The sequence below is a fragment of the Grampus griseus genome (genome assembly GCF_964374135.1).
Source record: "Grampus griseus genome assembly, chromosome: 16".
NCBI lineage: Eukaryota > Metazoa > Chordata > Mammalia > Artiodactyla > Delphinidae > Grampus > Grampus griseus.
This window is the reverse complement of record NC_139010.1, coordinates 61,189,267-61,250,513: the sequence shown is the minus strand read 5'-3', so window position 1 is coordinate 61,250,513 and position 61,247 is coordinate 61,189,267. Positions and strand designations below refer to the sequence as shown.

The 61,247-nt window shown below is 38.3% G+C and overlaps 2 protein-coding genes across 3 annotated transcripts in view; one reads left to right on the top strand and one right to left on the bottom strand.

Annotated features, from left to right (window-relative positions):
• Positions 1-11,786: 11,786 nt before the first annotated feature.
• On the top strand, positions 11,787-37,986 carry PCGF6 (polycomb group ring finger 6; the record flags this gene model as incomplete). Of its 2 annotated transcripts, XM_082673243.1 has the most annotated exons (10): positions 11,787-12,149; positions 12,879-12,978; positions 13,071-13,167; positions 13,965-14,020; positions 14,121-14,180; positions 15,132-15,240; positions 19,882-19,909; positions 28,724-28,822; positions 34,453-34,539; positions 37,930-37,986. In XM_082673243.1, the coding sequence occupies 10 exons, from the start codon at positions 11,787-11,789 to the stop codon at positions 37,984-37,986; spliced, it is 1,056 nt and encodes a 351-aa protein (XP_082529369.1). The 2 variants fall into 2 exon arrangements, with proteins under 2 accessions (XP_082529369.1, XP_082529370.1); XM_082673244.1 differs by lacking the exons at positions 13,965-14,020; positions 14,121-14,180; positions 15,132-15,240.
• Positions 37,987-53,829: 15,843 nt separating this feature from the next.
• INA (internexin neuronal intermediate filament protein alpha) overlaps positions 53,830-61,247 on the bottom strand; it is a gene marked incomplete at both ends in the record, with an annotated part of 10,537 nt that continues 3,119 nt past the window's right edge. The window contains 2 exons of the mRNA XM_082674148.1: positions 53,830-54,139; positions 55,578-55,702. Coding sequence (XP_082530274.1) covers positions 53,830-54,139; positions 55,578-55,702 — 435 coding nt within the window. The remainder of the gene's footprint in view (positions 54,140-55,577; positions 55,703-61,247) is intronic.

The window sequence follows — 61,247 nt, the reverse complement described above, 5'->3', positions numbered from 1 at the left end:
TAATTACGTTTATTATAGACCAGATATATTCAGGCACTGCGATAGACATTTTACATTTTGTGACCTTTAATTCAACAGTTTTTTAAGGTACTATTATCTTCACGTTACAGATGACTCAACCAAGACCTAAAGACAAAATGCCAGATCAAGATTCGAATCCAGGTCTTTAATTTAAAAGCATATACTATTTACCACAGGGAGGCTTCTGAGATACTGGTAAAGTTTTATGTTTTGATCTGGGTGACGGTTACTTGTTTTTTTTCAATTTATGCTTTGTAAAAATTAATTGAGCTGCACGCTTACGTTTTGTGAACTTTACAGCATGTATGTTATATTTCAATAAAAAGTTTTTAAGGACCTGAATTTTGTGATTGTGAAATGTATATGTTCTGTAATCGTGCTATGTTACCCATTATTACAAACAGACTGTATTTTAATTGTATATTTTAAAATAGTATGTGCCATTTTGCAATACGCTTCATAGGTTTAAAAACCTGCTGCATATTTTATCTCGTTTGAATCTCACAACGCTGTGAGATAGGTGCAGACAAGAAAAGTGAGCCTAGGACACGGGGAAAATCTAGCAGTTATTCGGGTTGTTGGTTTTGAGGTCTTACTGGCTTCCTTTGACCCTGCTTACTAGCTGAATAACCTGGAGCAAGTTACTTAACTTACACTACCCCAGTTGCCCAACTTCTAAAATAGGAATAATAGTACCTACCTCATAGAGTTGTGTGAGGATTAAATGAGATAATGCATATATGATACCTAACATGTAATAACTATTGGTTATTTTTACTTAACCAACCTAAAGAGGTGTCCTGCAAATGTTTGATAAGAAAGTCCAATCATGATGTTCCTGGTTATCTCAAGACTGAAATATAAAACTAATCTAATTTGACATAATGTAAGATTGTGAAACATGGGGAGGGGCAGGGAGTAGAGAGTGGCGGGGAGATGAGCAAGAATTGGTTAGCATTTAATCATCAGTGGCCAAGAGAAAAACTGAAATAGGATGATAACACTAAAGAGATGAGGAAATTAATCCTTTTCCTCATGATCATTCAACTAATTTTTCTGACTCGGTATTCACTAATTGATATGTAATTCATTGGTAATTAATTGAGAACTTAGATGAGAAATGCCATGAATAACAAGCCCAGGTGTATTTATAATTCCCTGGAAAGATGTTTTACCCATTATGAATAGTAAATTAACATCTTGATGCATACATCAGTCTCGTGAATCAGGTCCTAGGAACTGGATCCATCTGTACAGCTGAAGCCCAAATACTGGGACTACAAAAGTACAGCCACCCCGTTTCCTTCCGTGGAGTCTAACTTTTTACCTGGCTTTGTGTCTTAAGTGCCAAAGAGTCTGGGTTGGGACTTCAGCCAAGGTTTCTTACACCAAGCTGAGTGGTTTTTCTGTTACACCGCAGTAGAGATAAGTTTATTGAATGATTACAAAGCCCACTTTTAATTTTTGTTTCTCTTTTCCCCTTCCTTCCTGATCCCTACTTCCTTTCTCCTACTCTCGCCTTAGAATGCTTTAAGAAGTCTAGTGTCAATCTCTATCTTGTTCCTTCATAGGAAAGCTGCTCTTTCTCTCTGGATGTTGCTCTTCCTCTTTGATGTTCTTTCATTTCACTCTAATGTATCTAGGATTAGATTTTTCCCATCTCTCCTGATTGGCCCTTTATGTACCCATTCAATCTGAGAATTTTTTTTTTTTTAGTTCTGGGAATTTAGCAAACATTGTATCTACAAATATTTCCTCCCCTCTATTTTTCCCCTTCTTATACTCTTTATGATGTAGGTATTGATACTTCTATCCTCCAGGTTTGTTAACTTTCATATTTTCATGTTTACCCCTTTCTAATACCTTCTAGAAGACTTCCTATACCTGATTTTTCAATGCGATAATTCATTCTTGGCCTAGATCCATATTGCTACATAACCCATTTACTGAGTTATTTACTTCAACCATTATATTTTTCACAGTATTTTGAATTGGTTCTTCATGATTTATTGTTCCTGCTTCATGTAATCCAGCTGGGTGACTTTGTTACCCCCACCGCCAGAACATTCAGCAATGTCTGGACACTTTGGGTTGTCACAACTTGGGGTAGTGTTACTGGCATCTAGTGGGTAGAAGCCAGAGCTGCTGCTAAACATCCCATAATGTACAGGACAGCCTCACCCCACCCCAACAAAGAATTATCTAGCCCAAAATGTCAAGGGTGCCAAGGCTGAGAAACCCTGATGTAACCAATATGAATTCTTTTCACTTTGAGGATATTTACTATTTTATTTAAATTATCTTTCCGTATGATGCATTTAATCTGTTTCATCTATTCTAGGTTGTCCAGTTTCTTACTTTCCTAGATGGTGCACCTCCTTCTACAACTCATTACTTTTCTACATGCATTTGTATTTCCCAGAAGGTATCAGCTACCTTGACTGATATGTATGCCCATAGGGAGAGGCTGAAGCCCAGCATTGGGAAAAGGTGAAGGATGCACCAAAAACAAGAAAACTTGTGATGTCATTGGCCCCATCACTCCCTGTTTGTCAACATACATGCACACATGTACACACACACATATCCTCAGGGTTTTCACAGTTTTTACAGATCTATCAATTTCTGTGCCATCTCTAGGGTTGGATATGATGGGGGATCCAGCCACTGGTGTGAGTTTACAATCTTGTTTAGTTCCTAAGTTTAAGTTCACACTGCTAAGAGTGGATTTAGAGTTTGCCGCCTAAGGTAGGTAGTTGCAAAACCTGACCTGCACTACCTACTACAGGAGCCACCAGTGTGGCTCTTGACCCCTGCCACTGAATGTGGCTAGTCTGAGCTGAGATGTTCTGTAAGTGTGAAATACGTCCTGGATTTCAAAGACTTAGTATAAAAAGAATGTAAAATGGCTGAATAATTTTTATATTGATAACATATTAAAAGGATATTATTTTTGATATGAGTTAAATATTTTATTAAAATTAATTTACTTTTTTCATGTGGCTTATGGAAATTTTTCTTTACATATGTGGCTCACCTTATATTTCTGTTGGACAGCACTGATCTAGACCAGTAGCTTTCAAGCATTTTTGGCCATGATTCACAGTAAGAAATATATTTAACATCAGAACCCAGGACTCACATATGTATGTGGATATTTATTATAAGTGAGGCAGAAGTTGTAACAATAATATGTATAATTATTACATGAAATGCACTCTGATATTTGATATTCTTTAAATAAAATGTTCAGTATGCCTCATTAAATTTAGTTTAATTAATTTTAGATTGATCTGCAGTTTGAAAACCCCAGACCAGACTAATTATTATTAGCAGTATTAATATTGGAGGAGATGTGAATAAATTCATAAAATATATCAGTTTTGGAAACACAGGACTTCATAGTTGAATTTGGGGGATGAGGGCAAAGATTGGATTTGGCAGACATCCAGGCATCTGGCTTGGGTGTCTGAGAGGATGGAAATATAATTCCCTGAGAATTGAACCCAGATGGGGAGGAAGATTATAAATTCAATTTTTGACTTGCTGAGTTTGAGATCCCTGCAAGTGTACAAGGGAGCTAGCCAGTAGACAGAAACACATATGGTTTAGGGGTAAGGAAAAAACGTCTGGACAAGAGAGAGAGATTTGGAAATTAGCATATAGGTGGTAATTGAAGTCATATGAGTGAATAAGATTACCCCAGATAGTGTATAGGGCAAGAAATGAAGATCTAGAATAGAATTCTGAGGAACAATCATAATTAAAGACAAATCCAGGGACCACTCACTCACACGTTCTTGAAACTATCTTTTCTCTTGGATTTTGGAACCCAAACCTTTCCATGTTTTCCTCCTCCTTCTGACCACTCCTTGACTTTTCCCTTGCCACTGCCTTCTATTCTACCTCACTTTAATTTTTTTTTCCAGATTTAATTTATTTTTAAAACTTTTAAAGTTAACAATTTCAGATTTATAGGAAAGTTGCAAAAGTAGTACAAAGAATTCCCAATTACCCTTCACCCACATTCCCCAAATATTAACATTTCCTACATATACTTTATCCTTCAGTAGATAAGATAGACAGATGGATAGATCTCTCTATATATAGATATATAGAGTTCAGACTTACTCTCAGTGGTTCGGTTTAGTTCAACTTACTCTTCGTAGTTCAGAAAAAAAAAAATATATATATATACACAAAAAGTTGTAGACATGATGTCCCTTTGCCCTTTAAATATCAATACTTCAGTGTGTATTTGCTCAAAACAAGGCATTCTCTTACATGACCACAGGACAATTACCAAAGTTAATAAATAAACATTGATTCAACACTACTGTATAAATAATTGTCTACACACCTTATTTTGATTTTTCCAGTTGTCCAAATAACATCCTTTATAGCAAAAGAAAATCCAAGATAATTGATTACATGCAGTTGTCATATCTCTATAGCCTCCTTTAATTTGAATCTGGTTATATTTCAAAAGTTTGACATTTTTTAAGACTATGGGCCAGTTAATTTGTAGATTGATCTTCAGTTAGAATTTGTCTTATGTTTCCTTATGGATAGATTCAGGTTATGCATCTTTGGCAGGAATATTATAGCAGTCATGCTGAGTTCTTCTAGTGCATCACATCAGGAAGCACGTGCTGTGGATTACTGCCATTACTGTCAATGTTAACTTTAATAATTTGGTTAAAGTGGCAACTGCCAGATTTCTCCACTGTAAGCATGTTATAGGGAGATATTTTGAAACTGTAAATATCCTGTTATCTCTCAAACTTTCACTCACTAGTTTCAGCATCCATTGATGATTCTCGCCTACATAAATTATTAATATGATGGTTACCAAATGGTGATTTTCTAGTTCCATCATTCCTTTTACTTTTTTTTTTTTTTTTTTTTTGGCGGTGCTGTGCTACTCGGCATATGGGATCTTAGTTCCCTGACCAGGGATGGAACCCACACCCCCTGCACTGGAAGCTCAGAGTCTTAACCACTGGACTGCCAGGGAAATCCCTCCTTTTACATTTATCAGTTGGCTTTCTAATATAAGAAAGAGCTTTCTCTTCTGCCATTTATTTAGTTAGTTATATCAATGTGGACTGATAGATTCTTAGTATATTCAATACATTATCATCTGTTACTATCATCATTTTTATTTTGGTGTTCAATTTATTCAAGATTTAACCATTAAAAACTCCTTTGAACTGGCTCCTTTGTTCTTTTGACATAGCCCATCTTACTTTTTAGCACAATAAGAGGTTCTAGGTTCCCTTTGTATTTTCCCTGCTCCAGAGCTGGAATCAGCCATTTCTCCAAGGAAATTTGGTTCCTTTTAGTGGTATTAGAAACCACGAACAGGGTGCTAGGTGTGTCACTGCTTCTAGGCCTTCTTAGGCCTAGAAGTGACAAAGCTGAGAAATACACGTATGCATGTACATATACGCATACATATATCTATATTCATTTATATCTATATATCCCTGAGTTCACCTTGAATATCTCCAATTCCAATACAACAAAGCAAGGTTTATTCTATTTATGTTAACTTTCCTTATTTTTAACACTCTTTTCCAATAGTGAGAAATCTGGCTTTCAGCCTTCACAATATATTTGCTTATTTGCTCAGTCCTAGAATATTTAGAAAGCAGCTTCAGAACTGCTAACCCATGGCTCTAACAAAACTAGGTCTACTAATTAGAGTTTAGAATACTGTCAATTCCCACTTTGCACAGTAGTGTGGGAACACAAAAATAAGTATGCATGTTGAAACCATGCAAATTGATCTTAATAATCCATGGGAAACATTACAATGTTCCATTACCCTTAAAAGTTTCATCAAAATATTAAACACTCTTACTGTTGGCTATAAGTATATGGAGAAATGGAAAATCGGATAAAACTATTAGTTACTTGGTACACTGTCACTTAAAACTTTAGAAATATTGAAAATTAAAGTGCTTTATTTCTTTATTTAAAAACAAGACAAATAAACTTTAGTATGAAGGAATTCCCTGGCAATCCAGTGGTTAGGACTTCATGCTTTCACTGCCGAGGGCACAGGTTCAATCCCTGGTCAGGGAACTATCATCCCGCAAGCCATGGCAAAACATAAATAAATAAATATTTTTTAAAAAGCTTTAGTTTGAATAATGTTTGCCTTCTCTCATATTACTTACAATACAGAGTATCTTTTCTATGCCTTAGCAAATTGTCATTCTTTCGAAGTTTGGATCAGCTTCCAACTTTTTTTTTTTTAATCTTAAGTAGTCATTTATTAAATGTCAAATCAGGGGCTTCCCTGGTGGCGCAGTGGTTGAGAGTCCGCCTGCCGATGCAGGGGACACGGGTTCATGCCCCGGTCCGGGAAGATCACACATGCCGCGGAGCGGCTGGGCCCGTGAGCCGTGGCCGCTCAGCCTGCGCGTCCGGAGCCTGCGCGTCCGGAGCCTGCGCGTCCGGAGCCTGTGCTCCGCAACGGGAGAGGCCACAACAGTGAGAGGCCCGCGTATCGCAAAACAAACAAACAAAAAAATAAATGTCAAATCAGTCATGCAGAATAGAAATCAAGTACTATTCAAAAAAGGGCAAGAAAACTGGGGTTTCAACTCATCAGGAAATTCTTCACGACTAAGCATGGTTTAAGAAAAAGTATAGACTCTGCATCAGACTCTGGGGCCAGAATTCCAACTTTGATATTTACTCCCTGCATGAATTTGGGTAAGTACTTTAACTTTTCCAAGGCTCCTTTTGCCTACCTGTAGAATGGGAATACTGATACCTACTTTGAAAGGTAAGTAGAAAGGATTAAATGAGGTTATGTATGTAAAGTATCTGGGAGAATACCTGGTTCATGGCAGATGTTCAACAGAGTATCTGTTATCGGTATAAAGGAAGAATAACTTCAGCTGGCCTTTGAAGGATGGCAGAGGTGGGGGAGGGAAGGTAGGCACAGGGTGACGAAGGCCTGGAGGCGGAAATATCTATGGTGGGTTTTGCAGTAAACAGTTCAGTGAGTCTGGCAAAGAGGGTGAGAGTAGGAGGCATGATCAGCAAAGTGGGCACATTTAAGAGGGTGCAGCCTTGAATGCGTGGCTAAGGAGGCTAGCATTTATTCTTTTTTATTTATTTATTTATTTATTTAGCTGCGTTGCTGCGTGCAGGCTTTCTCTAGTTGCAGAGAGTGGGGGCTACTCTTCATTGCGGTGCACGGGCTTCTCATTGCGGTGGCTTCTCTTGTTGCGGAACACAGGCTCTAGGCACGCGGGCTTCCGTAGTTGCAGCACATGGGCTCAGTAGTTGTGGCTCGCGGGCTCCAGAGCACAGGCTCAGTAGTTGTGGTACACGGGCTTAGTTGCTCTGCGGCATGTGGGATCTTCCTGGACCAGGGCTCGAACCTGTATCCCCTGCATTGGCAGACAAATTCTTAACCACTGCGCCACCAGGGAAGTCCCCTAGCATTTATTCTGGCTAAGAAGACAATGAACGTGGAGCAGTCCTAGACACAACCTAGGTTAGAACTGAATGCAGATGAGCCCAGCGAGAGCTACAGTCCTCACTGCTCTAAAGAGCTGTGTTCTGCACCACGTGTTTCTCACACTGCTCTATGCCTCAGCTGAGGTGAACTGAGGTGGCCTTGGACTGGCTCGCTCGCGCTCTCCCTCTCTCTCTCTCTCTCTCATCCCAGCCGCGCATGAACCGGCATCCCCTAAATCGGCAGGCGGACCGTCAACCACTGCACCACCAGGGAAGCCGCCATGTAGCTTCTTGATACCAGCTTCTTTCACTCAGCATAACGCCTTTGAGATTCATGCATGTTATTTCATGTTTCAATGTTTCATTTCTTTTTATGTTAAATAACATTCCACTGTATGGATGTACCACAGATTATCTTTTTTACACTTTACAGCCTACCACATCCCCTCTTTTTCACCCTGTAGCTAGAGTGATTTTTTGAAACGTAATTTTATTTAAAATTTTACATGCCTATAACCCTTCAGTGCCTTCTCACCCCAGTTATAATTATAATAATATACAAATTCTTTCCCTTGATCCCCAGGCTCCTGCCTAATCTGAAGCCTCTCTCTCCAATCTCATCTCCCATTCATCTGCTACCCACTTTACCTAGACAGCACTTCCCCCAACCTCCATTTTCATACGGTTTACTCCTATTATAGCTTCTCTCTCCATAGGTTAGCTTATCAGCTGGTGTGGGAGTCCACACCTAATTCTAGGATGTTAGTCGTTCTACAGCAGGAGTCAGCAAACGTGCCTTTTTTTTTTTGGCCGCGCCACGTGGCTTGTGGGACGTTAGTTCCCTGATCAGGGATTGAACCCACACCCCCAAGGTGACGGCATGGAGTCCTAACCAGTGGACTACCAGGGAATTCCCAAACCTGCCTGTTTTTATAAATCAAGTTTTATTGGCACACAGAATTCTCTGTTTATGTATTATCTATGGCTGCTTCTGTGCTACAGCCGCAGAGTTGAGGGGCTGCAACAGAGACTGTATGGCCCACAAAGCCAAAGATATTTACTACATATGGACCTTTCCAGAAAAAAAATTTGCCAATATCTGTTCTAGGGTATTAGTTTCCTATTTAGTGCTCTCAGGTCCACTATTTGGTTTCCTCAACATCTTTCCAGGTGCTATTGCTGCCTCCTCTAGTAAATACTCTATGTTTTCAACAACTTGTGTTTATTGTAGATTGTGTTGCTTGGTCTATTAATAGGACATGGTGTGACTTGTGGAACAGGCAGCAGACATCAGGCAGCCACTGATCTTCATCCATGTCAACACAGCCCTTCATAATAAAGAGAAGGGGTAATCTCGCCCATCATGAGGGAATTTAAATGACTAGCACATATTTATCTTATAAAGGAGTGACCATTTCTCCACTTCTCCAGCTCCTGTGCCTGGGTCTGTGACAGGCCCTGACTTATGAAAGAGCATGCCCTGTTTACTATGCCCAGCAGGTGCCTATATCCAAAGCCAATGTTGCTGGCCTGCAGACTCGGTACTTGCATCAAACTCTCTCTCTCTCTCTGTCTAGATACACTGTTCTTCATGGAGCGAGATAAGCGTGACCCACTTCTCCTACAATGCTGGAGCCCTGACCTGGCTCTTCTGTGGGAGCCCGTCCTTGCTGGGGTGTGTGGCTGACTGATGCTTTGTCCCCTCCTGCCTGAATATCCTGCAGGGCATGGACCACTATGCTCCAAAGTGCAAGCTCTTCTGCCATTTACAAGCATTTATAGGACTTGGCCAAAGCCATGTCTGAAAGGAGGCTATCAGCTCTTCAAGTCTTTTCTGACTCCCACCTGGTAGAGGTTTTTCCTCAGAATTCCAATATTTTCCAGTGGAACAACAGCATATCTTCTTACAAGGGGAAAATGAAGTGAAAACAAACTCCCAAACCTGAGAAACTGCTGCTTGGATGACTAATACAGGATATGCAAAAGTATTCACTTTCAGCTGTTGGTTAAAGTGTTCTCTACCTATCTGGACCCAAAGTGATCTTAAGGAGATTGTTGCTTTACTTAACTATCTTGCAGTGGTTTACCACAAACTGGCTCCTTTTCTTTCCTCAGCGGGCCCTTCTGATAGTAGTCTCAACCAAGAAGCCATGGGTTGCTTTATCTTGCCGAGTATCTAAGTATCTTGCAGAGCATCTAAATTAAGCTAAACCAACATTGTGTCTACCAATGTTTCCACACGCCAACCCCAAATGACGAGACTCTTCCTTATACACTTTAAAATATTTGGATCTCAGAACTATCAGTTGGAGACATTTCATTTCATTAGCACACACACACACAAAACCCCCTTTAACTGTTTTATTTATTTTTTAAGAACAGGAAGGGGCTATCTAACATTTCTTAACACATGATGATGTGTACCAGACATATATCTGTGGGTTCACGAAAGCATGTTAGAAAAACTGTGCTTAGTCTTATTTAGTCTCTGTTTCTTTGGTCCAGTGCCATCTTATGTGAAGACTTTTTTTAAATTCGGGAATTATTTCTATTACACAATTTTAATGACCTCTTTTTTGAACATAATTTTGAAGAAAAAGTTTAATGTAATCATAATTACTATTTTCATATTTGCCATTTTACTCTCACTTTTAACTATCTTTATTGAGTATATTTCACATACCATACAATTCACACATTTATAGTATACAATCCAATGTCTTTTGCAGCCATCATCACATTAAATTTTCATGCTTTTCATCACCCCCAGAAGAAACCCTGTACCCATTAAAAATACACGCCCCATTTACCCCCATCACGTCAGCCATAGGCAATCACTACTCTATTTTCTGTCTCTATGGATTTGCCTCTTCTGGACATTTCATATAAACAAAGCCATACAATATGTGGTCCTTTATGACTGACTCCTTTCACTTAGCATAACGTTTTCAAAGTTCATCCGTGCTGAAGCATGTATCAGTACTTTATTTCATTTTGTGGCTAAATAATATCCCACTGAATGGATATGCAACATTTTATTTATCCATTATCTTGATGGATATAGGAATGTTTTTTGCTACTGTAAATTATGCTGCTATCAACATTCATGTAAGAGGCGTTGTGGGGACATATATTTTCACTTCTCTCGAGTATATACCTAGGAGTGGAATTGCTAGGTTATACGGTAACTTTATTTTTTGGCATGCATGCGGGATCTTAGTTCCCCAACCAGGGATTGAACCTGTGCCCCCTGCAGTGGAAGCGTGGAATCCTAACCACTGAATGGCCAGGGAATTCCCTATATGGTAACTCTTAGTTGTTTTTTTTTAATTAATTAATTAATTTTTTAATTTAGTTTTGGCTGTGTTGGGTCTTCGTTGCTGTGCACGGGCTTTCTCTAGTTGCGGCGAGCCAGGGTTACCCTTCGTTGTGGTGCGCGGGCTTCGCATTGCGGTGGCTTCTCTTGTTGTGGAGCACGGGCTCTAGGCGCGCAGGCTTCAGTAGTTGTGGCACGCGGGCTCAGTACTTGTGGCTCGCGGGCTCTAGAGCGCAGGCTCAGTAGTTGTGGTGCACGGGCTTAGTTGCTCCGTGGCATGTGGGATCTTCCCGGACCAGGGCTCGAACCCGTGTCCTCTGCATTGGCAGGCGGATTCTTAACCACTGTGTCACCAGGGAAGTCCCTACAGCAGACTCTTAATAAGTGTTCGTTGAATCAAATATAATTGACTTTCCTTTATGTGATGAGGAATTATAGATGGCCTTCAAATTGTGATTAAATTTCCACCCTGTGGCAATACAAGCGTTAATTCCTCCAAATAAATAAACTTACATATTTCAAAATAGAAACTAAATACTTCCTAACGGAAATAATCTTGCATGGAAGAAACGCATAATTGGTACTCAAATTGAAATCATTATTATTCGTAATGCAGTATGGTTATAGCCCCTATTTCAGTGCTCTGTGCATGTCAGTGCAAACAGAATATTGTTGTCTAAAAGGTACCAATTCCGTTGTTTTCAGAAGGCAGTGCAGAGAGCGACAGGCTTTCAAAGGAAAAAAAATGGGTGAGATTCCTCTAAGATGCGGCCTGCAAGCCCCGCCCCATATACCTGAGCGGCTCCGCCTACGCCCCGGCTTAGGTGCGGGGTGGTGAACCACATTTCCCAGCGGGCCTTGCAGGCCTCTCACGCCTGCGCACTGTCAGCTCAGGCAGGCGGGCGGAACTCCCGCGCTATCCAGCCACCTGGTCTCGGTCTCGCCTCGCCTGGTCTCTACCCCTGGCATGGAGGGGGTCCCTGTGATAACGGCAGGCACCGCGGGCTCTGCCAAGGCTGAGGGAGCCGCAGCCATGCCGCCCCCGCCTCCCGTCTCTCCGCCTGCCCTTACTCCGGCGCCGGCAGCGGGTGAGGAGGGCCAGCCGCCACTCTCCGAGGCGGGGGCTCCAGGCTGCTCGGGCTCCCGGCCCCCTGAGCTGGAGCCGGAGCGCACCCTGGGCCGCTTGAGGGGCCGCTTCGAGGACGAGGACGAGGAGTTGGAAGAGGATGAGGACCTGGAGGAGGAAGAAGAGGAGGAAGAGGAAGAAGAGATGAGCCACTTCTCGCTGAGGCTGGAGGGGGGCCGGCCGGACTCCGAGGACGAGGAGGAGGTATTGATGGCCCCTGTTTGACCACGCCGGGCCTCCTCAGTTAGGGCCGGGTTCCCCGCTCGCCGCTGAAGCCTTTGGCACTTGCACGGACCCTCACCTCTCCTTGCGCTGCCTGCTTGTGGCGCGGACCGGCCTCTGTCCCGGCCCGGTTCCCTGCCGACTCATATTGTAACGTTTCTGCAGTCCCTTAAGCTCTCTGGGTCCGACTCACTCATTATTGAAGCTACTGCGTGCCAGGGATGTAGGCGCCAAGGGTACCGGCCTGCTGCCCTCCAGGAGCTTACAGTGGGCCAGGGAAACAGTCCATTTCTACAGGGTGTTGAGAGGATAGGAAACCCTTCCCCACCTAGTCAGTCTCTAATTGGGAGATTTTTTTTTAATGGGGCAGCGCATACTTCATAAAGTTAGACAATATACCTAGTTACTCAGAATTAATATTAAACACCAGTATCTGGAAAGTTTGTCCATTTCGCGATAATTCATATAGTAAGATGCCCCTCATCTGGCAATATACAATATCTCCAAAAGAATGAGATCTTTTCGGAACATTGGTTTATATTGTGTTATTGTAACTTTGATGAGAGTGTTTGAAGGGTTGGAGGTAAGGTAACATGTTTCCATGTTGCAAAGTAAGCTACACATTGTTGATAATAAAATTTGGGGGTTATCGCTTAAGAATTGGAAAAGGCAAGGACTTGTATTTTAAAACTATTTCCATTGTATTTGCAGCGCCTGATAAATCTCTCTGAGCTGACCCCATACATCTTGTGTTCCATTTGCAAAGGTTACTTAATAGATGCAACTACCATTACAGAATGTCTTCATACATGTAAGCATATAGTTCATCATATTTCCAAATAATATGTTGATTTTTTGAAATGTCTTGAAAGTATCCTAATTTCAACATTTTTTTTTCAACAGTTTGTAAAAGCTGCATTGTCAGACACTTTTACTATAGCAACAGGTGTCCAAAATGCAACATAGTAGTCCATCAGACACAACCTCTTTACAACATAAGGTAAGAAGAATATATAAGTAAAATTTATATTTTAAGTATACTTTTTCTGAAAGCTTGAAATTGTGTAGTTGGTAATAAATTCTTGACCTATCTCAAAATGACAAGAAAGGGAAATACATATTCTTTAAAGAAATACATATAGAGCACTTACTGTGTACCAGGCACTGTAATATCCACTGGGAACTTTAAAAAAAAAAAAAAGGCACAGATCTCTTTTCTTGAAGATTTTAATCTCATCAGTCAAGTTGATGAGGCTAGTTTAGGCTTATCCTTTTCTGTGTATCTAGAATTCTATTTTTAAAACTAATACCTGAAATAACTGGCCTCTTTAGAAAAGCCTGTCTGTCATAGGTCATTGTGGCTTATTAAATTTTCAGTTCATGCTCAGTTTCCTAAGGGAAGAAAAACACTAAAGGTGACCTGCTTTCATTTGTTTAGCAAATACTATTATGTTTTTACTACCTTCATAGAAGAGTGTTTTGCAGATGATTCACAGAATTTCAAAATACAGTCTCTGCCCTCAAGCTCACATTCTTATTAAGGGAATAAGACCAGTTCACATGGAACAATTTAGCAAATAGTTCAAGAGTCTATAATTACTTGTAATTATGACCACATACAATTACTTGAGGTTCTCTCAGATGAGAACCATGAGTGCTACCTAAAAGTAACTCAGCTCTGAGAAAGGAGATAGTCACCCCTAAGAGAAAACAGTTACTTACAAAGAACATCATTCACTCTGTACCAAATGCATTTTTCTGAATTCTGAGGTATTCTCCATCCTTTCCTTTTATTAGGTTGGACCGACAGTTACAAGACATAGTGTACAAATTAGTGATCAATCTAGAGGAAAGTAAGTTTATTTTATTACATAGTTGTGAATCCCAGAATCTCTTCTGACTCTGCTAGTTACATTTTAAGTGTAATTTAGTCTGTGTTTTATCATTTTTTAGGAGAAAAAAAGCAAATGCATGATTTCTATAAAGAAAGAGGTCTAGAAGTACCTAAACCTGGTAAGTTTGGGTGTATACCATAATGTATTTATAGATTAAAGAATACTAACTTAATAAAATTTACTCCCTTTGAGGTTCTTTTTGGTGATAGCTGGTTATTTTATGATCAAAGAGAGAGAAAGATTTTGAAGGTCATGATTTACTGTAATCCAATTTAATTATTTATAAGGATTAAAGAGTACAGGCTCTGGAGCTACATTGAGTGTGATCCTAGCTCTGCCACCTTACTAGGTGTATGACTTTGGCAAATTACTTCAATGTCTCAGTTTCCTCTTCTATAAAGCAGGGATAATCATAACACTATAAATTGTAAGCATACATTGAATAATACAAAGCACTTAAAGCAGTGCCTGGAACATAGTAACTGCTCAAATATTAGTTTTTATGATGATGGTAATGTCACAGTATGGAAGTTAGATTTGGGTGTAAATCTTCATTCTTCCACTTACTATGTGGGTGACTTTAGGCAAATTCCCTAATCTCATTAAACTGTAATCTCATTTTCTTTACAGTTAAAGTACACAAAATTGTAAATCAACTATACTCCAATAAAATTTAAAAGAAAAAACCATTAGTACCTATGGCATGCAATTATAATAAGGGCTAAATGAGATGGTGCATGTAAAGTGCTAAGCATGAGCCCTGAGCCCTGGCACATAGTAGTGCTTATTAAGGGCTACCTATAGCTATTGTTGCTATTATGCTGAGCTCTCTCTGTGGCCCTGATAAACCAGCCATACATGTCTGCCTTCCATTGTGGAGTGCTCCCCAGGCTTGTCACTAATTTCACTGGCTTTGACAGATTAACTGATATTATTTTAAAAAGGGAGAGTGAGTGCTTTATGATCTTTTAAATAGTCAACATAGTTAAATTTCTGTAATTATTTTCCAAAGATCTCAGTTTATGATATTTATATTCTAACTCAACTTTTTTGTTTGGCTATCAAATAGCTGTTCCACAGCCAGTCCCTTCGAGCAAAGGAAGATCTAAGAAAGTCTTAGAATCAGTGTTTCGTATTCCACCTGAACTTGACATGTCTTTATTACTAGAGTTTATTGGGTGAGTACCCTAAACCTCTACCTCTAAACTTTAAAATAAAGAATTTTTTAAGTCCCAACAGTTACAAAATCATCCTGAACTAAGGTCATATCGAGTTTTTCTGATATCCTTTTAAAGAATAATTCTGAAATATTTAAGACTTAGAAAAAGGTACTAAAGAGTAGTAAAATAACCACTTGTATCTCCATCATCTGGCTTTTGAATTAAACCATGCTAATATGGCAGAAGGCACTTGGCTACCTCTTCCTGTTCATTCCCCCCTTCCCTTAGAGGTTAATAACTACTCTCCTAAAAGTAATGATTATCATTCCCATGCATTTTTTTATGTGTTTGCCACATGTGTATCTATTTCTAAACAATATGTAGAATTGTTTTTGGCCACTTAAAAACTTTAAATGGTATCATACCATGTTTTCTAACTTGCTTTTCTCACTTAGCATTGTATGATTCATCCATGCTAAAATGTATAACTAGTTCAGTCATTTTCACCATTGCCTGGTATTCCCTTAAAATAAATATACCATAATTTATCTTTTCTTGTACTGTGGAACACTTTGTTTCCAATTTTTTTCCTGTTATAAACACTGTTGCTTTAAGCATTTTTTACGTATCTCCTTATATATATATGAGATATTTTTCTAAGAGTGTAGATTTGCTGTGTCTTGGGATATGTTCGTCTTCAGCTTTACTTGGTTTTGCCAAATTATTTTCCAAAGTAGTTGGATATCTCCCTAATTAATAAAAATTGCTTCTTTCAAACACTGTAGCATATGGTGTACTCCATTATCCTGCAATATTGTTAGGCCGACTGTCATCATAGAGTTGGCCTGTATCAAACTGTAGTTTTCAAAATAATTCCATAGTTTGCAGGATAAACTAAAATGCCTTTCTTGGAAGATCTAGATCTTCCATTTTATGTCACTGATGACTATTTGACTTCTCAGTCACTTCCTCCTTATAACTCTAGGTTGCCTGTATTATTTATTTAGTATCTAGCTTGTACTATGTTGTATTTATCTCTTTATGTATTCATCCTGTGTTCTCAACTGATATTAAGGATCCCTGAGAGGCAAGAAACCTTTCTTATGCCTCCACAGAGCCCACGTAGTAGTGGTTGATGATAATGAAATAAAGATCTCTTTAGAAGAATGAGAAGAAATCATGTAATACCAGACTTTAAACTAGCAATTTCTGTTATTAAAGAATGTGTTCCAACCTAAATGTCCAAAAGGGAACTGGTAAAATAATGGTATATAGCAATGAACATGTGCTAGTAACATATGTGCTAATATGGAACAATTGCCAAAATTCACTTTCTCAAGTGAAAAAAGCAAGATGCGGAAGAGAATATATAGCATGTGCTCTTTATGTTTTTTTTAAAAAGCGGATGGTGGGCATATATACATATATATATATTTTTTCCCCACAGGCACAGACCATTCCTGAAAGGACATATAAGAAAATGTTGATAGCAGTTGCTTCTAGAAAAGGGCACTGGAGTGTATGAGTATAGAATTGGAAAAGGTCTTACTTTTCATTGTATTTGACTTTTTACCATGTAACTTGATTTTTAGTAAGTCTAGTTAATTAAAATTTGAAAATGGAAAGGAATTTATATTTCTAAAAATATTTTCGGGAAATGTAACCTTTTCCACTAACGCACAGTTGGAACTGACAGTTTTTTTATACCTTTTTTGAAAAGTGGCAGTAATGCAAAGATGGCAAATATGTGACAAGTGTGCTACATTATCTCTGTCTGTCCAAAGGAGAAATCAATACTTAATCATGGCAGGCTTTCCTAATGAGTGAGACTTGAGTACTCTGGTCAAAGCAGTCATTACCACTTACTGGAGTTGTTACATTGTTAACACATTCCCTGCTGTAGAAAAAAAGAGCCCTCACTTGGAATAAGAAGATCTCTATTTAAGTCCTAGCTCCTTTGTTATATAGCTTTGTAAAATTGAGGTAATCGGTTTCTGTTTATTCATAAGATGTTTATTAAGGTCCTGCTGTGTACCAGCACAGCACTCTGCTAGCTGCTGGGAATGTAATTGGAGTAAGTCAGCCATGGCTCTTGCCCTCGTGGAAATTGTATTTTTAACTTCTCAGAGCTTCAGCTTCCCTATCTGTAAAACAAGAGAATTGAACCTTATATGTTGAAGATTATGATGAGTAGTCTGTCTACGTCATAAAATAGTCTTTTATCTGTTTTCAAATGGTTATGGGGAAGAAAGCTTCCAATGTGGCAAAGAGTTCTTTTGAAGAAGTCGCCAGCCCCCAGAGTTAAATCCCCACATGTTTACTACATTGAAAAGCTTGGTGTTACCACTGAAGTCAGGCTACTGAGGGTAGCCCATAGAAAGCTCTTTCATGGCAGGACAAATGGCAGGTGAGTTTTAACCTGATGCAAGTACAAGGGCAAATTTGGTCCAGCTGGTGACCCTGCTTGAATTGGATTAGCAAAAATCCTGAGGTAGGTTCAGCCCATGGAAGTGATTTTTCAACCACTGGAATGAATATGATATTCCCGGCCCCCCTAAATTTGGTATGCATGTTTTGTGATCTTAAGATAGTCTTGTACAGTACTTCTCCTTTTTGTTCTTCAGTTTCTATGTGTAAAGTAGAAGATTATAAAGCCTTAGGCAGTATAGTGTATATAGAAAGAGCATAGACTTTGAAGAGTATAACTGAAGGTATGTAACCCCTAGGATGTAGCTTAACTTCTCTGATCATCAGTTTCCATATTTCTAAATTGGGGATTATAATACCAACTCACAGGATTGTTATAAGAATCAACATATGGTATTTCTAACATGTCTAAACTATTATCAGTATATGAATATTGAAATAATGCAGGGTCATTCAGAAATAAAGGTTAAAGTAGTCTGTGGTGCTGTAATGTGTACAATATCTGCCTAGTAAAGAAAATGGACTCACATGAAATAAGTGTATGAGAGAAGATATGGCAAAAATTTAATGCAATCTTAAACTCAGTGGTGTTTAGTAAACCAGGGAGGTGCTATCCCACTGTATGCTATGTTATCCAACTGGGGTCTTATGTTCAGCTCTAGGCACTACATTTTAAGAGAGATGTTAGTAAATTGAGGTGTAATCAGAATAGTAAAAGGTGTGAAAACTATGTCATGTGTAGTAGCAGAAAGATTGAATCTAATTCACAAGAGTACCAAAAGGCAAAACTAGGACCAATAAGTATAAGTTACAGGGAGAAACATATTTGATTCAGTGCAAGCAAGCAATATCTAACAAAGTTGCCCACAAATGGAATGAACCGACTTGTAAGTTAAGAAACTATCTCAAAAAAAAAAAAGAAGCTATCTCTGTAGATATTCAAGCAGAAGCCAGATGCCCATATATCATGGATTCTATAGAGATAATTCTTATAATGAAAAAGATATTTTATTTATTTATTTATTTTGGCTGCGCAGCTTGCAGGATCTTAGTTCCCCAACCAGGGATCGACTTGCGTCCTTGGCAGTGAAAGCACGGAGTCCTAACCACTGGACCACCAGGGAATTCCCAAGGATATTTTATTTTGTAGCTCTTAAGATATTATAACCTTAGATTTACATCTATATATAATGTGTATACATAACTTATGTTTTATGTTTGTCAGTATAACATATTCTATAGATATTTATACTATCTATATTGTATATTAATATATTTCTCTATATTTGTATTATAAGAATACTCTAGATGATGCAATTGTGATCTTGCCTATTCTTCACAACGTGATAGGGAAGAAAGAATGTGAGCTTTGGGAATTCCCTGGCGGTCCAGTGGTTAGGACTCAACGCTTTCACTGCCCTGGCCCAGGTTCAATCTCTGGTCAGGGGAACTAAGATCCAGTGCAGCATGCCCGAAAAAACCAAAGAATGTGGGCTTTGATATGTACACCCGCGTTTGAAACCCAGCTTTATTACTTACTAGCTGTGTGACCTTAAGCAAGTTATTCAGCCTCTCTGAGCTCAATTTTCCTTATCCGTAGAATGGTGATTCTAATGCCTGACTTAAAGGGTTACTGTGAGAACTGAAAGAAACACATGCATAATATATGAAGACCTAATATAATGCCTGGTGCATAGTAGATGGTCAAAAAAAGTTTGTTCCTTGTCTCCTCATGATATAAAAGTAATTGATTTAATCAAGAAGTCTCTTCGTACTTTTAGAGGAAAAGCAAACTGAGTAAATCATGCCCAGGTGATTATGTTACAAGTAAAACAACAGGAAATGTAGCAGCTTTCTTGTAAGGACTCTATCTTGTAAACGTTGCTATCAAGAAAAAAACACATTAATTATGACAGAAAGAAAGAAGTTTTACTTTAAGCTAGAAAATGTTAGAATGCTACATGTGGGGGAAATATAAATATTAAGAGTATACTTTTAACTCCTGGAAGTAAATATACAAAGCAATGTAAAATACTGTATAAAACTGCCTTTGCCTTACCACTAGGTGGCAGATATGACAATTAACTACATTTGTTTATTTCATAAAGGGTTAGGTGACCGTGTTTTAAAATTAAGTTGATGTTCCTCAAATATGTGTATTTATGTTATTTTTCTGTGTTATATAATTAAACATATAGTTCAAAATTGATTAATTTTGCTTTCGTTTTTCAGTGCTAATGAAGGCACGGGACATTTTAAGGTATTTTACTTTTATTTTTCATTTACTTTACAAGAGGACCCTGTAGCACACAAATTTAAGATTAGCAATCATATGGAGACTGTCTTCAGTTACAGTCTATAAAATTTGTTCTGTAAATAAAACTTGTTGAAACATGAAGTACATTCAGTAATGCTCTCTTATAATAGGTTTATGAGAAAAGAGTTATTAAGTAGGGATTTGTTATTAATTCAGAACAGTGGTCTAAGGAAAAATAAGTGAGTAATTTTTAAAACTGAAACCAAATGCTGTGTTAATTCGGTGATTAAAAAAATGTTTCAAAGCATTTTTTGCATATTTGGCATTTAGAGTTAAATATGAGCTTAAAATTTCATTTGCATGTAACATCTTTGGTTGAAGTTAGCCTGCCCCAACTTGTTACTTCAATCATTTACTGAAACTTTAAAGGTAAGAATGAACTCTTTTGTAACATACTTAAGTTCAGAGTTGTCTTAAAGGCTTCAGCATCACAGGTGCCATTGTACACAGTGTTGCTCCTATAGTATGAATCATTCAGGAAAAGGTGACTTTTTTAAAAGGGGTAAATCAGGCCTATAGTTACTTGGGATTATAAATGTATAAGGAAATAATTGACTTTGATCTGGTTAGATTTTCAGTGACTTTGTCAAAGTCTATACTAAAATATGGGTGGGGCTTCCCTGGTGACGCAGTGGTTAAGAATCCGCCTGCCAATGCAGGGGACACGGGTTCAAGCCCTGGTCTGGGAAGATCCCACATGCCGTGGAGCAACTAAGCCCATGTGCCACAACTACTGAGCCTGCATTCTAGAGCCCGTGAGCCACAACTACTGAAGCCCACGCGCCTAGAGCCCATGCTCCGCAACAAGAGAAGCCACCACAATGAGAAGCCTGAGCACCGCAACCAAGAGTAGCCCCCTCTAGCTGCAACTAGAGAAAGCCCGTGCACAGCAATGAAGACACAGTGCAGCCAAAAAAATAAATACATAAATAAGTTCAAAAAAAATAAATAAATGAAAATAAATTTAAAAAAAAACACCTAATAAAAAATAAAATAAAATATGGGTGAATTATACCTGGTTGGGCATAGTGTTTTGTTTTGTGACTATAATGGCTTAGGAGGCATAGGAATTGAATTGAAGCATAGGAATAAATGAGTACTTTTCTGGATGAAGTATATTATAGGTTTTTCCCAGAGATCATTGTGATGGAGGGAATGCAGTGTTAGGTTTGGTAACTTTTTACCTCTTCTAAGTTGTAAAATAACCAAACTTATGGTGATTAACTTTAGGAAGTCCTTTCATAGTGTACTGGGTGGGAAAGTAGCATGTAAGTTTCTATATGGGACAACTGTAGAGTCATATGCTCCTAGAGTTCACTGAAGACACCTGTCCAGTGACCTGTAGTAGCCAGACGAGCCAACAGAGTATAAGAATGTCGTGAAGAAAGAACTAAAAATTAAATTAAAATATTAGCCTATTGCTTCCGCGAAAGCACATATGCGCTTAGAATATTTATGTAGTTCTGATCCTCGTACATCACAAAAATATGACACTACCACCTATGAAGTGTTCTTGCCAAAAGAAATGTGAAGCTGATCATACCCCTAGGTTACTAATTTACAGGAAATCCAGGGGACACAGGAACTTATTAAATTACTCTGTAAGAATATGTAATAAGCCAAATCTAGACAGTGGAAAACTGCAGGACAAACAGTTCTGTTTCTCCAGCAAATAAAAGGGAAAGATGTAAAGAGGGAACATGTAGATAGAACATACTGATTAAAAGAGACTCAAGGGACATCAGTGTATGGCGTTTATTTGGATTGGATTTGATAATAAACTAAAAAATTTATGAGATGATAGCCCCAGATTGTAAGTAACCCAAATATCCATCAACTGATGAATGGGTACACCAAATATGATATATCCATACACTGGAATAGTATTTGGCAATAAAAAGGAATGAAATATTGATACATGCTACAACCTGGATGAACCGTGAAGACATGTTAAGTGAAAAAATCCAGGCACCCAAAGACCATGTTATATGATGCCATTTATATGAAATGTCCAATATAGGCAAAAGCATAGAGAAAGGAAGTAGATTAGTGGTTGCCAGAGGCTTGGGGGAGAGGGGAAATTGGGAGTGATTACTAATTGGTAAGAGTTTCTTTTTGGGTGATGAAAATGTTCTGAAATTAGATAATGGTGATAGTTTCACAACTTTATAGATGTACTAAAAACCATTGAATTGTATACTTTAAAATGGTGAATTTAATGGTATGTGAATTATATCTCAATAAAGCTGTTAAATTTTAAAAAACAAGCCAAGATCCAATAGAAACTTCGAATAGAAGCATTATTTGTAGTACGTTTAGTGTATACATTTGAGAGTACAAAAATATATCTGATAAAAATAATATATGCATAAATTAGAATTTTAGCTTGAGTCCATCACTGGTTATTACATTTTGTGTGTGAAATCTTTGTTTTGTTTTTATTTTCTCTGTAATAACAACCCTAAAAATAATAAAATCATTTTCTACTAGGTAAGAAAATTGAGATGGTGAAATTTGTACATTTACTGTCTATTTTCTGATATCAAGGAATTTTAAAGTATGATAGTGGTATTATGTTTTTAAAAAGAGTTCTTATTTTTTAGAGATACATACTGAAGTATTTACAAATGAAATGATGTGTCTGGGGTTTGCTTCAAAACAAAACTGGGGAATGGGGGCCAGTAAGCAGTTGGGGTAGGAAATGGATGGGGGATACTTAAAACAAGATTAGCTGTGAGTTGATAAAGCTAGGTTTATAGAAGTTTATTACACTGTTGTTATAGTTTTGAGGCATTAAGTTTTCAGTGTTAACTAATGATACTGATGTTAGTTTGCAGGCTTATGTCTATAAGAGGTAATGAATATATTGTTTTAGAAACAAATGATCGTATTTCTGCATATTTTGACTTTTTATTTTGCTAAAACCGTCATTTTTTAATATTTTCTTAGCTAACACATTGGCAATCTTAACATTTTTCTTTTAATTCTGTATTTATAAGGGAATTCTAGCTTTTGATATTATAGCTCAGTATTCTCTACTACTTAAAAAGCTGTTTTTATACCTTGTCTTTTATTTATTGTTCAAATAAATATGTCTGACTAGGATGATGCCTAGTTAAACTATTCACCATGTACACTTATGGCATGAAAATCATAAAGTCTGTTTGTTACATTTAATTTAAAAGTGTTTCACCAAGCAGTCATTTAGTTCAGAAAATTTTTTCTTTCACTTTTAATTATGAAAATGTTTAAATACACTGAAGAGTAGACAGAATAGAACCTCCATGCATCCATCACACAGCTTTGCCAATTAACTAATGACCAATTTAATTTCTTTTATACCTCCATCCACTTCCCTTCTTTCTTTTTTTTTTTTGGCCTTGCCACACGGCTTGTGGGATCTCACTTCCCCACCAGGGACTGAACCCGGGCCACAGCAGTGAAAGCGCCAAATCCTAACTACTAGGCCACCAGGGAATTCCCACACTTCCCTTCTTTCTTTCTTTTTTTTTTTAAATTTATTTTTATTTATTTATTTTTGGCTGTGATGGGTCTTCTTTGCTGCGTGTGGGCTTTCTCTCTAGTTGTGGCGAGTGGGGGCCACTCTTCGTTGGTGCACATGCTTCTCATTGCGTTTGCTTCTCTTGTTGCAGAGCATGGGCTCTAGGTGCATGGACTTCAGTAGTTGGGGCTCACCGGCTCTAGAGTGCAGGCTCAGTAGTTGTGGTACATGGGCTTATTTGCTTCCTGGCATGTGGGACCTTCCCAGACCAGGGGTCAAACTCGTGTCCCCTGCATTGACAGGCGGATTCTTTTCTTTTTTTTTTTTTTAATTTATTTATTTTTAATTTTTATTTTTGGCTGCGTTGGGTCTTTGTTGCTGTGCACGGGCTTTCTCTGGTTGCAGCGAGCGGGGGCTTCTCATTGCAGTGGCTTCTCTTGTTGCGGAGCACGGGCTCTAGGGGCGCGGGCTTCAGTAGTTGTGGCTCGCAGGCTTAGCAGTTGTGGCACGTGAGCTCTAGAGCACAGACTCAGTAGTTGTGGCGCACAGGCTTAGTTGCTGTGCGGCGTGTGGGATCTTCCTAGATCAGGGCTCGAACCCGTGTCCGCTGCATTGGCAGGCGGGTGCTTAACCACTGTGCCACCAGGGAAGTCCCTTCTTTCTAATATTATTCTGAAAGAAATCCCTGGCATTTTGCCATTTCATCTGTAAAGTGTTTCAGTACTCTTAAAAGATGAGGCTCTTTTTTTAATGACCACGTAGCATACCAAAAAAAAAGTTACAAAATGTCAGTGTTGAGAAAGATAAAAATAAAGAGACAGACCTATTCTAGATTAAAGGAGATTACAGAAACATGACAACAAAATGCAGTGTGTAATCCTTCATTAGATTCTGGATTGAAATAAGAACAACTTGTAAAGGACATTATTAGGACAACTGGAGAAATTTGAATTTGGACCCATTTAGATAATTGCACTGTATTAATGTTATAAATTTCCTGATAATTATATTGTAGTTATAGAGGAGAGCCCCTTTATTCTGAGATGATAACTGCTGGTATATTTAGGGGTTAAATATCTCAATGTCTGCAAGTAACTTAAATAATAAATGTACAGGTATATACACACATATTACATACATTGGAAGAGGTGAAGCAAATATAGCAATGTTAATCATTTGTAAAGTAGGTGAAGGCTATCTGGATCTTCATTTACTAGTGTAACTTCTTTGTAAGTTTGTGATTTTTCAAAAGGTTGAAGGTGGTGAATAAAAAGAAAATGAGTTTCTTACCAAATATCTAGTCAGTGTACAAGTTTTTATCTCAGCTGTAGTGGGTGTTTTGTTTTGTTTTTTTAACATCGTCGTAAATCAGGATCCAAATAATGTTCACACATTGTGATTGGTTGATAGGTTTTTAAATCTGTAAGTTTTCTGTTTCTTTTTTCTTGCAATTCATTGTTGACAAAGCTGGGTCATTTGTGCTATAGTTTCCTACAGATGGGGTTTTGATGTTGCATCTCTGTGCTGTGATTTAATGTGTTCTTCTGTCCTCTGTCTTTCCCATAAACTAGTAGTTAAGTCTGAGTGTTAATCAGACAGGTTTGATTTGAGGGGACCAAGAATACTTCATAGTCGGTAGTGTTTTTGTCCATCTGGAGGCACATTAATGTCTGGTTGTTTGTGTCTTTGTGTTGTTAGCAACAATTGGTACTCAATGTCTAAGCCCATTAACTTAATAGGGTTTGGAAAATGATGCTGTCATTCCTCCTCCTTTTATTAAAATACTTCAATAATGAGGAACTTCTATTTGATTAGCCAGTGGTAACATTCATATAGGAAAGAAAGAATAAATGCTGATTCTTTCCCTTGACTTACAAGGTTCAAAATAATGAGTTGGTTCATTAGCATGCTCCAGTCCTAATCAATTAGGTATTTTTGATTTTGTTTTTACTTTAATATGAACTCATGCATTTAAATATATTTGTGGTTTAAACCCCTTTTAATTATTATCTTTATTGATGTTCAAATTGTCTTATCATAGATAATCATGGTCTATAATAGCTTCCTTGCTATCTCATATGACAAGATGTTCCATGCTCAACTCGTACATCTCTTGCCCCAGACACAGAATCTGTCATTTCTCCAAGGTGTCTTTTGGTGGTATTTCAAATTCACCATCTGGTTGCTAGGGATTTACCTTGTGACTGGGTTGGTAACTATTTTCAGTTGACAGAGGTAGGAATTTTTTCAAGGTAAAATGAGTTGATACCATCTTTTTAAAAGATATTGGGTTGGCCAAAAAGTTCACTTGGAAAAACACAACCAAACTTTTTGGCCGACCCAATATTTTTAGTGGTATGCATTTTCTATAGTCAGAAAATAACTGAATGTCTCTTAAATCGCCCTATAGATTCTACCTTATTGTTTCAACTTTCTTCTCAAATTGACCTGTGTTATAGATGGTAGGGAAGATTGCTGTGCTTAATTTCAAAGAAGTAAAATTCTTCTGTGGAATTTTTCTTTCCTGTTTATATGCAGATGGTAGGAGGCTATTAGATGCAGCAGGAAAAAAAAATGAGTTGACCATTTAGGTGAGAACCTGCTTTGTAGCTTAAGAAAAAAAAGAAAGGCAAAAAACAAAAAAAGCAAATTGTTAAAAAAGCTGGATCTGAATTATATCGGAAAAAATTTCTGTTAACTTGTGAGCCTGCGGTATGAAGACTAAGGTTAACCACGTGAGAAGCCAACTTTGAAAGCCAAGGCCAATGTTTTTCTTTCAGTTACTGGCAGATCTCATAATTCTGTTCTGGGTGGTCTAAAAAGTACAGTATTGATAACTTTAGCTAAGTTGGATTAATCTTAATAAACACTTGGGGGTGAAGTGCTCACCAAGAACTAGAAATGATGAATATTGAATTGTCCTCTGTTGGTATACCTGAAGCCTACTATTGAGATCGTAAGCCCCAGAAATTAACCTTCAGAAATGCACTGGTTGCCAGGCAGGCATCTAGCTAGATTACCCAGAATAGCTTCTCAAGGCACATGATGGGATTCTCATGCTAATCAGGCAGTGCCACCTACAATGCGGTACCTTCATCAAGACTTCACCTGGAGCACTGCTGTATCTGCTCCTTAGTGAGAAAGACTGCTTTCGATTTTCAACATGATTCTTAAACCTGCGTTTAAAGAACACGAACCTTTGCCATTTTTGTCTAGATTACATCAGTATCCATGATGACAACTAGGTCCTCTAATTAGATTCCTTTACATAAAGAACAGAATAAATCAATACACTAGTAATAACTAAGTACTTACTATGTGCCAGGAATTATTAATAGTTATTTACGTATATTAACACACTTTCCTTATGATAATTCTATGAGGTAGGTGCTATTAGTATCTCTATGTTAACAATACAAATGGGGAAATGGAGACACAGAAGCGTTCAGCAACTTGTCCAAAGACTTGCAGCTAGAAAGTGGCAGAACCACGGTTTAAACCCAGGCAGTCTCTGGAATATCTGCACTTAACATGCTATCTGCTGCACTGTGGTAATAAGGGATAGATCTATTGTTAGGAAAGTTCTTAAGAAACCAAATTACAGATAAGAGAGCTGAGTGCTGTTATATGGAAGAAATGTGTGCCTAACCTGCCTGGGTCCTCCTGGTAGCAATTCTGGGCTCCCTCTCTGCTAGTGCTAGAAAAACATTGTTCACATTTTCCTAAAAGGTACCCTTTTAGTTCTTATTACCCCAACTTTTCATTTTTATTAATAGTAGTATCCTTAAAATTGCCTCAGAGAGAGAGTGGCTAGGTAAGCATTAGTTTCTACTTTAAAACGCTATGGTCTCTCTACCTATCACCTTAGACTGTTGGATCAGATTCCAGCCATATACATCTAGATGTTAATCTTTCTTTTTTCTTTTTTTGCGGTACGCGGGCCTCTCACTGCTGTGGCCTCTCCCGTTGCGGAGCACAGGCTCCGGACACACAGGCTCAGCGGCCATGGCTCACGGGCCCAGCCGCTCCGCGGCATGTGGGATCTTCCCGGACCGGGGCACGAACCCGTGTCCCCTGCATCGGCAGGCGGACTCTCAACCACTGCGCCACCAGGGAAGCCCCGATAATCTTTTTATTTTCCACTTTTAAAAGAAAATTTCAAACTCATACAAAGATAGACAGAAGAGTAAAATGAATGCCCATGTACACATCACTTAACTTCAATAATTATAAAATCATGGCCAATCTCAATTCATCAATACCTTTAACACTTCTCTTATATAATCTTGAAACAAATCCCAAACTATCATTTTATCAGTAAATAATTGTTTGTTTCTAAAAGATAAGGACGTTTTATAAAAACATAATAATGATACTATAATTTTTATTTATTTTTATAACTTGTATCTGAATGTGTAAAGCAGCTTTTTAAATATTTATTTATTATTTATTTTGGCTGCACTGGGTCTTAGTTGCAGCATGTGGGATCTTCGTTGTAGCATACGGGATCTTTTTTTTTTTAATATTTCTTTATTTATTTGGTTGCACCGGGTCTTAGTTGCAGCACATGGGCTCCTTAGTTGTGGCGTGAGAACTCTTAGTTGCAGCATGCATATGGGATCCAGTTCCCTGACCAGGGACTGAACCTGGGCACCCTGCATTGAGAACATGGAGTCTTACCCACTGGACCACCAGGGTAGTCCCAATACTATCATTTTTTAAATTTACAGTAATTCCTTAAATATCCACATGCTATTTAAATTTCCTAGATTGTCTTATGAAAATTGTTTTAAAGATTTTTAAAAATCAGGATCCAAATAAGATCCATATATTGTAATTGGTTGATATATCCCTTATTTACAGGCCTTGTATCTTTTTTAGTCTAGCGGTTCCTCCTCAGCCTTGGTTGGTTGTTTTTTTTTTTCCTGAAGTTTTTTTGTTGAAGAAACCAGGTTGTTTGAGACATTGAATCTTGGGTTTTTGCTGTCAATAAATTTTACTCTAAGTTTTATTCTTGATGAGGTAGTAAAACAAATCTGTAAGCCGTTCTATTAAAAAAAATTGTTGACATACTTTTTGGAGAGGTGAAGCTAAGCAGGAATTCTTTTTTTTCTTGTTTGATAGATAAATTAACTCAAATTTCATAGTAATTTTTCTTTCATAAATCTATTGAATTATCTTTGCTATAAAATGTGCTTTAAGGTTTATACATTTTATGTATATTTAATCTGAAATTGGTTTGTTTACTTTTGTAGCCATTGGAAAAGAAGTTTGTCCGAGTTTCAGGAGAAGCAACTATTGGACATGTAGAAAAATTCCTCAGAAGAAAAATGGGTCTTGATCCAGCTTGTCAGGTAGAGTATATGTGTGTAAAAAGACAGGAAGTTGTGAGATTACCTTTAACATATTGAAGAAAGAACCGTCTCTAGGATTTCATGCAGTGGCTTTTGTTTTATGACATTGTAGATATTGTAAATGTTAATTGAATATTGGTACACAGTGATCCCCACCCCCAAATTTAATCACATTTGACTTGCTGCCATTGGTGACCATCTATGGGTGTCAGAGAAAAGCTGAGGATGTGAGAACGATTAAAGAGCTTCTAGAGCTTCAGCTCCAGCTCTTTTCTTTTTGATAGTAGAGCAAAAGTTTACTTTTCCATCCATTCACTTCTCTTCAGAGGACATCCTTGGATTTATCAATGTTTAGCTCAAGACACCTAGAAAAGTGAAATAGCTGTCTAATATAGACTCTGTTAGTTTCCTAAGGATTGAAAAAGATCTCTTATTATAGCTATATAATACTTTCTTGTTGTAAGATGGAAATCTCAAACCTCATGTATTGTTGCATATAAAGTGTAAGTAAACTCATAGTTTAATAATGTGGGCCAGTGAAAATGCACGTTTACATAGCTCTGCTTTTTCATTAGTCAAATTTAAAAGGGGTTTTTGTTATTCTCCATCATATGTAAAATTTTATAGAATAATTTTTATCTAAAATGTCTATTTGCTGTAGATCTGAAATTTTGCCGATGTTTTTAGTATCAATATCTGCCAGTACTAAATATATATTAAATTCAATTAAATGTGATTTCTCTTACTGACTTTGACATAATGCTAGCTGTATCTCATGGCAACTGAAAATTGGAAATGACTTATCTATCACCTTGTAGCCAAAGCATACTTGAGGTTATTCTTAGCCTTTTGGTTAGAAATAGATAGCTGTTTAGGGACTCCTGAACAAAGAATTGTGAGTAATCCCATAATAGTCTATTATTTCTAAAAGCAGAAATCAGAAGACTTGCACCTGATTATATAGAATAAGAAGTGGCACCCAAGAGGGCTTTCTTTAGGATATAGATTACTTCCTCTGTGGCTAGATATTGATCAGAGCCATTTATAAGTTTCACACTGGTGTTTTAAGAAATTTGGTTGCCAAAGCTCTAAATTGGTTTTATTGTGTAAAAATGTGGGTTTATTTTTTCCTCCTATCACAGAATTCAAGGCTTTTAACATTTTGAAATAAAATGATGTAAAATTTGTTTCAGTCTTTAATTTTGTCTCTCAGCTCTTCGCTCTTTAGGTAAATATTTTTTTTTTCTAATTCAGGTACTATATAGCTGGTAACATTCATAAATTACTATTTCACCAAAATGTTAAAATAGTGGAACAGAGAATTATCAAATATGCAGACCCATTTGTGACTAAAATTGTTTAAGCCTTCTAAATCCAAGAGACAGTAAACAAGAGTTACTTCTAATATGAACAAAACATTGAGCTAGTTAACCATTGAACAAAATAAAATTCTTGGTCAACCCAGTCACTTGAGCCTTCTGTGCTGACCTTCCTTAAAACCATTTAGTCCCAAATAGAAAATGTATTATTTGTTTACAGATATGTGACCTTCGTAAATGATTATTTACTAGCAGGAATGAATGATTACTAGGGGACTGTTAAATAATAAAATACCTTTAAAAGTATTATTTATTTGTGGCAGATAAAAATAAAAAAGGAAGACAGTTCTGAAAGATAAAAAAAATGTAGACGTGTTCTTAAGAGATTTAAGTTAATTCAAATCAGAAATCAATAATTATCTGAGTAGATTTCTTTCACATAAGAGAGCCCAGTGCCTCTGGATCTCCATGGTTGATTTAGTGGTGTTTTGAATTTATTGCTGTCTTATTGTATCTTGTTTTTTAATAACTCTTGTGTTCCTTTGTACATTATTTGACCTTCAGACCTTATTTTGCTTTTTTGAAATGATTACCATATTGATCACTAAATATTCTCTATATAAAAGATGTGGTAGTAGATTTTGTTGTTAATCCTACCATAATTAATTCCGTCTTAAAAGATAGGTTCTTTTTTTTTTAAATAAATTTATTTATTTGGCTGAGTTGGGTCTTCGTTGCTGCGCGGGCTTTCTCTAGTTGAGGCGAGCAGGGGCTGCTCTTTGTTGCAGTGCGCTGGCTTTCTCATTGCGGTGGCTTCTCGTTGCAGAGCACAGGCTCTAGGCGTGCGGGCCTCAGTAGTTGAGGCTCACGGGCTCTAGGGCGCAGGCTCAGTAGTTGTGGTGCACGAGCTTGGTTGCTCCGTGGCTTGTGGGATCTTCCTGGAGCAAGGCTTGAACCCGTGTCCCCTGCACTGGCAGGCGGATTCTTAACCGCTGTGCCACCAGGGAAGCCCAGGTTCCTTTTTTCATTATTTATTTAGTATATGACCTTAACCCTATCATTGAATTGTTTCCAAATCATTTTTCAGAGACCCTAACATGTCATATGGTGTATCCCTACCATTCATTTACTATCTATTGGTACTAAATTGAGCATCTATGTGCTTGGCCTCCAGTACAAAGATGAGACAGAAAATGCCACCAGGTGACTCAGTTGTGTGGGAAAGATATAAAAGTAAACAACTGAATGACAATAGGTTATGATGAGTGCCACAAGAGCACAGAGTGAATGATTTAACTCTGGAGAGGTCAAAGAAAGGATTTGAAGAATGGATTTTTTTTTTTTTTTTTTTTGCCAGACAGACAAAGAAAAAAAGAACTTTCTATCAAAGAAAAGTATGTATGAACAAAGAGGAATGAGTGTGGCACTGGCTCAATCAGTGAAAAATCCTGTCTTGAAAGCTTTAGTGTGATCTTGCTTTTAAAAAGATACGGGTTTTTCTTCCCTTAAGACCATCTTCACGTTATGATTTCCGCTCTGAGATTCAGAAATATCGTAGTTATTCTTCCTAACTAAGACTTAATACTCCAAAGGGTAGAAAGATTATGCAGAAAAGAGTTAGCAAAGCAGACCTGAGGGTGCTGCCTTTGGAAGGGCTGGCTTACAAGGTTGGCCCTTGCCTAGCATCTAGGAAGTTGGCTTGTAAAAAGTTCCCTGTGCTAATATGAAAAGTTACCTAACTATTGAGGGTGTTTCCCCGTACCTAGATTGTACAAACAATGGGTCTATGATGAATAACTGCTTTGCTTCTGGGAGTCTGGAATTTGGTAGTTGCTAGGCAGAGAATGCCAACATGACCATCCCTCAATAAAAACCCTAAACTCTGAGCCTCAACTGGGCTTCCCTGGGCAGAAACACTGCACAAATTGACTACATTTTCACTGCTAGAGAAAAGAGTATGTGGGTGTTATCTCCTCTTGGACTGGGAGGGAAGAGCATAGGAAGCCTGTGCGTGGATTTCTCCAGACTCTACCTACATCTTTTTACCTTACTGATGATCTGACTGTGTATCCTTGCTGTGTTGCTGTAATTACTCATAGCTGTGATCATGCTGAGTCCTGTGAGTCCTTCTAGCAAATTATCAAATATGTGGGTCATGTTTGTGGCACCCTCAGAGATGTGATTCTGTTTGAATGAACTAATTTATGAAGTATTTACAGTCAAGTAACTTAAAAATCAGCATGTAAAATGAGAAGTAGTTTAAATGTTTATCAGGAGGATGGATAATATAGTTTATGATATATTCATAAAATGGAACACTATGCAGCTATTAAACACAGAGAGCTAACTGTGCATTCCAGAAGATTCCATAGTATATTAAGTTTTTGTTGTTTGTGTGTGTCTGTGTGTGTTTTAAAAATATGTAGAACAAAATATGTGACATGATCCCATTTCTAGAAGAACAAAACCAAAATCCCCACATGCACACATTGCATTTAGGAGCATATGCATCAAACTGTTAGTAAATGGCTAATCTCTGGGAGTTAAGATTAAGTTGAAAAGAAAATTGTAGTAACCAAATCATAAATGTATACCATGTGGTGAAGCCCACTAAGGGTGGTGGTCTCTGGATAGTTGGATACTTAATAAAAACATAATGTTAGTTTCCAAGTTCTTTAATTTTTCATGGACCTAAGTTCTATGCACAAGATCTGCTGTTAGTGCACAAGATCTGCTATTATTGCTTTCAAGTCCTTTTGCAAACAAGTATTGCTTTGCCAACTTTAAAACTGGTAAGCATAAAACAAAAGTTGTTACTAATCGGAGGTTATTCATTGTGAGATACCACAGGGCTTGACTAACTGACCTATGTGCCAAATCTAACCTGCCATCTTTTTATGAATTATGTTGTATTGGAACAGTCATACTATGGCTGCTTTCATGCTACAGTGACAGAATTGAGCACATGTGACAGTGATCCTGAGTCCCACAAGCCTAAAATGTTTATTATCTAGCTCTTTGTAGAAAGTTTGCCAACCCCTCACATGCACTTATCTTTGGAGAAAGATAGACCTGGGGACAGACCTGGGTTCCGATCTGAACTTTGCTACTTACTATAGCCTTGTGACCTTAGGAAAGTTTAATGTCTTTACTTCTTAGTGTCCTATCTGTAAAATGGGAATTACAATGCCTAGCTCACGGGAATGTGAAAATGAGATGAGATAACATATGTCAAATATATAGTGTAACAAATGCTGTGCATAGAGGCCGCTCAGTTAAATGCAACTGCTTTTACTATTCTTACCCAACCATGCTGAAGGTTTTAGGGAAACTAACATGTTGGCAGTGCATAGGATTTTTAGAGTAAACAGAATTTGAAGGTCGGAAATCTGGTTAGGAGACGGTTTCAGTGGTTTAAGCCTAAGAGCAGCAGTTGAAAGAATGATATGAACTTAAAAGGCAGGGTGAAGAAGGAAGGAACAGGACTTGGTAACTGCACGTGAGAAGAAAGGAAAAGGAGAAATAGGAGTTAGAGCTGGTATTTTGGTTTGGAGCAAGGAGAAATTTCATGCTGTAAGCTAAATAGGGACATTAGGAGGGGGAGCCTGTTAAGTGATATGTTATTAATAAGATGTTGAGGACCTGTTCCCACTTTAAGGCAATGGGAAAGGAGTACTTAGTGAAAGAGAATATAAGGATTTGCATTTCTATTTCTAGCGAGTATACTGGAATCATATTACAATATAGTATATAACTGTACAACCATATCGTTCTTTCTAGAGCATTCTATATAAAAGTAGATTTGTCTTAGAGCTTTGACCTTACTAAAAGGGCTGAAAAGACCTTGTTAAGATTGTTCCATCTGTAAAACAGTTCCCCTATTGTGTACTTTATGTCAGCAGTAGACTTTCCACTGTTGGAAAATGAGATATTCCTCATTAAGAAAATTATTCAAATAACTAAAGATTGCCTTTTTAAGCATTATAAGCCCTATTAATCATTGTGTCATGAAACTTTTTAAAATAATAGACTTTTCTGTGTCTTCTTGTGCTGAACATATCAAGTATGATTTAACTTGTTCTCAGAGATTCAAGGAAATCATTCTGAATGCCTGTTGTCTGCCCTGCTATGTCCTCTAATGCTCCTTCCATTTTACTTTATTTGTAAAAAGTTTCTAAAATCTTTCTTGAGAACGTTTAATCAGTCTAAAATAGCAAAGACTAGTCTAAAAATAATTATGTTGATCTTCCTCATTTTGTCATATGGTTTTCTGAAGCAGGAAAGCAAACTTATACTCTTATTTGCCTGTAGGTAGATATCATCTGTGGTGATCACTTGTTAGAGCGCTATCAAACTCTAAGGGAAATTCGACGTGCAATAGGTGATGCAGCAATGCAGGTAGGTCTTAGACTTTACCATATTTATGCCTAATGGACAAGTTATTTAATGAAAGAAAAATGTTCCATGTTATCAATAAATTTTTAATAAATATTCTATAATTTTCTTGAAATTATCTGGACTGAAAATAAGAAAGCTAATGTTTATTGAATGCTTACTGTGTGTCAGGCATTCTTCTAAATGATTTGTATCGATTAGCTCTCTTATTCCTCATAGTTTTATGAGATAGATATTCTTTTTTTCCCAGTTTTAAAGATAAGGAAACCAAGGTACAGAGAGGACATGTAACTTACCCACAGTGAGTGAGTGAGTGAGCCAGGGCTCAAACCCCAGGCAGTTTGATTCTAGAGGCCTTTTTTTCTTTTTTCTCTGTCCAGTATTGCAGTAGAGCTTTGAAGACTACTGGGCAAATGTATCTGCAAGGACATTTCTTTAAGAAAAATTTGTAGAGACTCATTAGGCTATAGAGATTCACATACCATTCCTTGCTCAATTGGTAAGAAGCCATGGTAACCGTTATGATGTTTTAATTAGCCTATAATGTGAGTGGGAATATAATATGAAATCTGGTCAGGATACATGAAAAGCAAGATAAGACTTACAATTTTAATGAAGAGAAAGATCCAGTTTCTCCTGGAACTTTACCCTCTAATTCTAAAATCCGTTGGTGGATCATATAGATGAGGAAACTGGTCTAGACAGATTAAGTAACTTGCCCAAGGTCACTTGGCTAGTTAGTGGTAGAATCAAGGTTCACCTATTAAAAAATTTGAGCTTAAAGCTTAGAATCTTAACAAAAGGGTAGCTGAATACTTATTTAGGTGATTATTTGATTATTCTTACATGTTTTTAGAAATATAGCACCATACCAATTGTCTACATTTTGGTAACAAATAATTCAAAAGATTCTTCATAAAATACAAAAGCAAAATTGTTTCTTGGCTAAGTAAAGCATACTTAGAGATATAAACAAAACATTTCTTAAAATTTTTATAAGGTGAAACTTCAGAAATCTTAGAAAATGATTGTCTTTTTTTAAAAAAAATAAATTTATTTATTTATTTTTGGCTGCGTTGGGTCTTTGTTGCTGCACACGGGCTTTCTCTAGTTGCGGCAAGCGGGGGCTACTCTTCATTACCGTGCACGGGCTTCTCTTGTTGCAGAGCATGGGCTCTAGGCGCTCAGGCTTCAGTAATTGTGGCACGTGGGCTCAGGAGTTGTGGCTCATGGGCTCTAGAGCGCAGGCTCAGTAGTTGTGGCGCACGGGCTCAGTTGCTCTGCAGCATGTGGGATCTTCCCGGACCAGGGCTCAAACCCACGTCCCCTGCATTGGCAGGCGGATTCTTAACCACTGTGCCACCAGGGAAGTCCCGATTGTCTTTTTAAAAGTTAAGCTTGATTAGAAATGTAAGAATCTAGGAGTAAAATTGCAAAGTCAGTGGAGTGGGTAGAAAATATGACTTCAATTCAAAAAGTATTTACGGAGCACTATTCTAGACATGGGGAGATTCAGAGATGAGCAAGTCCCAGAACTTAAATAACCTGAAATATAATTAATTAAAGTCCTCATTGATAACAATGTGTCATGTAATCTCAGGACCTCTTAGCTAAATGAATAACATATCTCTGCAGTGAAAGCTAGGAGGTAGCAAGTGAGGGAGAGAATGGTAGGAGCTGAGATCTGAGCAGCTGGAATAAAACCATGCAGGACTTTATAGGCTATAGTATGAACTTTGGATTTTAATTGAGTGAAGTGGGAAAGTACTGATTGGAGAGATTTGAGCCAAGGACAGAAGAGACATAAGCTGACTTAACCTTTTAGAAGATTCACTCTGGTTGGATAGTTTAAGAAGACCATGAATGGAGACATCTAAATATAAAATATAAATAATATAAATAATATTTATATATTTCTGTCTATTTATATGGAATATAAACGTAATAGACATAGATTTAAATTTGAATTATAAGGAATTATCTCATTTCATAAAATGCGATTTTATACATGTATTGAAGTTTTGAGATTTTGAAACAGCTTGTAATTGTGAAATATAACTATATGCAAAAAATTGACATTATGTAAAATGTAATTTGTATTCATGTAAAAATGTTAATAGGATCCTTCTGTGTGTGTTAGAATACAAATTCATTTACTTTGATTAGACTAGTTAGTCTAGAACAGGTCTGATGGTCCGTGGGCCAAACATGGTGTGGGACTATACTTTATTTGGCTTATTCTAATTTTTGAGTTTAAATTCCTTTAGCTAAGCATCTGCTCTCTGGTTTACCACTGGTCTCAACATACCCTATTTGACTACATACGTGATTCACATATTCATTTATGTTACTTTTCTGGCCTTTGTGGGCATTTGAATTGGTGAACCCCTTTCTAGAATTCTGGTGAGTTTTCACCGAAGTTGCCAGTAACAGAAGCCAGATTGCAGTGAGTTGAATAGCGAATGAGAAATGAGGAAGTGGAGCCATGAAAAAGCTTAATAAAGAAGAAAGAGAGAGCGATAGCTAACGAAGAGTTGGAAATGCAAGGCGTGCATGCCCCCACTCCCTCTGTATGTTGCTCAAAGTAGGCCCATTGCCCATGGCATACTTCCCCAGTGAGCCTTCCTTTTAAGCTAGTTTTCCAGTTCATAGTAGATTAGAAATAACACCTTAAAAACACTCTTTTAAGCAGCCTTGGTGAGAGCACAAAGAATTAAGACCTGATATCAAGAGAGGAGACATAAAAAGACTCAGAAACAAGTTATCTGGAGTCATTTACTGTCAGGTTAAATTTCCCACGACCCCAGAGGACATCACTGTGTTACAGCACAGTGTAGTTACTGTTCATAATGATGACTCTGGATATCAAAGAAAGGGTAAATTGTATTGAACAGACTTCAAGGAGGAAGTAAAATGTATGATACATTAAATGGGTAAGAGTTCCAAAATTTTCTCACTTGTTTTAGTTGTAAGCTGCATTTATGTAGGAAATAAATGTTTTATTTTCTTAGCAGATCCATGATATTTTATGATAATTGAGTCTTTTTTAGAGAAGTCCAGTGCTTGGGTGATATATTAAGTAATCTGTGCAGAATGAAATGTGTATCTTTTAGTTCTTTTTGAAGAGATGTTTTGCCATAAACAACCGTGACTAACTGTGGATACCTGGTAGTTTCAGAATTTTCTTCTGAGAGTCATTAAAAAGGCACATTAACAGGGAGTGTTTAGTAATGAAGTGAGTGAACAAGCAAGTTTATTTATCTTGGACTCTTTATTCTCTTTAAATCAAAGAATTTCACATTCGTGTTGGGTTACGAAAAATAAACTATCTTTGACTTGATCATTTACGTAACTGATTTTTAAATAACTGCAGAACACTTATTTTCTTTTCAGGATGGTCTGCTGGTCCTTCATTATGGACTTGTGGTTTCTCCTTTGAAAATTACTTGAAGATTCTAAGGGTATTGTGAGGAGGGAAACAAAATAAGGAGACTTCTGCAGGATTGCATCTCACCAAAGAATTCCACAGAATGTGTAATTGTTATCACTTTGTGCTGTTTGAGACATAACTTATCTATTTTCAGCACCAAGAATCATAGGATTTATAATTACAACTTGGTATTATAGAATGCATCTGTTTTACTAGAGACTATATATAAAAAAGCATCCACAGCTCAGGGGGAAATTTTTAAAGCAATGAATTTTTATGATTTCAAATACTTTGACATTGATTTTGTTTCGTAATCTTTGAGGTAAATCAGTTACTGTTTTTGTTTTTGTCTTCATTGAGCCATACCCCTTTCAAGTTGGTGGTTAGGATTCTGCTCTCTGAAATGGCATCAGTTGGTCAGTCACCCTTTCAGAAAAGAAGTGTGCTTTTGAACTGAAGATTTAAAGCCAGTCTTTGTTAAATTACAGAATGTACCTCTTAGACAAAGACCAAAACTATGGGCCACTTTTTGTATGTTGCCATCTTATTTCGAACTTGTAACTTTTTTTTTCAACCAGCAACACTACTAAAGAGATATTATTCACTTCTAAAAGGGATGGATTATAATTTTTCTGTGTGAAGAGACTGTCTCCTGTAGGGTTTACGGCCCGTACCATAAGCCTTCAGTGTACTAAACACTCCTTTAACATACCTTACAACAAGGGGTGCCTCTTTGCAACAGTATTTTTATTTTTTGAATGTTAGTTTGATTAACATTCATTTTGAGTACGTAATGTGATTGTCAGTACCTTGTAATGGCACTGCTTTTGAAAGTAATTTAAAAATTTGAGTGAATTTGAGAAGTTTACAGAATACTTGTTCGTTGTTTCCTCAGTAAGTCAGTTTAATGTTCATTTTCGCATTACTTTGTCACTGGGATAAAGAATACGGGTGTTTGAGAGCTCACTCACTTGCATGCAAATATTTCAGTTTTAAAGACTATTTTGCCTAAAATTATCATTGTGATGCTTTCTAAAAGAAATATTTTGTAGACCTTATTTCACTGCAAAATTTCCAAGTCTGCATAAAAACAATTACAATTGGAGAAAGATTGGCAATGTTTTATAAAGCATTTGTGAATTGTGTATAAATCTCTTCTAACATTTAATACAATTTTTTTAATAAAAATTTATTTTAACCTATTTTGAAATGTTTGTGTTTATTGTGGAATTTTAAAAAATAACCAAAACTCTTTAAGAGACGACATAGCCAAATCAAAGTTAAACTGTGCCATCAGAATAGATATTTTATAAACATCTTTACCTTCACTGGTTATGCTAGATGCCTTTATTTGACAATGGACAGAATAGCAACTATGGAGCTCATTGCCTCTTAAATGTTTCTTGCACAAATTACTCACTATTTTTATTCTTGTCCCATGTTAACATCTGTGTTGGGGATCCCCAAGACCACTCTCAGGTTTAATGGTTCACAAGAAGGACTCATGGGACCCAGAAAGCTATTATACTCTTGGTTATAGTTTATTACCGTGAAAGAAGACAGATTAAAATCAGCAATGGGAAAAGATGTATAGGGTAGAGTCCAGGAGAAACCAGGCACGAGCTGCCATTTGTCCTCTCCCAGTGCAGATGCAGGGAGAGTGTTTAATTCTCCCAACAGTGATGTGTGACATGTGTGAAGTGTTGCCAACCAGGGAAGCTCACCTGAGCCCTAGAGTCCAGAGTTTTTATTGGAGTTAGTCACATAGGCATGCAGCATTGATACCCCAGCACCCTCCCAGTAGTCAAACTGATATGGCATGTCCCAGAGCCCCAGGTGTACAAAAATAGGCATTCACCATAAATCACATTGTAGCATAAATTACATAAACTTACTTAGCATAAACTAAGTAAGAATGCTGATTGACTGGTTTAAAAATCTGTACTTCCAAAGCCAATGTGACCTTGGCTACATCAACAGAAATACAGTTTTAGATCAAGGGAGTTGATACTTTTAATCTCCAATGCATCTTGTATCCAGTTCTGGATAGCATACCTCAAGGATACTGACAGATGGGAAGGCAGTGGGATAGGGAACAGTCAGAGGGAGAGACTCAGGAACAAAAAAAGAGCAAGCATTGAGCAATTGCTTCTATGTTGGAGAAGAAAAAACAGTGGTGAGAGGCAATACATGATAGCTGTCTTCAAATAACCAGAGGGTCAAAGACTTAGATGAGGGAAAAAGCACAAGCAAGAACAGACAAATGCCCTGTCTTGCCTTGAGTTAGTCTTACTGCCGTCACCAGCAGCATGCATTTACTTTAGTTAAGATCAAATTTTTTTCAAGAGGGATTTTTGCTAGGAACATAAGCAGAAACAGAACTAAATACCCAAATCTGCACAAGTAAGACTATATGAAGTGCAGACTCCAGAGCCTAACTTCAATGGCTAGAGAAAGATTTGTTTGGTTGGTACATCTTGCAGGTCCCTCTGTTTTTGTTCAAGCTCTCTCTGAGCAAAGATGCCCAGAGGGCTGGGCTGTGGTAATAGTAGTTCGGCAGAATGTGCGCTTGGCAGGTTTCTCAGATCCTCCCTAAATGCCATCCCAATCTTTTCTCTCTGGTATTGTCATTACCTCTGACCTTGGGCTTCACTGAGCTTCCCCTCTGCTTCCACTGCATTGCCCTTCCTTCCTGATTGAGTGAAATACATCCTTATCTAGTTTCTGACAATCTCTCCTCTGGACTCAAAAGTTGACACAGACCTTGCACATACTCACACAGTGACTCTCCTACAGCAACTTTGGCTTTGAATTCTTGAAAGTAATGCCGTTGACCAGTTTACTTGTCCTATTCAGTCTACCCAAAGTATAATCTCAGTGATTCAATCCTAGATGAATATTTTTGTAGGATGACCGGGTCATAATTGCTTATTAGATATATGTGTGACTAATTAAAAATTTTTTTCCCTTTCAAGTTCTAATAGTTGCAACCTCTGTGGTGTAGTTTGTTATCTTGGAAAGCCCTAGCAGTAGAGAAGATTCAAGCAGATGCTGGTTCTGAATGTTTATTTTTGCTGTCTTCAGCAGATCATGACCAAAGGGTAGGTCCTCATTTTTAACCTTTTTCAATATGTTGTTGTGTACATGAGTTTTATTTTTAACCTCTCTTCAAAACTGGACTGATGAAATCTAAATTTTATTATCTATTGACATTAATAGTCCATGAATAAATGAAATGCCATATTGATCTTCTGAAAGCTTGCCAAGTATTTACTTACATAGAATGGATATTATGATTTGATCTTTACTGAATTTTGATTTCAGTTTGTTGGTGTCTATTGTTTTACAGAGGTTATAATTGTGATACTATTTTCTTTTAAGTGAGAAAAGTTTTTTTCTTCTGTTTCTAAGAAAGTGTTCTCCCAAAAGAAAATCTGGTTAAATAACATTTTAAATCAGAAGATGAAGAAGACAGTATTTGCCCAGAACAGATTTTACCCCCAAAAAAACACAGAGGCAGTATTGCACACTGGTTAAGGACATGAATTGTGAAGCCAGACTCACAGCTTTGACTTCCAGCTTTGCTATTTTCAAGCTGTGTGATCTTGAACATGTTATATAACTTCTCTGAGCTTTAGTTTTCCATATCTGTAAACTGGGACATGGTACCTAACTCAAAGACTTATGAGAATTAAGGCACTCAGAACAGTGGCTGGCATATAGTCTATTTTCAAATTCAAATATGGTCCCTATATAGTCACTTCTTAGATTACTTTGCTGAGTTAGCTTCTAATGAATAAGTAGGTCCATTATTATTAAAAGATTGATGTTAAACCATCTTTTTCCCCCTTTTTTCTTTCTTACATATTTTCTCTATTCACTTCCTTCTATTAATTACTGGACGAGGGGTGGGGATACAGGCTCTGAAGCTGGACTTGAATTCTGCTTTCAGCTTAATTCTAATCTTACCTCTGCTGTTTCTACTTCACAGACTAGGTCAGTCCATGGACAATTTCAGTTGCCAGAAAGGAGTTCCTTTTGCTGAGCTTACATCTGGCTTAAGATAAGGATAAAAGATTGTCTAGCCCTAAAGGACATCAGGAATTCTGTATGTCATGTATGAGTCCTTATGCCAGGAAATCATGGGAGATGGAAGTTACCCCTTTCGTTTATTCACACTTATGACATAGCAGATAAATCTGAGTTAAATTTGTGTTAATAAGCCCTTCTAAGGAAAAATGCTTTTTTTGCCCTGCGTAATAATCAGCAATTAACTAGACTTGCTACTGATTGTATTCCAAAATTCCAGCCCTCATATTAATGATTTTGGTTACACTCTGATGAGCATTCTCTAACCCCTAGGAGAATGTGATAAAACTGGGATGAAATGTCTCAGAACAGAGACCACTTGTCTCATCAGGGGAGAGAGTAGCCATGTGGTGATCTACAGTAATTAATCAGTGAGGAAGGGAGCCTGGAGACCCTTCCAAGATCAATCTTCATTTTTCTTTGTAGCCTGAGCTTTCTCTATTTTGTTTTATTCAGAATCACTGAAGCACTGTAGAAACATAATTCTTCAAATATCTGTGGTGTGACTCACTGTTTTATGACAATCCTGGTGTGTGTGGATGTATGTGTATATTTCAAGGGATTGAAACAAAGAATTTATAAATCTTAGCTCGTCCCCACCCCCACCTAGTAAGCTTGTGAAATAGCATAAAACATGAGGGCAACCAAGTCATCTTCTAGGAGATGGACAGAGGAGTAGAGAAGCCTTCTGATCTACATAGTAACCATCCCTTTCTCCCTTTAAGTGTATGTGGCAGGGTTTGGTAATGTAATAAAAACCGTCCTTTGTTTGGCTGGATTCAGGAGCACTCACCCCATTTGCAAATGGCATAGCCATGTGAGATATTGGAAAATAGCAAAGGCATGGGTGACATCAATCTAACCTGTACATTAAATCTGAATATGCAGCAAAGCCAGTAATGTATTGTCTATAAAGAAAAATAAAATTTCACATAGGAGCTCTGTTTTAAGATCCTGCAAAGCTCCCCTCAGTTATTTCCATTTTAAATTAGTACTGTGCTTTCAGGTATGCCAATTTATTTGGTTCTAAGAAACAAAATGTATTCTCATGATTTAGATGTTGCTTAAAAGCAACTTAGAGATTTCTGGCGATATAATAATAAAAATAAAACTAGTTGGAAATCAGTGATCACCACTCATAAGCAAGCAACATTTCTAGCTATTCTTTCTTTCGTTTACATCCAGGGAGATTTCTGGCTTTTTCTCCAGGCTCTGTTTGGAAATCACTACTACTCTTATTAGATCTGGCGTATGTGTTCCTAATGGAATTGCTTCTAACTGGGTTGACCCAGGTGGCTGTACATAATGGTCTCAGCTGGAGCAGAAGGTATGGTAGACTTCATAATTATATTTTTCTGATAGTTTCATAAATCGTCTATCAATGGATTTTTAAAGTTGAGGTGAATTTACATGACATAAAGTTAATCATTTTAAAGTGAATAATTCAGTGGCATTTAGTACATTCGCAGTGTTGTGTAGCTACCACCTCTATCTAGTTTCAAAACATTTCCATCATTCCACAGTAAAACCCCATCCCTATACCCCTTTTTTCCAGCCCTAGCAACTACCAGTGTGCTTCCAGTTCTGATGGATTTTAAATACATTTCAAAAACTGTCTCATGTTTGCCTTTAGATCCATGAATGGTGGTTCTGGGCTCCCTGCTTATGTTCACAGGTAAGTTCTAGAAGTTCATCCCCAGGACTTTGTGTAATTTGCATTATCTCTGGAGGTAAAATTTGGACTCTAGCTTCCAGACTATTGTTCAAATCTTGCCCCCCTCTTTAGCCAGTACAGTAGAATGAATTATAAGTATCCTGGATTTATTACCCCTTGAGGAGTGGTCCCTTCTGTAATATTCCCTTATTTCCAGGCTCTTTGATACTGAGCTACAGAAGTCCTTTAAATTATTTTTTAAAACTCCTTTTTAAAAAATAGGTAAATAGCCCCCAATTCTATATAACTTTTAGCAGGAGCAAGGGGAGACTCATGATTGGATGGGCCCAGAGCCCAGTTTTGGTCTGCCACCACCTTACTGCAATACAGGAAGGCAGTAGGCTCAGGAAGTCTGCAAAGTGTAGCGGTTTGCCTTTGAGACTTGGTGTTGCTAAGGATTTCTGGGGCAGAGAAACCTTAAGTGAAACCTGGTGAGGAAGGGGTGAAAAAGAAGATAAAAAGAAAGATTTTTATTCCCTCAAGTGAGTGGACTTTCTTTTACATAGAAAGACAACGAAGGAAAGAAAAGCAAGCATTGTAGAGTCAGAAGACCGGGGTTCAACGCCCTGCTCTGTTGCTCACTGTGTGGCATCAGACAAGGGTTTTAACCTTGTCATTCCAAGGATCTATTCCTTCATTTGTCAAATGCGTATACAAATACTACACCTAACGAGGGTTGTGAGGCTTAAATGAGATCATTCTATGTTTACTGCCTAGTACAGTGGCTGGCACATAGTAAGTAGGTACTGAATAAATAATAGCTGTTATTAATACATCTCAGGATGCAGAGGATCACATTGCCTAGTGACTCTGAAAGTCATATTGGATATCATTAATGTGCTTTGTGGACAGGCTTCCCCACAATCTCACAGACTCACTTTCTTGTCCTGTTCCATCATAACAGTTGATGTTGCTGCTCCCCTTTCCTTCTCCTTCCTGACTTATGAGTCTGAACACCATTTTTCCCTGTTACTATAATTGTTCTGATTTAATAATTTATCAACTCCATAATATGCTTTTTTTTCTTTAAATCACAGTGTTACTTCTGCCATTCTTTCTCTCTTTTTTTACAAATACACTTTTTTTTGGGCTGCGTTGGGTCTTTGTTGCTGCGGGCGGGCTTTCTCTAGTTACGGCGAGCAGGGGCTACTCTTTGTTGCGGTACGCGGGCTTCTCATTGCAGTGGCTTCCCTTGTTACGGAGCACAGGCTCTAGGTGCGCGGGCTTCACTAGTTGTGGCACGAGGGCTCAGTAGTTGTGACTCGCGGGCTCTAGAGTGCAGGCTCAGTAGTTGTGGCACACGGGCTTAGTTGCTCTGTGGCATGTGGGATCTTCCCGGACCAGGGCTTGAACCTATGTCCCCTACACCGGCAGGCAGATTCTTAACCACTGCGCCACCAGGGAAGTCCCCCATAATATGCTTTTAATGTCTTTCTTTTATAAACGAGCTCATGGCAATTAGTGGCGACTCATTGAAAATAGGAGATACAAATGAGTCAGAGGCAGAAATTATATAAATTAATGAAAGGACTCTGGTCTTGCATAGAGAAGGATCCATTAACCATCTAGTACTATTCTTAGAAGCGGCAACCAACATCTACATTACAAACCCATGTATTGATGAGACTGTTGTTCTTTAACAGGCCCTGAAAGATGTTTTGATTACTACAAAACTCTCATTGTTAGTGTGCAACTAACATCTTTTTCACTAGCCGTACCACTAATGTATCTTCAAGTGGCATGAAACTGCCCTTAGCCAGATGGACTAAGAATGACAGTATTGTTCGGGATTCAGCAAGCTCCAGCTTCAACCACTAGCACCAGCTGTGAATTGCATCCATATATCCCCTCATTTGCAGTCTCCATCCTGGAACCTGGGATGGCATTAGGGAATCTCAACTTGGCGTCCATGGACTCCTGGATACCCCAAGTAGATAGTCCTAAAGGAGTCACAAGCCCCTTCATCTTTACAGTTTTGTGTGTGCATTCTTTTTTTGGGAAGAGGATCCATAGCTTTCTCCAAGGGGTGTTTAATCCCAAAAAAGGTTAAGAATCATTATAGTAGAGGAAAATTCTATTACTGCTGCCCATGTTCTACCTAGACATCTGGGTTCTGCAAAAGTATAGCCTCATTTTCAAAGAAGGAAAAGATGCTTATCATTTTGAAGAACTTTTTATCATGTGACTTCTGCCAGTTCATTCTCAGAAATCTTCACCAAGTTAAGTTAGTTAAATTATTATCCAGAACGCGATTGGTTCAAGGTGGCAGAGTAGAAGGACGTGTGCTCACTTCCTCTTATGAGAGCAACGGAATCACAACTAACTGCTGGGCAATCATCGACAGGAAGACACTGGAACGCACCAAGAAAGATACCCCACATCCAAAGACAAAGGAGAGACTGCAATGAGACGGTAGGAGGGGCGCAATCACAATAAAATCAAATCCCATGACTGCTGGGTGGGTGACTCACAAACTGGAGAACAGTTATACCACGGAAGTCCACCCACTACTGGAGTGAAGGTTCTAAGCCCCATGTCAGGCTTCCCAACCTGGGGGTCCAGCAACAGGAGGAGGAAGTCTCAGAGAATCAGACTTTGAAGGCTGGCAGGATCTGATTGCAGGACTTCAATGGGACTGGGGGAAACAGAGACTCCACTCTTGCAGGGCAAGCACAGAGTGGTGTGCGCATGAGGACCCAGGGAGGAGCTGTGACCCCATAGGAGATGGAGCCAGACCTACCTGCTAGTGTTGGAGGGTTTCCTGCAGAGGCAGGGGGAAGCTGTGGCTCACTGTGGGGAGAGGGACACTGGTGGCAGAAGTTCTGGGAGGTGCTCCTTGGCATGAGCCCTCCCAGAGTCTGCCATTAGCCCCACCAAAGCACCTGTAGCCTCCAGTGCTGGGTCACCTCAGGCCAACCAACCAACAGAGAGGGAACTCAGCCCTACCCATCAGCAAACAAGTGGATTAAAGTTTTACTGAGCTCTGCCCACCAGAGCAACACCCAGCTCTACCCACCATCAGTCCCTCCCATCAGGAAGCTTGCACAAGCCTCTTAGATAGCCTCATCCACCACAGGGCAGACAGCAGAAGCAAGAACTACAACCCTGCAGCCTGTGGAACAAAAACCACATTCACAGAAAAATAGACAAAATGAAAAGTCAGAGGATGATGTACCAGATGAAGGAACAAGATAAAACCTCAGAAAAACAATTAAATGAAGTGGAGATAGGCAATCTTCCAGAAAAAGAATTCAGAATAATGATAGTGAAGATGATCCAGGACCTTGGAAAAAGAAGGAGGCAAAGATTGAGAAGATACAAGAAATGTTTAACAAAGACCTATAAGAATTAAAGAACAAATAAACAGAGGTGAACAATACAGTAACTGAAATGAAAAATACACTAGAAGGAATCAATAGCAGAATAATTGAGGCAGAAGAACGGATAAGAGACCTGGAAGACAGAATGGTGGAATTCACTGCTGCGGAACAGAATAAAGAAAAAAGAATGAAAAAAAATGAAGACAGCCTAAGAGACCTCTGGGACAACATTAAATGCAACAGCATTCACATTATAGGGGGTCCCAGAAGGAGAAGAGAGAGAAAGGACCAGGCAAAATATTTGATGAGATTATAGTTGAAAACTTCCCTAACATGGGAAAGGAAATAGCCACCCAAGTCCAGGAAGCACAGAGTGTCCCAGGCAGGATAAACCTAAGGAGAAACACACTGAGACACACAGAAATCAAATTGACAAATATCAAAGACAAAGAAAAATTATTAAAAGCAACAAGGGAAAAACCACAAATAACATACAAGGGAACTCCCATAAGGTTAACAGCTGATTTCTCAGCAGAAACTCTACAAGCCAGAAGGGAGTGGCATGATATATTTAAAGTGATGAAAGGGAAGAAACTACAACCAAGATGACTCTACCTGGCAAAGATCTCATTCAGATTCGATGGAGAAATCAAAAGCTTTACAGACAAGAAAAAGCTAAGAGAATTCAGCACCACCAAACCAGCTCTACAACAAATGCTAAAGGAACTTCTCTAAGTGCAAAACACAAGAAAAGAAAAGGACCTACAAAAACAAACCCAAAACAATTAAGAAAATGGTAATAGGAACATGCCTATTGATAATTACCTTAAATGTGAATGGATTAAATGCTCCAACCAAAAGACAGAGGCTTGCTGAATGGATACAAAAACAAGACACATATATATGCTGTCTACAAGAGACCCACTTCAGACCTAGGGACACATACAGACTGAAAGTGAGGGTATGGAAAAAGATATTCCATGCAATTGGAAATCAAAAGAAAGCTGGAGTAGCAATACTCATATCAGATAGACTTTAAAATAAAGACTGTTTACAAGAGACAAGGAAGGTCACTAGATAAAGATCAAGGGATCAATCCAAGAAGAAGATATAACAATTATAAATATAAAAGAGGAAACCGACAGTAACACAATAATAGTGGGTGACTTTATCACCTCACTTAATGGACAGATCATCCAGACAGAAAATTATTAAGGAAACACAATCTTTAAATGACACGATAGACCAGATAGATTTAATTGATATTTATAGGACATTACATCTGAAAACAGCAGATTACACTTTCTTCTCAAGTGCACATGGAACATTCTCCCAGATAGATCACATCTTGGATCCCAAATCAAGCCTCGGTAAATTTAAGAAAATTGAAATCATATTAAGCATCTTTTCTGACCACAATGCTATGAGATTAGAAATAAATTATGGGGAAAAAACCCCGTAAAAAACACAAACACATGGAGGCTAGACAATATGTTACTAAATAACCATGAGATCACTGAAGAAATCAAAGAGGAAATCAAAAAATACCTAGAGACAAATGACAACGAAAACATGATGATCCAAAACCTATGAGATGCAGCAAAAGCAGTTCTAAGAGGGAAGTTTATAGAAACAAGAAAACTCTCAGATAAATAATCTAACCTTACACCTAAAGGAACTAAGAGAAAGAAGAACAAACAAAACCCAAAGTTAGTAGAAGGAAAGAAATCATAACGGTCAGAGCAGAAATAAATGAAATAGAAACAAAGAAAACAATAGCAAAGATCAATAAAACTAGAAGCTGGTTCTTTGAGAAGATAAACAAAATTGATAAACGTTTAGCCAGACTCATCAAGAAAAAGAGGGAGAAGACTCAAATCAATAAAATTAGAAAAGAAAAAGAAGTTACAATGGACACTGCAGAAATACAAAACATTACAAGAGATTACTACAAGCAACTCTATGCCAATAAAATGGACAACCTGGAAGAAATGGACAAATTCTTAGAAAGGTATAACCTTCCAAGACTGAACCAGGAAGAAATAGAAAATATGAACAGACAAATCACAAGTAAAGAAATTGAAACTGTGATTAAAAATCTTCCAACAAACAAAAGTCCAGGTCCAGATGGCTTTACAGGTGAATTCTATCAAACATTTAGAGAAGAGCTAACACCCATCCTTCTCAAACCCTTCCAAAAAATTTAAGAGGAAAGAACACTCCCACACTCATTCTACGAGGCCACCATCATCCTGACACCAAAGCCAGAAAAAGATACTACAAAAAAAAAGAAAATTACAGACCAATATCACTGATGAATATAGATGCAAAAATCCTCAACAAAATACTAGCAAACAGAATCCAACAACACATTAAAAGAATCATACACCATGATCAAGTGGGATTTATCCCAGGGATGCAAGGATTCTTCAATACATGCAAATCAATCAACGTGATACACCATATTAACAAATTGAAGAATAAAAACCATATGATCATCTCAATAGATGCAGAAAAAGCTTTTGACAAAATTCAACACCCATTTGTGATTAAAAACTCTCCAGAAAGTGGGCATAGAGGGAAACTACCTCAACACAATAAAGGCCATATACGACAAACCCACATCATTCTCCATGGTGAAAAACTGAAAGCATTTCCTCTAAGATCAGGAACAAGACAAGGATGTCCACTCTCACCACTGTTATTCAACATAGTTTTGGAAGTCCTAGCCATGGCAATCAGAGAAGAAAAAGAAATAAAAGGAATACAAAGTGGAAAAGAAGACGTAAAACTGTCACTGTTTGCAGATTATATGATACTATATATAGATAATCCTAAAGATGCCACCAGAAAACTAGTAAGAGTTAATCAATGAATTTGGTAAAGTTGCAGGATACAAAACTAATGCACAGAAATCTCTTGCATTCCTATACACTAACAATGAAAGATCAGAAAGAGAAATTAAGGAAACAACCCCATTCACCATTGCAACAAAAAGAATAAAATACCTAGGAAGAAACCTACCTAAGGAGGTCAAAGACCTGTACTCAGAAAACTACAAGACACTGATGAAAGAAATCAAAATGACAGAAACAGATGGAGAGATATACCATGTTCTTGGATTGGAAGAATCAATATTGTGAAAATGACTATACTACCCAAAGCAATCTACAGATTCAATGCAATCCCTATCAAATTACCAATGGCATTTTTTGCAAAACTAGAACAAAATATCTTAAAATTTGTATGGAGACACAAAAGAGCCCAAATAGCTAAAGCAATCTTGAGGGGAAAAAACGGAGCTGGAGGAATCAGACTTTCTGAGTTTAGACTATACTACGAAGCCACAGTAATCAAGACAATATGGTCCTGGCACAAAAACAGAAATATAGATCAGTGGAACAGGATAGAAAGACCAGAGATAAACCCATGCACCTATGGTCAACTAATCTATGACAAAGGAGGCAAGGATATACTATGGAGAAAAGACAGTCTCTTCAATAAGTGGTGCTGGGAAAACTGGACAGCTACATGTAAAAGAATGGAATTAGAACACTCCCTAACACCATACACAAAAATAAACTCAAAATGGATTAGAGACCTAAATGTAAGACCAGACACTATAAAACTCTTAGAGGAAAACATAGGAAGAACACTCTTTGACACAAATCACAGTAAGATCTTTTTTGGACACACCTCCTAGAGTAATGGAAATAAAACCAAAAATAAACAAATGGGACCTAATGAAACTTAAAAGCTTTTGCACAGCAAAGGAAACTATAAACAAGCTGAAAAGACAACCCTCAGAATGGGAGAAAATATTTGCAAATGAATCAACGGACAAAGGATTAATCTCCAAAATACATAAACAGGTCATGCAGCTCAATATTAAAAAAACAACCCAGTCAGAAAATGGGCAGAAGACGTAAATAGACATTTCTCCAAAGAAGACATACAGATGGCAAAGAAGCACATGAAAAGCTGCTCAACATCACTAATTATTAGAGAAATGCAAATCAAAACTACAGTGAGGTATCACTTCACACCAGTTAGAATGGCATCATCAGCAAATCTACAAACAACAAATGCTGGAGAGGGTGTGGAGAAGAGAGAACCCTCTTGCACTGTTGATGAGAATGTAAATTGATACAGCCACTCTGGAGAACAGTATGGAAGTTGCTTAAAAAAACTAAAAATAGAATTACCATGTGACCCAGCAATCCCACTACTGGGCATATTCCCAGAGAAAACCATAATTCAAAAAGACACATGCACCCCAATGTTCATTGCAGCGATATTTACAATAGCCAGGTCATGGAAGCCACCTAAATGCCCATCAACAGACAAATGTATAAAGAAGATGTGGTACATACATAGTGGAATATTACTCAGCCATAAAAAGGAACGAAATTAGGTCATTTGTAGAGATGTGGATGGACTTAGAGACTGTCATACAGAGTGAAGTAAGTCAGAAAGAGAAAAACAAATATTGTATATTAACGTATATATGAGGAATCTAGAAAAATGCTACAGATGAACCGGTTTGCAAGGCAGAAATAGAGACATGTAGAGAACAAATGTATGGACACCAAGGGGGGAAAGCGGGGGGTGGTGGTGGTGGTGGGATGAACTGGGAGATTGGGATTGACATGTATACACTAATATGCATAAAATAGATAACTAATAACCTGTTTAAAAAAATATAAAATTCAAAAAAAATTATTATCCAGGTAGAGAATACACTGTCTTTCATCATTTGATTGATTTGATTTCCCCACTTCCTGCCATGAACTCTCCACTTAGTGCATTATGTGTTTCAGACCAGACAGTCTGCAGACTGCCCGAAGGCCTTGGCAGGGAAAAAACAAACAAACAAAAGAACATTAAACGAAACTAAATGTGGATGCAGGAAACAGACAACATATGGTTTCTGAATGACTTGGGGGTACACCTGTCTCATTGAACCAAAACAGTGCTTCTCTCAGTTAAAGCAGCAAAAACCACGAAACACAAGTTATGTTGGTGGGATTCATGTGACTTTTAATTCTCATTTTACTAACATTTTACAGTAAGTGTGGGGAGTAAAGATGGGGTGGAGTAAGGGAAAGGAAGAAGCGAAAAGTATTCTTTCAAGTTCGTGAACGACTGAAGCATGTGCTAGGATAAGAAAGTTCAGTAAAAGCATCATGTCCTTTTCACCACAGAGTTCCTAATGGAGATGTGTGACAGAGATATAGCAACTCTTTAGATCTGGTGCAAGTGACTCCAACAGAGAATTAATTCTGCATCAAACTTGGCACACATGGAAGACTGGGCAATGCAGCTGCTACACAGCTGGGCAGATGAAAACTGAACTCTCCAGAATCTACTTCCTAGCATGTGAGTAGGAGCATGTGTGCCTCTTCTCTGGTCTGAGTATCTCTTCGTCTCCAGCAGGGAAGGGAGACCCCACTAACCATGCAGCAGTGGGAAAACTGTTTGGGCAAGACTCTTTTAGAAAAGAGAAATATTTCTTTTTTGTATTCGCTGGTGGTGTTGATTGACCAGAAGTGTCTTCTTTTACTTTTGGGCAGGAGCATTGTGTCCTGGTGATAACATAATCTATACTTAGCACTCTTAAAAGGCATAAGAGTGAAACCAAGGCCTCCTTAGGACCTAGACTAGTGGGAAGGGGAATATGTGGATTCTGTCTAAGGGTAAAGGCATGAAACAGCTAATTCTCTATCACCACAAATGAATTGCCACAGATAAATGAGACCTTGGCTTTTCCCCTTCATACAAATACCTCTTCTAGCTTATACTACTAAATCTAAGGTCAGCTTAATCACAGTTTGGGATTAACTATGACTGTGCTTCTAAAGTTAAAGTGAAAAGCTACACTCAATAAAGTATTCCTTTTTCCTGATTAAGTGGATTTGAATAAGCTAAAAGCCTAAAATCTAGGGACTTTTTTCAATATTTTATTTGTTGGGGGCAACCCATAAAACTTATCACTGCCATTTCTTTTAAACTATAGCAATAGAAGGACATGAAATGGACAGGGAGAAGTCACTACACAAATCACAGAAATGGTCAGCATGCATCTAATTCTACCTATTGAGCAGAGAGAGCTAAAGGGGGTAAGTTCTTTTGAGAAGAACCGAAATGTATTTCAAAGGGATAAATACTACACTAGCCTTTTTTTTTTCTTCTGAATGGAAGAAAAGGATATATGGAATTGAGGGGGGATGGGAGGGAAAGAGTCCATTAAACAAACACCTATCATTTGTGAAACAGTTCTATCAGAGTGGTGTCAGGTGTGGACCGTGGGTTTATCTTTGGCAGTGACCTTATGTTTTAGGTATCTAGAGTGAGATTAAATAGCTGGGTAATGGCTGGGTATGGTGAGTGAATATAGGTTTTAATTTCAATTCACAGCAAAATGATGACGATCACAGATTTAGTACCTTAGTTTGTACTTCCTCTGTACCTGAATCATCTATTGCTGTGAAGCCTAAGGTTTAGGTGAGAAAGCTGCATTCTTAGATAACTCCTCTGTGATTGCTCTAGGACTGTGGTTTGCTCCAATCTAAGGTGTGGTTTTCTTATTAGAGAAAGTAAGTATTCAATGCTAAATATGAGACTGAGGCCTTGAAAACATTGTATAGTGGCGACAGGTGTTTTGGATCAGGAATAGGCTGTTTAACAAGTCAAATGCATATTATCCCCTCTTAAGCATTAACTTTTTTCAAGCAACAGAATTATATTTTTTGGCTTGAAATGGTGCTTTCTTCTATATTTGATTTCTCGGTTTTCTTAGCAGATATCACTGTCTCCTCCAATATTTCTTCAAAACTTTCCCCTATCTGGGAGGTTTTCTTCGTGGCTACCTTAGAAGCCTCCTCTTCCTCCTCCTCTTTCTTAAGAGACAGCCCAGTGGATGAGACTTTGGAGGTGGTGGAACTGAGGATTCTAGGAGGGAGCAGATAGCTTGGATTGGGAAGTGGATTCAGCCCTGAAATGCTTAATCCACTGGTGCTAAAACGTGTCTCTTCGCCTTCGAGCAGTTTCCTGTAAATCCAACAGAGAAAAACTCTCAGGAAGTCAACTTGAAACTTTTAAAGAATTTAACCCTCCAGCCTCTATTCATTTTAGAAAGATTAGAAAGATTTCGCAGTTTCTTCATGAGATTGAGGCCAATAAATATTGAATTTCAAGGCTCAAAGACCTGGACTTTATCCGGCACGTGCACACACACACTCAAACACACACTCACACACACACACACACTCAAAAATCTTTAGCACAAGCTGCGTTTAAAGCACTGTCAAGGGGAAACCTATCCTATTCGCAAATACATTTAAAAAAACCCTACAACTCCCCTTGGTTTCATCACACCCATTTTTGGCACTTAGAGTCTACAAAGCTCTAAGGAGAAGTAATTTTACTAATTAACACCTTAAGTGCAACAGGGATAAGAAGGTAAGAAGTCCACAAAGGAATTGCCTAATCAGCCTGAACTTGAGATTTGTATTTTTTTCAACGTGTAGGGGTACAAAGGAAATGGAATCAGCAATAACAGAAACCAGTGAATTAAACTGTTTCAGATACCAAGCTTTTTCCCAGCCTGGCTTAAACAGCATCATAAAAGCATGGCCCCAATACCTTTTTTTCCTCATAACTCTAATAATTTTTATCATTTGTTTTAAAAAATCAGAAACTCAAAACACTATCAACTCCTCTTGGAGCTTTGTTTTGAAGTAGTATACATAGTGTAAGGAAAAAAAGAAAAAATTTTCAGACAGATCTGGGGTTGAGTTTGAGCTCTTCCGTTACCAGCACTGTGACTTTGAGCATGTTGCACAGTCTGTGGTTCAAGTTTTCTCATCTGAAAAAATGGGAATAATATGACTTGATACCTAGATAATTTATATGCAGTATCTAATATAGTGCCTGGCACGCAGTAGTCATTCAAAAAATAGTAGCTGCTGTTATTTATTTATTTTGAATTTTATTTTATTTACACAGCAGGTTCTTATTAGTTATCTATTTTATACATATTAGTGTATACATGTCAATCCCAATCTCCCAATTCATCACACCCCCACCACCACCACCCTGTATTTATTTTTTTTAGAGGTAAATGTTCACTTATATATTGCTTGAGTAGGAATCCAGGGGGATACCTCACCTGTTGGGACTTTCTATGTTACACAAACCTTATTTTTAAAGTTAGAGTCTGATGGATTTTATTTCAACCTCTGTGCACTCACATTATCCCCTTAAATCCTTGCAGAGGTAGGTAGACTACTCCAGGCCTAGTAAGGTGGAGCTGGGATATAACCAAGTCGAGGGACATAAGGGTCAGCTCACCTGGAAGGAGCCCGTGATGCTTTTCCTTAACCCCCCCCCCTCACCCATCAGAAATCAGAGAGACTAAAACCACTTATTTGGGTAGAGATGCCCCAGGTGATGGGATCTGCTTGGGTGAGCATGCCCTGTGACATACCTGTAAGCTGCTATCTCAATGTCAAGAGCCATTTTGACATTGAGCAAGTCCTGGTACTCCCGAAGGTGACGGGCCATCTCACTCTTGGTGTTCCTCAGATCATTCTCCAGCTGCCCAATGTTATCCTGAAAAGCAAGACATGTCCAACATATTTAGGCCAAAGCAGCTGGCATTCATGGAGACTGAGACTTAGATTGAGAAAGCAAGGATTCTCAACCCTGCCTACACATTAAAAATCCAGACCTGTCCCCCAGCCCAGATTCTGATTCATTTGTTCTAGGGTGGGGTCCCAGCATCTGCATTTTTTCATAAAGGTCCCCAGGAGATTTGGATACATTTCTACCACGGAGCACATGGTTCTAAACTGAATACTGGGGAAATATTTATTTTTTACTTACTTACCGTCCCTCCCTTGCTTGTTGTATTACTGCTGAATCACTCAGTTGTTACATGTACTTTCCCAAACCAAAGGCTCAGGTTAGGAGCTCAGATTCAGAAAATTCCAACTGTGGACAGCACAGAGGGGATGGCAAGTCTTCTCTGCCTCCATTTGTTTTGATGGTTTCCTGGAAGTCTGCTACTCAATCACTTTACTGAAAGCATTTTCATGACAGATAGGAGGAAGCATAAACACTCCAAGGAATTTTTTTTTAATCCAAATGGCAGATTGAAATTATAATATTTTTTTAAAAGGAAACTAAGTTCATATAATACTTTTGCTTTAAGTTCCTCCAGGTGCAAACCCAGGCACAGAAGAAAAATAGCTTTAAATCTGTGATTCTTGAGAAACCAGAGGATCTTTTAAAAACACAGTAGATCCCATTGCTCATCTTCCTAAAACCCTCCAACAGCTTTGGAATTAAGTCCAAACTCCTCAGCATGGCCTCTACTCTTCCCCTTGCTCAATGTGTTTCAGCTACCCTGGCCTTCTCTTTTGCTCCTTAAACTTACCAAGTTCATTGCTATCCCAGGCCCTTCAGGCTAGCTATTTCCTCTGTTTGGAATGCTCTGTGGTGGGTCTTCACATGACTGACATCATGTCATACTAGATTCAGTTCAAATGCCCTCTACTCAGACAGTCTTCCTCAGCATCCAGTTTAAGTACCCTTTCCACACCGATCTAGCACGTGATTTTACCTTAAACCAGGGCAGCTGCTAGCTCATGAAGGAACTTTGTGTAAATTAGAAAAAGGCACCTCCAGTGGGAAGACAACTTAGAAAAAAGCCCCCACTTGAAACTGGCCACTCTGATTTTTATTTATTTATTATATGTAAAAAATAGATTTATTTATTTATTTTTGGCTGTGTTGGGTCTTCGTTGCTGCGCGCGGGCTTTCTCTAGTTGTGGCGAGCGGGGGCTGCTCTTCGTTGCAGTGTGCGGGCTTCTCATTGTGGTGGCTTCTCTTGTTGCGGAGCGCCGGCTCTAGGCGCGTGGGCTTCAGTAGTTGCAGCACGCGGGCTCAGTAGGTGTGGCTCGCGGGCTCTAGAGCGCAGGCTCGGTAGTTGTGGCGCACGGGCTTAGTTGTTCCGTGGCATGTGGGATCTTCCCGGACCAGGGATCTAACCCGTGTCCCCTGCATTGGCAGGCAGATTCTTAACCACTGCACCACCAGGGAAGTCCCCACTCTGCTTTTTAGCTCTTCTCATTATCTGGGTAATTCCTTGTTGTGGGGGGCTGTCCTATGAACGCAGGATTTTTAGCAGCATCCCTGACCTCTATCCACTAGATGCCAGTAGCACGTGCCCTGCCTCCCAGTTGTGAAAATCAACAATGTCTCCAGACACTGCTAAACGTCCCTGGGAGGGTGAATCACTATTAGAGAACAATTGAACCAGGATGTAATTTACATGGAAACCTGGACCCCTTCTGTCTAGTTCACCTCTGGAAGCCCACAGCCTAGCACAATGCACACTGTAGATGCTCAATGAATGACTGTTGAATGAATGAATGATGCTACATAAGCATTTATTTTCTTATTCTGAGCAAATAATTTATATAATACAGTTGCAACTCTGTCAACATGAAGAGCACAATGACTGAGAGTTATTTTTATGAAGTAGTGATGCAGATAAAAATATCAGAAACCTCAAGAAAGTAAGAGCTGAGGAACCTTTGAACTTCCCTTGTGGGGATGTTGAAGCAATGGTGAAAGGCAGGGCTGACACATTGGGGGTACAAACTTCCAAATCAAGAGAATCTGCAGAAAGAACAAAAATTCATACCACCTACCTGTTCTATAAATATTGACAGGAATACCACAAAGAAGAAACTCAATTAACTGATGGGTACAGAGCAAGGGATGATAAGCAGTGGGGAAAATACATAATACACTGGACAGTGATGAAAATATTCCAAAGTGTGTTAAGAGATCATGAGAGTTTAAAAGGATTTTTACCAAGAAATTTTACTGGATGGTTGCTATATTTGAGGTTAAACTAGCCTACAAGCAAGTCTGCTAGTGACGCATTAGAGGTAAGAGAATCAATATTATTGTGGTAAGGGGGAAAAGCATCTAGGGTGAAGGAAAAAGGAGAAAGGGGAGGGAGTATACTCATTATGCAAAGGAGCAAGAGAAATGTTACATGAGGAAAAAAAGAGGATTTCATCAGGATCTTTGGGTTGCATTTCTTGCCCTGCCACAAACATCTAACATACCTCAGTCAGTCTTCTATATTTTAGTTTCTTTGAAACTTCCATTTCTGTATATGGGAAATTACAGTGTTTATTCTTTTCTGAGGTGTTCTGAGATCCTCAGGTTAGGATGCCAATTTAATGTACCTCACATTATTATGTGATGAATCCATTATCTGTTAAATTAGATAATAGGCATTAGAACAGCATTTGGCACCTAGGAATGCTCAATAAATTTTAGTGATTTTTAATATTGTTAATATCTCTACCCTTGTTAACTCTCTACCCTTATAATGATATGGACAAATTAATCACGAGCCCTCCCTACAACCCTTTAGATAACTAAGGAAGGCAACGTAAAATAAAATTTTAATGTTGGAGAGTTGGAGGCAAACCCCTTAAAGCACCACGTTATTATTTTTTGTTTGTTTTTCACGAAGATGTACATCTCCGTAACAGATTTTTTAAAAATCACAATTTTAAATAAAAACCTTTCTAAAGTGGTTTGTAGTACTCTTACCTAGGACACTAAACACAATGCAACCTTTCTCAGCAACTAAGGATTAAGATAATGATCAATTATTTTTCTATAATACTGTGATGTCATTTTTAGGTCAACTAAGATATATCAGACTGTTTATTTCTATCCTAAATGGCCCCTTAGAGCAGTATTTTTTATAATTTTTAAAAATTTTTTAAAATTTTATTATTTTTTATACAGCAGGTCCTTATTAGTTATCTATTATATATATATTAGTGTATATATGTCAATCCCAATCTCCCAATTCATAGAGCAGTGTTTGAGTTAGTGTTTGCTATGTATTGGTTTTCTTTGTCCTGAAAGTTTAACTGATTGTTTCTACTCATTCTTGACAATGCCTGACTCCAGTGGCTCCTCTTCTTTATCTTGCTGCAGGCTTGAAATCCAAATAGCAAAGTACTTTAGAATCATGTAAAGTTAACAATAAACAGGCTGGGAGCAGCAAAAGGACCAACTTCCCAATATGTGATTTAGAGATAGACATTTTGTCACATCAGCAGGTTAATTAGGTCCTTTTTAAAAAAATTATTTTTGTTTCACAGCTGTGTTTTCTGAATGAGAGGTTGTTGGGGACCTGAGTTCCAGATAGCTGAAATTTCCTTAAACTTTTCTGTTACACATTTCACGTCTATTTTATGGATCAGTGTAGACAGAAAGCACGCCTTTGCTCCTGTTAGAAGGAACTGTGCTGACTGCTGACCACTGCTCCTCAGTGTCCAGTCTCTTGTTTGCACTCTCTTCCCCACACCAGGCTGTCTTGCATTGCCCTTCAAAAGCCCTGCCAAAGATGGCCTCCAGCTCGGAATGTGAGCAGAGCGCTGCAGACTGCTCCCTCCCCCAACCACGCAGCTACTGCTGGATTAGCCTGAGGGAGTGGGAGAGAGGCACTCCCAGCTCCAGCGGGGGTCTCTCCTGGAATGGCTAAACCAAGTGCTGAGCATCTTCCTCAGGGCCGGAAGGAAGGATGCGGGCTGGGAGTAAAGAGAGAGAACTGGCCACACTAGCATCTGCAGTAGAGCATAGGAACAACAGACAGTGCTGTGGGTTTCATCACTTTGAGGGGCCCTCAGCCAGGTGAGCAGTAATGAGTGCGGCACTCACTGATTGAAAGAGGCTGTTCAGAATTACTGCTCTGCCTGATAAATGAAGGTGGGGAGAGAGGATTTCTATATATGGTACACTCACAGGTCACTGTGCTGCCTTTTCTCACACCTATCTTTGCTTCATCCCATATTTTTATTTCCTACCATACTTTAAAATGTTGCATTATATGTATTTCTATAGGCTGATTTACACTGGGAAATGTGGTTTAAGTCAATGCACACCCAAATCAGTCTGAGGAATGACGGTGCTTTTATCGAAATTGCATATTCCTGGGCCCCACCTGCAAACTGCTGAATCCCTATCTTTGGGAGTGGGCCTGAGAATCTTTCTGTTAAGCGCCCAAGTAACCTTGGTGGGTCAATGGGTTTAGGAACCACTATTTTTTTTTTTCTGTAAAGGCTCTATCAGGATGGCCCAGGTGACAATAATACAGTAGGTAGAGGGGGCAAAAACAGAACAAAAGAAAGCAAAAAGCACATGGATGAGTTGGAAAAAAAAAAAAAGAGAGGGACCAAATGAAGCTTTTTTCTTGAATTCTAATTTCAGAAATGGATCTATCAAGCTATAGATTTTTACTCAGCCACTGCCACCCCCAATCTCCAAGGGGCCAGCCCCTTCCTCCTATTTAATTAGGCTGCATTCCAATCTCATACTGGAGAGAAGAGGGCAGACTTGGCTCATCTCCCTGGAGAGCATTAACTAATGGTGTGATCTTGATTGTTCAGCAAGGTCTTTCAAGGAAAGCTTCAGCTTTCCAAGACTGACCACAGTATAGGGCCAGGGCCCCCAGTACCCTGCAAAAACGTCCTTCGACATCTTTGGCAGAGCAAGAACTCTAATGGTGGTGAAGCAGCTATGCAGGAACCAGAATCACCCTGTGTCAGAAATGGAAAACCTTCAGCTAAAGAGGGTGGCTCTGTTTGGCTTCTGAGGACAACAGCCCTAACTCCTCATAATTTTTCCTGTTACCTTATTCAGGCTCTCTCATACACCACTGTATACTTACTATGTCACCTTGAATCATTCATCACCCTTTCAAAAGTGTGATAAGCTTTCTTTCCTCAAATAGGCTGTTAGCTCTCAGGAGCAGGGAAAATGTGACTTTAATGGGGCCCTCCTCTGCCTCTAAGAGGGTGGCAAACTTGCAAAAGAAGATGAGCCTACCACTAATCTCTGAAGCCGAAGAAAGAACAGCCTCCATTACTGCAGTGAAAGGGGAGGGGGAGGGGGTTAGAGGGCAAGAAAACAATGGCTGAATCTCACTGTGGAGGAGGCTTTTCATCTCAGTCAGCACTGCTAAGACTGCTGCAGAGAATAGCCCGATGACTCCCTTGTGGCTTCAGGACTTCAGGATCCTTAGGTGAAGATGTGAGCCCCACCTCAGCCTTAGGTC